The 70,344-nt window shown below is 53.2% G+C and overlaps 3 protein-coding genes across 5 annotated transcripts; 2 read left to right on the forward strand and 1 right to left on the reverse strand.

The window, feature by feature from the left end:
• Positions 1-23,451: 23,451 nt before the first annotated feature.
• On the forward strand, positions 23,452-25,976 carry LOC542252 (malate synthase 1). 2 transcript variants are annotated; one of them, XM_008670416.4, is made up of 5 exons: positions 23,452-23,970; positions 24,092-24,417; positions 24,575-24,905; positions 24,983-25,619; positions 25,709-25,976. In XM_008670416.4, the coding sequence occupies exons 1-5, from the start codon at positions 23,608-23,610 to the stop codon at positions 25,741-25,743; spliced, it is 1,692 nt and encodes a 563-aa protein (XP_008668638.1). In that variant the 5' UTR covers positions 23,452-23,607; the 3' UTR covers positions 25,744-25,976.
• A 254-nt stretch (positions 25,977-26,230) lies between these two features.
• LOC100280563 (acid phosphatase/vanadium-dependent haloperoxidase related) lies at positions 26,231-36,297 on the reverse strand. Its single transcript, NM_001153482.1, has 5 exons — positions 36,039-36,297; positions 28,128-28,284; positions 27,796-27,846; positions 27,236-27,328; positions 26,231-26,751 (listed from the first exon to the last, which is right to left on the reverse strand). The coding sequence occupies exons 1-5, from the start codon at positions 36,137-36,139 to the stop codon at positions 26,683-26,685; spliced, it is 471 nt and encodes a 156-aa protein (NP_001146954.1). The 5' UTR covers positions 36,140-36,297; the 3' UTR covers positions 26,231-26,682.
• A 28,424-nt stretch (positions 36,298-64,721) lies between these two features.
• On the forward strand, positions 64,722-67,388 carry LOC100277636 (Mitotic spindle checkpoint protein MAD2). Of its 2 annotated transcripts, none has more exons than XM_008669482.2 (8): positions 64,722-65,002; positions 65,095-65,110; positions 65,242-65,369; positions 65,487-65,592; positions 65,681-65,784; positions 65,924-66,045; positions 66,147-66,216; positions 66,299-67,388. In XM_008669482.2, the coding sequence occupies exons 1-8, from the start codon at positions 64,930-64,932 to the stop codon at positions 67,093-67,095; spliced, it is 1,416 nt and encodes a 471-aa protein (XP_008667704.1). In that variant the 5' UTR covers positions 64,722-64,929; the 3' UTR covers positions 67,096-67,388. The 2 variants fall into 2 exon arrangements, with proteins under 2 accessions (XP_008667704.1, NP_001348225.1); NM_001361296.1 differs by having other exon boundaries at positions 64,738-65,002; positions 65,472-65,592; positions 66,299-67,277.
• Positions 67,389-70,344: the final 2,956 nt, after the last annotated feature.

A 70,344-nucleotide genomic window follows, 5' to 3' on the forward strand; every position in this document is an offset into this window, starting at 1 on the left:
GAATTGTCCACTGTCAAATAGTACTTGTAGTTCAAAGTACCCCTTCTGCCCTAGAGTTTAATAATTTTGTCCAGAGAAAACTATTCACTTTCTGATCCCCAAATCTTGAGACAGAGAAACACACACCAGTAACAAGCCACTGTAATTTTTGCAGAATTTTTAGAATTTTATAAAAGCAACTTGTAGTTCAAACCTACTCCAAAACATTAAAGAGAATAAAAGAAAAGTAAAGAAGAAATAAACCTCACCTCAATAAGTCTAACTAGAGAACTTATCAATTCTCCCTAAGACTTAAAAGAGATTCAGTGGAACCCCAAAAATAAACCTACCACTTACCTTAGCTAAGTTTAACCCAATTTACCAAGTATACCACCCAAGGGTCTTACATAAGTAAAGTTAACCTTGTTTAACTCAAGAAAGATCATACACCTTTAAGTTGTAATTTCTAAAAGCACATACCATATCATGCATATATCTTACGCATTGCATTCATTAGATTGTAATCTTGCCGACGGAGAGTACGTGCTCATCCCCGAGCAAGGACCTGTCCAAGAGGAGGACCAGGAGCAGGCTTCAGAGGCTGCTATTGAGGATCTCCCCGCAGCCCCAGCAATTGAAGGCAAGCCCCGGTTTTTATGCATAACCTGTTAATTATGCTATTTTACTACACTTAATGCTTGTAGGATTGCAATGTGCACTTAAGTGTAGGAGTTGCTTGAAACCTCTAGTTGCATGAACTTAGGATTCCCTTTTGAGATGAATACTAGTATGCTAGGTCGAGTAGCTGCTTGCTAATCAGGATCTCGGTAGAAGTCGAGTGATTTTTCTAGCACTCGCGCGAGGTCAGGAATTGATTGTATTCATCTTGATAATGGGATATATGTTAGTCTATGGATTTGGATCCAGGGAGGATGCCTTATCCACGAGACGGGAAAAATGAATTAAGGATTAATGTGTGGATACCTGAGTCAAGCTTTTGAATGTACTAAGCACATGCCGGGAAAAATGGTAACCGGTAAACCTAGTACCTGAGTGAAGTCGGGCGCGGACTTTATCCCTCATGCGACCTGAGACTGGGTCTCCCATGCTAGCTATGGTGGGTACAAGTGCGGTCACTGCACGGCGGCAGTCGGGGTCAGTGGAGCATTGTATGCCAAGGCGGTGAGGCCTGGACGCGAACGGGGAATCGATGGGGACGGTTGTCATGTGTGGGGTCGGAGTACCCTGACATGCCGTGTGTTTAGGTTTACCTTGCAAGGTTAAAACTCGATTCGAATCGTCTGCTTCTCGCAGCTAATGAGACTGCTTGATTCCTTGTACTGCATCGAGTAAGAAGTGAAATGTGGTTACATGAGATAACTTGTTGATTGAACTAATTGATTGTTACCATGTATGCTTAGAAGGAGCAAATCTAGCTAAGTTAATGATGATAGAATTGGAAATCTAAAATTTGCTTTTAGAAACAGCTAGTGCTTTTGGCAAACCAAACCCCTCAGCCAAACAGCTGCATAGTCTAGAGGTAGAGGAGTAGACTCCTCACACCGGTTAAGTCTAGCTGAGTATTAGTATACTCAGCCTTGCTTGTGGCACCATTTTTGCAGGTACCATTCAGGAAATGGTTGATAGTGTGACTTGGCCTACCACCCTGCCACCGGGTTGGACGGTCGAGTGGGATGTTGCTCCGACAGGAGAGGGGCATGAGGAGTAGTGGGCTAGGCCTGGCCCATTTCCTCATTACCGACGACATCGATTATCCGCTGCATTCTATTTTGTGAACTCTTATTTGCTACTGAAAAACTCCGATTTATGTAATAACTCAGTACTTAATTTGAGGTTTCCTGTTTTATTGTATTTCTTCTGTGACTCACCTTCGAGTGAGATTGTGGAATTTGATCCTGGTTAAGTGGCTCTATCAGACTAGATCTGAAGGACTGACGGGTTATTCCGATTTAAGTGTGTTACGGCCCCTGAGGCGTGACTTAGGCACTTAAGCTGGAATAATTCGGGTGGTTCTACCACACCATCGACGAACGCAAAGGGCAAGCAGCGACCTGAAATGCATGTTGCAACCAGGCGCCCAGACGCTACTAACGGTTCGTGCATAGTAGGGAACCCAGGGTCGGGACCTAGCCCTATGGCGAGTACTAAACCAAGAAGGGTCCCGTAAACTCTCCCCCAGCTGGGAAGGACCCTTCGAGGTGACGGAAATGTGCCGACCTGGGGGTAGCCACCTTGCTACAGCTAGAGTACCTCTCCCTAACCCCTGGAGCATCTCTGTAAGTTCTATCCATAGGAGCAAGTCTGAGGGGTTGAGTTTTGCTCCCTTTTGTAACTAGGTTGTGCATACGTGTACGCCAGTCCGGCAAGGTCCGTCCTCATAAGCCCGGCCTGTTGGCCTGCACCCATGCATGTCGAGTTATAAAGAGAAGATTTACCCCCTCAGATGTGCTTCTATGACAGTTTTATCCTCCTGCCTCCATGGTTTTATCCTGCAGTTTCCGGATATTATTTTTTACCTAACCCACCCGTACAGTTCCCATCTGTCTTGGCATGATGACATCCAAATTGAGTAGTCAAGCCTGTAGTTTAGGACCCCTCTGCGAAAGCGGGAGGGTTCGGCAGCCTGGGGGCCGACTCTGGAGAACGGGAGCTCGTTCCATGGAGTGGTCCGGAGCTGCGTAGCCCCGGTTCCGTACCCTAGGCCTATACACTCCACCACTCTGTGATGGGTACCCTAGAATTTGGAGCTATACTCCTGTGGGTTCGGTAACCTAGGGTCCGGTTCTAGAGAATGGACGCTTGTCTCCTGGGGTGGTACGGAGCCGTGTAGCCGCTTAGCCTGGTCCCGTACCGTAAGCCTGCACACTCCACCACTCTGCGACGGGTGTCCTAGTACCTAGAACCGTGGTCCAGGGGGTCCGGACACACAACTTGGCTTCCTAGACTAAATCCTGCAGGTCCCATGCCTGTATCAAAGGTTGGCTAGTATCAGGCGATGGGCCCTATGGGTGTGCTACTAACGCTCCCTAGCCGAAGCTATGTTCAGGCCCAGGCCCCAGTCGAGGTAGCCTCCTGGGGGTCGTTGCCAACTCTTTTAGGTATGCTGGTATCCAGCCTCGACACGTCGAGCCTACATCCCAGGGGGGCCAGGTACCAAGGAGGAGTCGGCAGCACCACACACAACAGGGGCAAATAGTATGCAGATAAGTGCTAATACTGCTTGATAAGTAGTACTCAAAAGTACCTTACAAAAACAAAGTTATTACATCCGCCTTCAAGCGGAGCCCTAGCCTTATGCCTACAGGTATGACCTACTCGACATCAGTAGGGTCACGCTGGAAGTGTGCGGCCGCCATCTCCACGGCGTACGACGTCTTGTACGACCTCCTGGGTGGCGTCTCCAGCAGCCGGGCCAGCGGTCACCATTGGAGGCGGCACCGAAGCCATCAAAGCCGGCCGCAGCACGGCTCGCTTCCCACCCCAAAGAGTTGGGGGCGCGAGGGATGGAGCCACAGCTCAGCCCGCTGTCCACCTTCGCAAGGCTAGTGAACATCCTTCCCTCCGAATGCTGGAGGAAGAAGCGGGAAGAAGTGTCGCCCCCACGGACACCTTGCAGAGGTAGGAGATGATGGCCACCTGAAGGATGAAGTAGGGCATGAAGTGCTAAGGTTGGAGGCTGTCGGGGACCATAATTAGGGGTACCCTCAAGACTCCTAAATCTCAGCTGGTAACCCCCATCAGCACAAAGCTGCAAAGGCCTGATGGGTGCGATTAAGTCAAGGATCGGTCCATTTGAGGGACGCGATCACGCCTCGCCCGAGCCTAGCCTCGGGCAAGGGCAGCCGACCCCGGAGGATTTACGTCTCGCCCAAGGACCCCCTCCAGCGACGGACACACCTTCGGCTCGCCCGAGGCCCAGTCTTCGCCAAGAAGCAACCTTGGCCAAGTCGCCACGCCAACCGACCGAATCGCAGGGGCATTTAATGCAAAGGTGGACTGACACCTTTATCCTGATGCGCGCCCTCCAGTCGACAGAGCCGAACTGACCGTAGTCACTTCGCCGCTCCACTGACCGGCCTGACAAGAGGACAGCGTCGCCTGCGCCGCTCTGACTGCTGTGCCACTCGACAGAGTAAGGCTGACAGCAGCCAAGTCCGGCCTCAGGCACCATAGGAAACTCCGCTTCGCCTGACCCCAGGGCTCGGACTCGGGCTCAGCCCCGGAAGACGATGAACTCCGCTTTGCCCGACCCCAGGGCTCGGACTCGGGCTCAGCCCCGGAAGACGACGAACTCCGCATCGCCCGACCCCAGGGCTCGGACTCGGGCTCAGCCCCGGAAGACGACGAACTCCGCATCGCCCGACCCCAGGGCTCGGACTCGGGCTCCGCCCCAGAAGACGACGAACTCCGCATCGCCCGACCCCAGGGCTCGGACTCGGGCTCAGCCCCGGAAGACGACGAACTCCGCATCGCCTGACCCCAGGGCTCGGACTCGGGCTCAGCCCCGGAGGACGACGAACTCTGCTTCGCCCGACCCCAGGGCTCGGACTCAGCCCTGGCCTCAGGCGACGGTCTCCGCCTCGCCCGACCCAGGGGCTCGGACTCGACCTCGGCCTTGGAAGACAGACTCGACCTCGACCTCGGAGGAGCCTCCACCTCGCCCAACCCAGGGCTCGGACCGACCACGTCACAGGAGGCGCCATCATTAACCTACCCCAAGCTGACTCAGTCTACGGGGAACAAGACCGGCGTCCCATCTGGCTCACTCCGCTAAACAAGTAATGATGGCGCCACGCATGCCCTATGACGACGGCGGCTCTCAGCCCCCTTACGGAAGCAAGAGGACGTCAGCAAAGACCCGACAGCCCCGACAGCTGTCCTTCCGCCAGGCTCCAGCGCTCCTCCGACGGCCACGACACCACACGAACCGGGTGCCAAAACCTCTCCGGCTGCCACGATGGCATGTACTTAGGGCACTAGCTCTCCTCCGCTAGACACGTTAGCACACTGCTACACCCCCCATTGTACACCTGGATCCTTTCCTTACGCCTATAAAAGGAAGGTCCAGGGCCCTCTTACAGAGGGTTGGCCGCGCGGAGAAGGACGGGATGGCGCTCGCTCCCTCCCGTGTGGACGCTTGTAACCCCCTACTGCAAACGCACCCGACCTAGGCGCGGGACAAACACGAAGGTCGCAGGTTTCACCTCTCATGCCTGTCTCCCTCCGGCTTCTTCCCCCCTTCGCGCTCCGTCTCGCGCCGATCCATCTGGGCTGGGGCACGCGCGCGACAATTTACTCGTCGGTCCAGGGACCCCTCGGGTTCGAAACGCCGACAGTTGGCGCGCTAGGTAGGGGCCTGCTGCATGTTGACGAACAGCTTCCCGTCAAGCTCTAGATGGGCAGTCTCCAGCAACCTTTCCAGCCCAGGACGGTGCTCCATTTCGGGAGTCTTGTGTTCATGTCCCTCGATGGCAGCTACGACATGATACTTTTTCCCCCGCCGCGCGACAGCGACAATGGCGGCCGACAACCCGCCGCCGGCGGCGGAATCGACGACGTCTTCCCCACGTGGTGGAAGAACAACATTCGGGCTTGTCCCGTCCCCTCCCCCACCGACGGAGGAGGAGGCGGGGCAACCAAGGCCAAGCAGGAGGCGGCACCTCGTCGGCTGTCGAGCGAGTCGACGACGCCGGCGCCCCAATGGGGGGCACGTCGGGCATCGACCTCGCGTCTGAGACGAAGACAAGCGCCGTCTCCCCGCAACACGCCAACCCCAAGCAAACGGACGACGCCAGCACGCTCACGAAGGACTTGTTGGGCGTCACCTTCGTACCTGAGACGACGGTGCAGTCTGCTCCAGACGTGACTTCGTCACCGCCCATCGACCAAGAGGTACCGACCGATTCCCATCTCGTGCCTTTTGGATTCGGCCTCGACCCACCAAGCGACTTCGCTTTGGTGGACGCTCTCATAGAGGCGAGTCCAAACCCTCTGGGGTATCGTATGCGGTCACCCTGGGACCGGCTGACGGCCGTCTCGACCTACGGGCCCTCGGGGTCCGAGGAAGATGACGAGCCCGACTTCTGTTGGGATTTCTCCGGACTTGGTAACCCTAGTGCCATGCGGGACTTCGTGACCGCATGCGACTACTGCCTTTCTGACTGTTCCGACGGTAGCCGCAGCCTCGGCGACGAGGACTACGGCCCAAGTCGTGAATGTTTCCACGTCGATCTAGGGGGGTCCCGGCGAAGGCAACCATCTTGGTATGCCGGAGAACGGCGATCCCCCTAGGCCTATGCCTCGCGTTGACATCCTTCGGGAGCTAGCTGTGGTCCCCGTCCCGGCGGGGGGTCATGACCCACAGCTCGAGCAAATCCGCGAGATGCAGGCCAGGCTCAACGAGGGAGCCGGAACACTTGAGCCGATCCGCCGGGACATCAGGCAGGAATGGGCGGGCCAACCTCCGGCCGGAGAAGTGCGTCATCTCCCCCAGGGCTTCCAGCACCGCATCGCCGACGATGTCAGGGTAAGGCCGCCACCGACTTCCAGTGGAGTCGGCCAGAACCTGGCTGCAGCGGCAATACTTCTCCGCGCGATGCCGGAGCCATCTACCACCGAGGGGCGGTATATCTAGGGAGAGCTCAAGAATCTCCTGGAGGACGCTGCGGTCCGACGGGCCGAAAGCTCCGCCTCCCGAAGGCAGGGGTACCCCTCGGAACATCGCGTCTCGACTTCCCGATTCATGCGGGAAGCCTCGGTCCACACCGGGCGCACGCGCAACACAGCGCCTGCGGCCCCGGGTCGCCTCGGCAACGAGCACCATCACCGCAACCGTCGGGCCCACCTCGACGAGAGGGTGCGCCGAGGCTACCACCCCAGGCGTGGGGGACGCTACGACAGCGGGGAGGATCGGAGTCCCTCGCCCGAACCACCCGGTCCGCAGGCTTTCAGCCGTGCCATACGACGGGCGTCGTTCCCGATCCGGTTCCGAACCCCGACTACTATCACAAAGTACTCGGGGGAGACGAGACCGGAACTGTGGCTCGCGGACTATCGGCTGGCCTGCCACCTGGGTGGAACGGACGATGATAACCTCATCATCCGCAACCTCCCCCTGTTCCTCTCTAATACCGCTCGAGCCTGGCTGGAGCACCTGTCTCCGGGGCAGATCTCCAACTGGTACGACCTGGTCCAAGCCTTCGCCGGCAATTTCCAGGGCACGTACGTGCGCCCTGGAAACTCTTGGGATCTCTGAAGCTGCCGCCAGCAGCCGGGAGAGTCTCTCCGGGTCTACATCCGGCGATGCTCGAAGCAGCGCACCGAGCTGCCCAACATCACCGATTCGGGGTGTCATCGGCGCGTTCCTCGCCGGCACCACCTGCCGCGACCTGGTGAGCAAGCTGGGTCGCAAGACCCCCACCAGGGCGAGCGAGCTGATGGACATCGCCACCAAGTTCGCCTCTGGCCAGGAGGCGGTTGAGGCCATCTTCCGGAAGGACAAGCAGCCCCAGGGCTGCCCACCGGAAGATGTCCCCGAGGCGTCAACTCAGCGCGGCACCAAGAAGAAAGGCAAGAAGAAGTCGCAAGCGAAACGAGACGCCGCCGACGCGAACCTTGTCGCCGCCGCCGAGTACAAGAACCCTCGGAAACCTCCCGGAGGTGCCAACCTCTTCGACAAGATGCTCAAGAAGTCGTGCCCCTATCATCAGGGGCCCGTCAAGCACACCCTTGAGGAGTGCGCCATGCTTCGGCGCCACTTTCACAAGGCCGGGCCACCCGCGGAGGGTGGCAGGGCTCGCGACGACGATAAGAAGGAAGATCACAAGGCAGGAGAGTTCCCCGAGGTCCACGACTGCTACATGATCTACGGTGGGTGAGTGGCGAACGCCTCGGCTCGGCACCGCAAGCAAGAGCGTCGGGAGGTCTGCTCGGTAAAGGTGGCGGTGCCAGTCTACCTGGACTGGTCCGACAAACCCATCACCTTCGACCAGGGCGACCATCCCGACCGCGTGCCGAGCCCGGGGAAATACCCGCTCGTTGTCGACCCCGTCATCGGCAACGTCAGGCTCACCAAGGTCCTCGTGGACGGAGGCAGCGGCCTCAACATCATCTACGCCGAGACCCTCGGGCTCCTGCGTATCGATCTGTCCTCGGTCCGGACGGGCGCTGCGCCTTTTCACGGGATCATCCCTGGGAAGCGCGTCCAACCCCTCGGACAACTCGATCTACCCGTCTGCTTCGGGACACCCTCCAACTTCCGAAGGGAGACCCTCACGTTCGAAGTGGTCGGGTTTCGAGGAACCTACCACGCAGTGCTGGGGAGGCCATGCTACACCAAGTTCATAGTCGTCCCCAACTACACCTACCTCAAGCTCAAGATGTCGGGCCCCAACGGGGTCATCACCGTCGGCCCCACGTACCGACACGCGTACGAATGCGACGTGGAGTGCGTGGAGTACGCCGAGGCCCTCATCGCCGACCTAGAGAGCCTCTCTAAGGAGGCGCCAGACGTGAAGCGCCACGCCGACAACTTCGAGCCAGTGGAGACGGTTAAATCCGTCCCTCTCGACCCCAGCAACGACGCCTCCAAGCAGATCCGGATCGACTCCGAGCTCGATCCCAAATAGGAAGCAGTGCTCGTCGACTTTCTCCGCGCAAACGCCAACATTTTCGCGTGGAGTCCCTCGGACATGCCCGGCATACCGAGGGATGTCGCCGAGCACTCGTTGGATATCCGAGCTAGAGCCCGACCCGTGAAGCAGCCTCTGCGCCGATTCGACGAAGAAAAGCGCAGAGCCATAGGCGGGGAGATCCACAAGCTAATGGCGGCAGGGTTCATCAAAGAGGTATTCCATCCCGAATGGCTTGCCAACCCTGTGCTTGTGAGAAAGAAAGGAGGGAAATGGCGGATGTGTGTAGACTACACTGGTCTAAACAAAGCATGTCCGAAAGTTCCCTACCCTCTGCCTCGCATCGATCAAATCGTGGATTCCACTGCTGGGTGCGAAACCCTGTCTTTCCTCGATGCCTACTCGGGGTATCACCAGATCAGGATGAAAGAGTTCGACCAGCTCGCGACTTCTTTCATCACACCCTTCGGCATGTACTGCTATGTTACCATGCCGTTTGGTTTGAGGAATGCGGGTGCAACGTACCAACGGTGCATGAACCACGTGTTCGGCGAACACATTGGCCGAACGGTAGAGGCCTACGTCGATGACATCGTAGTCAAGACGAGGAAAGCCTCCGACCTCCTTTCCGACCTTGAAGAGACATTCCGATGTCTCAAGGCGAAAGGCGTGAAGCTCAATCCCGAGAAGTGTGTCTTCGGGGTTCCCCGAGGCATGCTCTTGGGGTTCATCGTCTCCGAGCGGGGCATCGAGGCCAACCCGGAGAAGATCGCGGACATCACCAGCATGGGGCCCATCAAGGACTTGAAAGGCGTACAGAGAGTCACGGGATGCCTTGCGGCTCTGAGCCGTTTCATCTCGCGCCTCGGCGAAAGAAGCCTGCCTCTGTATCGCCTCTTAAGGAAGGCCGAGTGCTTCACTTGGACCCCTGAGGCCGAGGAAGCCCTTGGGAACCTAAAGGCGCTCCTCACGAACACGCCCATCTTGGTGCCCCCCGCTGCCGGAGAAGCCCTCTTGGTCTACGTCGCCGCGACCACTCAGGTGGTTAGCGCCGCGATTGTGGTTGAGAGACGAGAAGAGGGGCATGCATTGCCCGTCCAGAGGCCAGTCTACTTCATCAGTGAGGTACTGTCCGAGACCAAGATCCGCTACCCACAAATTCAGAAGCTGCTGTACGCGGTGATCCTAACGCGGCGGAAGTTGCGACACTACTTCGAGTCTCATCTGGTAACTGTGGTGTCATCCTTCCCCCTGGGGGAGATCATCCAGTGCCGAGAGGCCTCGGGTAGAATTGCAAAGTGGGCGGTGGAAATCATGGGCGAGACGATCTCGTTTGCCCCTCGGAAGGCCATCAAGTCCCAGGTCTTGGCGGACTTTGTGGCTGAATGGGTCGACACCCAGCTCCCAACAACTCCGATCCAACCGGAACTCTGGACCATGTTTTTCGACGGGTCGCTGATGAAGACAGGAGCAGGCGCAGGCCTGCTCTTCATCTCGCCCCTCGGGAAGCACCTACGCTACATGCTACGCCTCCACTTCCCGGCGTCCAACAATGTGGCTGAGTACGAGGCTCTGGTCAACGGGTTGCGCATCGCCATCGAGCTAGGGGTCCGACGCCTCGACGCTCGCGGTGACTCGCAGCTCGTCATCGACCAAGTCATGAAGAACTCCCACTGCCGCGACCCGAAGATGGAAGCCTACTGCGATGAGGTTCGGCGCCTGGAAGACAAGTTCTACGGGCTCGAGCTCAACCACGTCGCCCGGCGCTACAACGAGACTGCGGATGAGCTGGCTAAAATAGCTTCGGGGCGAACAACGGTTCCCCCAGACGTCTTCTCCCGAGACCTGCATCAACCCTCCGTCAAGACCGACGACACGCCCGAGCCCGAGAAGGCCTCGGCTCGGCCCGAGGCACCCTCGGCTCGGCCCGAGGCACCCTCGGCTCGGCCCGAGGTACCCTTGGCCCCCGAGGGTGAGGCACTGTGCATCGAGGAGGAGCGGAGCGGGGTCACGCCTAATCGAAACTGGCAGACCCCATACCTGCAATATCTCCACCGAGGAGAGCTACCCCTCGACCGAGCCGAAGCTCGGCAGTTGGCGCGGCGCGCCAAGTCGTTCGTCTTGCTGGGAGACAGGAAGGAGCTCTACCACCGCAGCCCCTCGGGCATCCTCCAGCGATGCATTTCCATCACCGAAGGCCAGGAGCTCCTACAAGAGATACACTTGGGGGCTTGCGGCCATCATGCAGCGCCTCGAGTCCTTGTTGGAAACGCCTTCCGACAAGGTTTCTACTGGCCGACGGCGGTGGCCGACGCCACTAGAATTGTCCGCACCTGCGAAGGGTGTCAGTTCTACGCAAGGCAGACCCACCTGCCCGCTCAGGCTCTGCAGACCATACCCATCACCTGGTCGTTTGCTGTGTGGGGTCTGGACCTAGTCGGCCCCTTGCAGAAGGCACCCGGGGGCTACACGCACCTGATGGTCGCCATCGACAAATTCTCCAAGTGGATCGAGGTCCGACCCCTAAACAGCATCAGGTCCGAACAGGCGGTGGCGTTCTTCACCAACATCATTCATCGCTTTGGGGTCCCGAACTCCATCATCACCGACAACGACACCCAGTTCACCGGCAGAAAGTTCTTGGACTTCTGCGAGGATCACCACATCCGGGTGGACTGGGCCACCGTGGCTCACCCCATGACGAATGGGCAAGTAGAGCGTGCCAACGGCATGATCCTGCAAGGGCTCAAGCCGCAGATCTACAACGACCTCAACAAGTTCGGCAAGCGATGGATGAAGGAGCTCCCCTCTTTGGTCTGGAGTCTGAGGACAACGCCGAGCCGAGCCACGGGCTTCACACCGTTCTTTCTAGTCTATGGGGCCGAGGCCATCCTGCCCACAGACTTAGAATACGGTTCCCCAAGGACGAAGGCCTACGCCGACCGAAGCAATCGAGCTAATCGAGAAGACTCACTGGACCAGCTGGAAGAGGCTCGGGACATGGCCTTACTACACTCGGCGCGGTACCAGCAGTCCCTGCGACGCTACCACGCCCGAGGGGTTCGGTCCCGAGACCTCCAGGTGGGCGACCTGGTGCTTCGGCTGCGACAAGACGCCCGAGGGCGGCACAAGCTCACGCCTCCCTGGGAAGGGCCGTTCGTCGTCGCCAAGGTTCTAAAGCCCAGAACGTACAAGTTGGCCAACAGTCAAGGCGAGGTCTACAGCAACGCTTGGAACATCCGACAGCTACGTCGCTTCTACCCTTAAGATGCTTTCAAGTTATTCGTACACCTCATTAACACACAAAGTCTAGTCATCAAGGAAGGGTCAGCCTTGCCTCGGCAAAGCCCGACCCTCCCTCGGGGGCTAAAAGGGGGGAACCCCCTCTGCGTAGAAATTTTCCTCGAAAAAAAGCCTTCCATCAAAAGGGCTTTTGCGTTCCCCGTCTATATCAGTAGCAGGACCCCAAGAAGCGAACGAGGGCGCATGTAAGTGGCAAGGCTGACTGAGCCGAGGGACTCCTACACCTCTGGGATATGGATACCTCACTCGTCACCTACCACGAAAAATAACTCCTACTTGGGCAAGCCACCCTGCTACTGACGAACGGGGCCGGATACGCAAAATGGAAGGAAAAGGAACACGACTTTATACTACGATAAAGTGTTCGGGCCTCAGCGGCCGCAAAAGACACATGTGCATTCAAGGAAAACTGCTCCGGCAGAGTTAGGCGTCGCCCGGAGAAGGAGCCGCGCCCTCGGCTTCGTCCCCGCCTTCGGCAAAGTCCACCCTGGCCTCGGACGACGGCGAAGGCGGGAGGATCTCTGCCTCGAAGGTGGTTGCCAGCACCGCGCTCGGGCCCGCGGCGGCCGCGTCGAGCCTCTGGACTTCAGCCAGGGCGGCTTCATCTTCGTCAGGGAGGCAATACCCCTCGCTGACCCGCTCCAAATCCACGACGTAGTGGGAAGCAAGCACGGCGAAGGCCCGCCTGACGCCGTGATGTAGCGCCTCGCGGAGTCTGCCACGCACATGGTCACCCAAGGCCTGCAGGCGACTTTGAGGGGAGCTTCCCGAGGGGACGTCGCCGAAGCCAAAGACCCGGCAGAAGTCCGAGATGGCCTCAGACATGGCCGCGTGGTCGGCCTCCCTCTGCTCGGCCGCCTGAGCAAGCGCCCTGGTGGACTCATCAAGGGCAGACTCGAGCTCTGCGAACAGCCAAAGCGCAAGGCCTCAAACACAAGACGAGGAAACGGGCCCCGACACCCTCCTTTTAAAGGCGACTCTCCCCACTTGCGTCCTCAGCCATCGCGGGCTGAGTCTTCTCCGACACGCTCCAAGGTCCTCCCCCTACGACATGGGGGCTGGGTCCCACGCGTCATGCAAGCTGGCCCAGGGCGGAAGAAGCCAAACCGCCATGCGCGGTGCATGCAACTGCCCAGCGGTTACAAGCATTCCTCCGTTTTCGCCCAGACCAGCGGGTGAAAGGGCGGACAGCCATGCAGTCGGCATGAAACCGCGCCAAGTGGGCGCACCCCTTCGACTCCAACGCGCCCAGCATGGAGGCCCAGGCCCACACGTCATGCAACCGGCGCGCCAGTTGCTACGTGCGAGCAACTGCACCGCCCCTCGCGCCACTACCGCGCCTCCTCGACTGCGGAACCAGTACCGCGACTCGAGGCAACCCTGCGTATGACCCAACAGTGCCAGCCAGGCGCATCGGTCACGGGCCAGTCAGCCGCGGGAGAAGGCGCGACGGTCGATGCGGCCAAAAATGGGCCGGCAGTAATGGCGGTGGCAGGCGGGCAGAAGCAGCGGTCACGTCGTCAGCCAAGCTCACGTCCCCTCGTGGGACAGCGAGAGAACCCTCTCCCACGGCGTGAAGACGACGCGCCCGTGTTCCGTTCCTCGAACGGCCCGCACACGCGCAACGGCTGCCCCGCGAACCACTCGCCCCGTCGTATTAACTCCGCGGCGGGACAGGCGGCACCCTTGGCAGGAGAAGCGGGCGACGCTTCGCCTTCGCCATAATGACCGTGTCAAAAAAGGTGCGCCACGTCATCTCGATTTCGTATTCTTTCCCTTTTCCTCTTTCTCTCTCTTACAACAGGGACCGGGAAAGAGGGATACCCCGAAAGGGATCCTTCTCCGCGAAGGAAACGGGCTCCGCGCCCACTACTGATCAGAGGTTCGAAGGCTGGCCCCTCGGAGGGGTTCAACAGCCGCCTTAGAGCGCTCGGGCTTCGCGCCCACTACTGGTCAGAGGTTCGAGGGCCGGCCCCTCGGAAGGGTTCAACGGCCGCCTCAGGCCACTCGGGCTCCGCGCCCACTACTGATCAGGGGTTCGTAGGCTGGCCCACGAAGGGTTCACAGCCGCCTCAGACACAGAGCGAGGGATGACCCTAGGTACGTTCGATACATAACCAAGGCTCGGGCTACTCTCCCGAGGTACCCTAGGACATTTCCGAGACCAGCGGGAATGATCTTGTAACGGAATCCCATCAGAGGGAGGCATCGAGCCCTCGGACCCCGTCAAAAAGGGACCGGGTCCGGCAGATCACCCGCAGGTACTTTTGGAGCGTGCCTCCGGGCCTCTAGCCGACCCCTAACAAATGGGGCACGGATTACCCATCAGCAGCTCACTGGAGACACCATGTTCGGCGCCCTCCAAGGGCAACATGGCGCTTCCCCCCCCCCCCCCCTCGTCCTTGCGGAAAGGCGACGCAGGGGCGTATGTAAAAAAGTCGAGTCTATTCTTGACCGTCCTCTCGCCCTGTGCGGAGGCTCGGGGGCTGCTCTCGCAAACCCGGCCCCGGCCAAACCATTGACAGCGTCAACATACCAGCCCGAGAACTTGGGACTCGACCGTGCACCCGGGCTACGGCCAGCACGCATGAGGGAACAACCAGACCGGCCGAAGCATTGCGAAATGCATTAAGACCTCGAAGGAGTCAAACCACTCCTCCGAGGCCTCGGGGGCTACACCCGGCGGGTGCGCTCGCGCGCACCCACCGGAACAAAACGCAACCGAGAAAGGCTGGTCCCCTTGCAAAAAAGTGCGACAAAAGCCTCCAAGCGAGTATTAACACTCCCTTCGAGGCTCGGGGGCTACTGTCGGGGACCATAATTAGGGGTACCGTCAAGACTCCTAAATCTCAGCTGGTAACCCCCATTAGCACAAAGCTGCAAAGGCCTGATGGGTGCGATTAAGTCAAGGATCGGTCCATTCGAGGGACGCGATCACGCCTCGCCCGAGCCCAGCCTCGGGCAAGGGCAGCCGACCCCGGAGGATTTACGTCTCGCCCAAGGACCCCCTCCAGCGACGGACACACCTTCGGCTCGCCCGAGGCCCAGTCTTCGCCAAGAAGCAACCTTGGCCAAGTCGCCACGCCAACCGACCGAATCGCAGGGGCATTTAATGCAAAGGTGGCCTGACACCTTTATACTGACGCGCGCCCTCCAGTCGACAGAGCCGAAGTGACCGTAGTCACTTAGCCGCTCCACTGACCGGCCTGACAAGAGGACAGCGCCGCCTGCGCCGCTCTGACTGTTGTGCCACTCGACAGAGTAAGGCTGACAGCAGCCAAGTCCGACCTCAGGCGCCATAGGAAACTCTGCTTCGCCCGACCCCAGGGCTCGGACTCGGGCTCAGCCCCAGAAGACGACGAACTCCGCTTCGCCCGACCCCAGGGCTCGGACTCGGGCTCAGCCCCGGAAGACGACGAACTCCGCATCGCCCGACCCCAGGGCTCGGACTCGGGCTCCGCCCCGGAAGATGACGAACTCCGCATCGCCCGACCCCAGGGCTCGGAGTCGGGCCCAGCCCCAGAAGACGACGAACTCCGCATCGCCCGACCCCAGGGCTCGGAGTCGGGCTCAGCCCCGGAGGACGACGAACTCCGCTTCGCCCGACCCCAGGGCTCGGACTCAGCCCTGGCCTCAGCCGACGGTCTCCGCCTCGCCCGACCCAGGGGCTCGGACTCGACCTCGGCCTTGGAAGACAGACTCGACCTCGACCTCGGAGGAGCCTCCACCTCGCCCAACCCAGGGCTCGGACCGACCACGTCACAGGAGGCGCCATCATTAACCTACCCCAAGCTGACTCAGTCTACGGGGAACAAGACCGGCGTCCCATCTGGCTCGCTCCGCTAAACAAGTAATGATGGCGCCCCGCATGCCCTATGACGACGGTGGCTCTCAGCCCCCTTACGGAAGCAAGAGGACGTCAGCAAAGACCCGACAGCCCCGACAGTTGTCCTTTCGCCAGGCTCCAGCGCTCCTCTGACGGCCATGACACCACACGAACCGGGTGTCAAAACCTCTCCGGCTGCCACGATGGCATGTACTTAGGGCACTAGCTCTCCTCTGCTAGACACGTTAGCACACTGCTACACCCCCCATTGTACACCTGGATCCTTTCCTTACGCCTATAAAAGGAAGGTCCAGGGCCCTCTTATAGAGGGTTGGCCGCGCGGAGAAGGACGGGACGACGCTCGCGTAGGGCCGCTCGCTCCCTCCCGTGTGGACGCTTGTAACCCCCTACTGCAAGCGCACCCGACCTAGGCGCGGGACAAACACGAAGGTCGTGGGTTTCACCTCTCACGCCTGTCTCCCTCCGGCTTCTTCCCCCCTTCGCGCTCCGTCTCGCGCCGACCCATCTGGGCTGGGGCACGCGGCGACAATTTACTCGTCGGTCCAGGGACCCCCCGGGTTCGAAACGCCGACAGAGGCCGAGCTCCTTCAGCAGCAGCACGAAGAAAGACGAGATCGGTAGCGCCAACCTACTAGGGAGGTTGGAGATGAAGAACACAAACTCTCCGGCGACGAGATCCACGTGAGGGGAGGCACCGACACGGATCTTTCCGGCGAATGCTGGCACACCCCATCCGAGCAGGTTGCGCACCAAGTTGAGTGCCACCTCGGGCTAGAAGCGCTCGGGAGGGTCTAGCAAAGCCATGGGGGCTACGACGGCAGAAGAGCGCAGAGAACTCGAGGGCGAAAGGGCGCTGCGAGTGATGAGAATGGCTACCATGCTCGGGAGAGTCCCTTTTTAAAGAAAGATTCCCCCATTGACGTCCCGAGACGCCGCAGAAGATCTCACCCGACGCGTGCCAGGGTGACCCAGCCTCTAGCGCGGGGGCCCGGGCCCATGAGTCATGCTCTTTGGGTGTCGGCCTCCGTGTGCGGGGAAGGCGTACCACCACGTGAAAAGCACACCACCGCCTGTGGTAGTGCGCCACTTCATCTCCACCGAAAGCAGCGGACTAGCCTCTAGCACGGGGGCCCGGGGCCACGAGTCATACTCCTTGGGCGTCGGCCTCCTTGTGCGGAGAAGGCGAACCACCGCGTGAGGAGCACTCCACCGCCTGCGGTAGTGCGCCTCTTCACCTCCGCCAAAAGCAGCGGACCAGCCTCTGGCACGGGGGCCTGGGCCCACGAGTCATACTCCTTGGGCATCGGCCTCCGTGTGCGGAGAAGGCAAACCGCCGCGTGAGGAGCACGCCACCGCCTGCAGTAGTGCGCCTCTTCACCTCCGCCGAAACCAACAGCCCAGTCTCTGACGTGGGGGCCCAAGCCCACGAGTCATCCTCCTTGGGCGCCGGTTCATGGGTGCAGAGAAGTCGAACTGCTGCTCGCGCCAGTACCATGCCTCCTCGGGGCCGCCACAGAAGACAGAGAAGGTGAATTTTCAAAAACAATGCAGCGGTATCGAGGCACCCCATGTGTGGCATAGCAAAGCCATCAAATGCGGAGACCACGGGTCAGTCAGCCGCGGGGACAGGCGTGGCAGTCGGTGTGACCGAAGATGGACTGGCAGTAATTACATCAGCAAGCGCAAAGAGGCAGCGTGCCAATCGCCAATCGAGCTTTGGCCCCACCTGCAGGCTCATTTCCTCCCCTGAGGCGGGCCCGGGGGCCACTGTCGGTACCCAGAATCAGGGGTACCCCTTACTACAGTATGAAGGCACGGTGTCCATGCGGCTATCTTTAGTCGCGCGGCAAACAGCGCCCAACCCCACCACGTGGGCGGCTCTGGGGCCGCCACGTGGCCAGAGGAGACAATCTACTCTAAGGTGACGACGGTGGGTCTGGACCCCTATGGGAAGTGTCGGACCCCTAGATACACAAACCAGACCCCGGGGACAGGTCCCGGACCCCTCAGGAGGGGTCCGGGCTACTCACAGTAGGGTCCCGGGACTCCAAGGAAAAAAAATACCCAGGCCTTAATCAAGGCCAGGCGGGGGTACGGTGCTGACACGTGTCCGGACCATACCGCGAGCGCTCCCCGCTCAGGCAGAGACCCGATGCTGCCACGTGGCCTACTACCCGTGACGTAAGCCAGCGGGCAGAGCCAGACGTAAGGCCTCTGGGCCGCGCATTTATTGCGGGGGAGGCGCGCCGCCTGTCAATCTAGCAGATGATGTGCTGTCTCGGCATTAAATACGCCCCTATCTACTCCACTGACAAGCGATGTGCTGCATCAGCACTTAATGTGCCCTGTCCACTCTGATAACGGGCGGCGGCCAGGCCATCCTGTAGGCGGCGTGCCCGTCCGCTCGGGTGGCAGGCAGTACGCCCACGCTGCAGCATACACTGTGCTCATCATCACTCGTACGTCGCCAGGGAAGCTTCCGCTGCACGCCAATACTACGCAAGCCGCGGATATCAGGATGCAAGGAGATTGCCCTGGCGACTAGCATTAGTTGCTCCAAGTATTACATCCGTTATGTTCCTAGGCCCGCATGTCGGGGCTCAGCACCCTTGTACGTGCCCCCCTTCAACTATAAAAGGGGAGGCACGCAACGTTACAACTCAAGTTCACTGAAGCTCACTTAGACTCAGACACACTTAGACCCAGCTCAGGCTCACAAGTTCATACAAGCTCTCAAGCTCAATACATCACACAGTGGAGTAGGGTATTTACGCTCCGGCGGCCCGAACCACTCTAAACCCTTGTGTGTTCTTGTGTTCGTTCATCACTTAGCAGACAGGCAAAACGCTTAGGCCCCTCCTCATCTTAGGATTTAGGGTGGGTGTATTCCGCCATCCGGTCGGAGATTTCCTCTCCGACAGGGTAGAACAGGCCGAGGAGGAGAGTGCGACGAGATGGGGGAGGGGAGGACTCCAAATTAGGTCACGCGATTCCGCACGCACCGACGATGCTGATCCACCTGTAGAACACGTGGGAGGATCTGCGAAGCTAGATCCATGAACCTGGGCCACCTGCATAGCATCGGATGCAAAAACAACCCAAGGGGACCACAAGGATCTCCACCCCCGTAGCCCATCCCTGCCATGGTTCCGTCACAGCAGCTACATCCTCCACCCCACACCAAAACCAAGTCCACCGCAAAGACGACCCTACGACATAAAACGACAGGAAGGAAGCAAACGTGGCCTATGAAACCAATAACGAACGGGGAAAACGGGGGTGGGAGGGGGATACCTGCAAGCGTGAGGAAGAAGATCCCCCATCCTATATTCTTACACATGAACATGATAGTCATGCGACCCTTGATATGCGCTACCCAGTTATCGCTGAATTGCACGGTGTCAACACTTGTTGGTTGATATGTTTTTAGATGTATGCTGAGTGCTTATATTGATCATATTTATGTATAAAAATAATTGAAAGTACCTCTATTTTAAATTTTATCCGGGCTCCCTTCTGAGGATTTCCTCACGATCCAACCCGAGACCACTATCCCTTGCTTGTAGGAGGGTGACGATTCACCCACTGCCATCCTCCGTGGAAGCTAGCACGAAAGGCAGAAGGGGTAAAACAGACCGAGGAGGAGAGTGCGACGAGATGGGGGAGGGAAGGACTCCAAATTAGGTCACGCGATTCCGCACGCACCGACGATGCTGATCCACCTGTAGAACACGTGGGAGGATCTGCGAAGCCGGATCCATGAACCTGGGCCACCTGCATAGCACCAGATGCAAAAACAACCAAAGGGAACCCCAAAGATCCCCACCCCTGCCATGGTTCCGTCACAGCAACTACATCCTCCACCCCACACCAAAACCAAGTCCACCGCAAAGACGGCCCTACGACAAAAAAAAACAGCGGGAAGGAAGCGAACCTAGTCTGGGAAACCAATACCGAACGGGGAAAAAAGGAGGTGGGAAGGGGATACCAGCAAGCGTGAATATCCCTCATCCTCTATTCTTACACTTGAACACGATAGTCCTGCAACCTTTGATATGCGCTATCGCTGAATTGCACGGTGCCAACCTTTGTTGGTTGATATGTTTTTAGATATATATTAAATGCTTATATGGATAATATTTATGTATAAAAATGATTGGAAAGGCCTCTATTTTGATTAAATTTTGTTCGGGGCTTCTAAAATCTCCACTGGTCCCGGCCGTCCCGCTCCCGTCGGCCACGCCGCATAGGCAGCGAGTGAGCAACCCGGAGCGGTGGACTTGCACCACGACGCCACGGCTCTCCAGCGGTGCCATACGTACGGGGCATGCGGGTGAGCGGATCGGATAAGAACAGGAGCAGAAGCGGCCAAGTGCAGCTGGTACAAGTTGAGCCAACACTCCTGCTCGCGGTGCGCCGGAGTGACAAGCTACGCCTACACACCTATGCTTATCCCGCATACCCTGATGCATGCATGAGAGGCCGCCGGGGCCTTATCGTAACCACCACCACGTCGGTTGCCATGCTTCACCTCCTTTTTCATTGTTTTTTCCCTTTGGAATGGACGCCTAGTCATTCTTCACTGGACGCTTCATTCATTCATGTCATCAGCAATTCGGCCGTACCTACGATCTCTGTCACGCATGATGTCAGGCAGGACTGTTCGGTGTGGGGATTCCTCTCTGGGGACTGTGTCACTACCACGAACCGCCGGGCGCCGCGCCGTACGCGGGGCCAGCGCCGGGGCCGGAATGGGAGTGAACGCCGCCACTGTCACCACGCGAAAGTAGAACACACACTGCGTTTCGGGCGGGCGGGCGGGCAGGCTCTCAGCCTCTCACTATAGATGGCCAACCGGGCCGCACGGCACGGCACTGGCACTAGCACACCCAGGCACGGCACGTCAGGGCACGGCACGGCTAGGCACGGTAGAAGATCCGTGCCGTGCCTGTTAGTGCCAGCGTACTGGGCCCTCGGCCCAGGCACGGCACTACCAGTGCTTAACCGTGTCGTGCCGTGCCAACAGGCACGCCAGCACGCCAGTGCTAGTGCCAGCACGGGCACTACGTGTAGAAATACACACAGCAGCATTCAAACAGCATAAGTGAATAACAGATTTCATAGTTAATAACAGATTGAAACAGCATTCAAACAGCAATCTTAACAAGAAAATGAAGCATAAGTGGAGATGTAGGATAATAAACACCAGACAATGCAACTGTAGAATCATAAAATAGCTCAAGAAATTTAAGTACTTTGTCTCCAATAACCCAATGTTCATCAGTTAAAATAAATTGATCACCTTCAGCCCTAGGATAGTTTGCATGAATGAAAGTAGTGAAAGGTATCCTATGAGGAAACAAATGCTTAAGCATCAGATATGTAGAGTTCTATCTAACCTCCATGTCTAACTGGAATTTTCTAGGCCTAATATTAGTAGCAATGCAATAACTTTTATATGCAGCAATTCTCTGATTAGATGAGTTTAAAAATGATATTGCAGTTCTAAATGTTTCAATCAAGTTCTTAAGAGAATCTAGGGCCTCTTTAACTATCAAATTGATTATATGACATGCACAACGCTGATGCAAGAACATTTTAGAATCTGCCCCATTATCAATACCAAGATATGGTGACATTATAGGTCTAAGCAACCTCATGGCAGCAGCATTAGATGATGCATTGTCTAGGGTAAAAGCAAACACCTTATTAGTCAAGCCATAATCAGCAAGCACACCAGCAACACGATCAGCAATGTTTTGTCCATTGTGTGACACATCAATAAGCACTAAAGCAAGCACCCTTTTCTCTAGTTGCCAATCAGGGTTTATGTAATGGGCAACAACACTAAGGTAGTCCTCTTTGGCATTACCAGACCAAATGTCAGAGGTCAAACACACACAATTAACATTAGAAGAAGAAAGAGTCTCAACAAGCTTAGCCTTTTTATCAGTGAAGTATTTAACCATGTCTCTGGTGGTGGTTTGCCTAGAGACAGGCACAAATTTAGGATTATGAGCAGTTCTAATGTAGTGTTCAAATGCAGCATTTTCACCCAAACTAATAGGAATTTCTAGCCTAGCAAGCAATCGAACCAATTCATTACGTGCAACCATAGGACAGTACTCCCAGTTACGCATACTACCATCAGGATTAAAAGATATCTGAGACTGAGACATGCGGGTTTTCTCGCGCCTCCTGGGACATCTGTCTCTATGTCGGGTCAGGTGGCCAGTGCCACCACTAGAGAGAGCAGAATATTGCTTAGAGCAATGTATACACTTAGCTGCAAACCTAACCTTCTTACCGTTCACGAATTTGAAAAGTTTCTCGAAATCTAACCACACTGCAGAAGTAGAAGGACGACATCGCTTGGCACTGTGTTCGTCCCCTTCACCTTCGTTATCCTGACCACCGACTTGTTCCTCAACGGAGAGGGAGACAGCCAGACAGGAGCTAGGAGAGAGGAGAGGCCGAGTTCCTCAACGGAGTAAGCCAGATCACACCGGAGTAAGCCAGATCACACCGGAGGCCGGAGGGGGAGAGGGAGACCGGATCTGTGTGCCAGTGCCGTGCCGGTCTGCCGGACAGTACCGGAGGGGGAGAAGAAGATAGGAGAGGGACACCAGAGCTAGGAGAGAGGAGAGGGAGACCGGGGCTAGGAGAGAGGAGAGTACCAGTGCCAGTGCCAGTGCCGCCGTACCGGACCCCGGAGTAAGCCGGAGCACCGGGATCTCCGCAGAAGCGCAGATCACACCGGAGGCCGGAGGGGGAGAAGAAGATAGGAGAGGGAGACCGGAGCTAGAAGAGAGGAGAGTACCAGTGCCAGTGCCAGTGCCGCCGTACCGGACCCCGGAGTCCCCAGTCCCGGTTCCTCAACGGAGTAAGCCGGAGCACCGGGATCTCCGCAGAAGCGCAGATCACACCGGAGGCCGGAGGGGGAGAAGAAGACAGGAGAGAGTAGAGAGGAGAGGGAGAACGGAGCACCGGGATCTCCGCACAAGCGCAGATCGCGCCGGTTCTAAAATGCGCGTGTAAACTGTAAACCCTAATAAGCCGGAGCACCAGGATCTCCGCAGATCACACCGGAGGAGGAGAAGAAGACAGCAGATCCGAGCGGGGGTTATGGATCTGAGTTACCCGGTTCACAAATGCGCAGATCCGAGCGGGGGAGAGCCGGAGAGGATCTCCGACGGCGACGAGCGACGATCGATCCGAGCGGAGGCGCCGAGGCGGAGAGCCGAAGACCGCAGACCGGAGGCGGAGATGGAGACCGGAGCGCTTAGCGGAGGCGGAGGGAACGAGGGAGAGGAGAGCTCGCCGGTCGCCGCCGAATCGCCCGCGGCTGAGAGAGAGCGAGTGAGTCAGTGAGCGAGAGCGCGTTAGGGTTTGAGCGAGAGCGAGAGTGAGTGAGGAGTGACGCCCGCGGCCGCGGCTGGGGTGGGTTAGGCGTTAGGGTTTACACGTGACTCGCTCGGGTGGGCCGTGCCGACGCCGTGCCGGCCCAGTTAGCCGTGCCGTGCCTGGGCCGACCCTACGGGCCCAAGTGGTGGCCCAGGCACGGCACTATGTACGGGCCGTGCCCGGCACTGGCACTAAAAGGACCGTGCCGTGCCGTGCCGGTGCCGTGCTTTTTAGTGCCGTGCCCGGGCCGGCCCGTCGTGTTAGTGCCATTTGGCCAACTATACCTCTCACCATATATATCGGCTCCATGGAGACCGACGAAAAACACGCGCACTTCGAGTTGTACAGGAGCTGCACTGCACGCTCCTCAAATTCCCACGCCGCATCGCCACCCAGTGCCCTGCTCACCGCCGAACGGTTTCAATGGCCGCAAGCACAGCGGCGCCATGCTACGACGCGCCCGAGGGCGTGGACGTCCGCGGGCGGTACGACCGGGAGTTCGCGGGCATCCTCACCCGCGACGCGCTGGACTTCGTGGCCGGCCTGCAGCGCGAGTTCCGCGCCGCCGTCCGCTACGCCATGGAGCAGCGGCGGGAGGCCCAGCGCCGGTACGACGCCGGCGAGCTGCCGCGGTTCGACCCGGCCACGACGCTCGTGCGCGAGGGGGACTGGACGTGCGCGCCCGTGCCGCCGGCCGTCGCGGACCGCACCGTGGAGATCACGGGCCCCGCCGAGCCGCGGAAGATGGTCATCAACGCGCTCAACTCCGGCGCCAAGGTCTTCATGGTAAGTAAGCGCGCGCGCAAACGTGGCTGCCGTATTCTCTCTCTCTCTCTCTCTCTCTCTCTCTCTCTCTCTCTTTTTCCCGTTCTGAGCTGAGACCGCGAGAGAGAGAAAAACGTGGCAGGCTGACTTCGAGGACGCGCTGTCGCCGACGTGGGAGAACCTGATGCACGGGCAGGTGAACCTGCGGGACGCCGTGGCTGGCACCATCAGCTTCCGCGACGCGGCGCGCGGGCGGACGTACGAGCTCAACGACCGAACCGCCAAGCTCTTCGTCCGGCCCCGCGGCTGGCACCTCCCCGAGGCGCACATCCTCATCGACGGCGAGCCGGCCATTGGCTGCCTCGTCGACTTCGGCCTCTACTTCTTCCACAACCACGCTGCCTTCCGCGCAGGCCAGGGCGCCGGCTTCGGGCCGTTCTTTTACCTGCCCAAGATGGAGCACTCCAGGTACGTCCGTGCCGTGGCGTGCGTGTGCCTCCGGTGGTGCGTGTACGTGCACGGTGCACCGCACACATGTGCTCAGCGCAGCACTAACGTGACTCACTGAACTCTCAGTCGCTCAATCCTACTATAACGTAACGTACACGTGCGTCGTCTGCTGCAGGGAAGCGAGGATATGGAACGGGGTGTTCCAGAGAGCGGAGAAAGCTGCTGGGATCGAGCTCGGGAGCATCCGGGCAACGGTGCTGGTGGAGACGTTGCCAGCGGTGTTCCAAATGAACGAGATCCTGCACGAGCTGCGCGAGCACTCGGCGGGGCTCAACTGCGGCCGCTGGGACTACATCTTCAGCTACGTCAAGACGTTCCGCGCCCACCCGGACCGCCTCCTCCCCGACCGCGCCCTCGTCGGCATGGCCCAGCACTTCATGCGCTCCTACTCCCACCTCCTCATCCACACCTGCCACCGTCGCGGAGTCCACGCCATGGGCGGCATGGTAAATAAGCTGACCATATATCTCCGCCGCGGCGTCCACGTGACGGTAACTAACCGTTGCAACGAACTCAATCGCAGGCGGCTCAGATCCCGATCAAGGACGATGCGGCGGCGAACGAGGCGGCACTGGAGCTGGTGCGCAAGGACAAGCTGAGGGAGGTGCGCGCGGGCCACGACGGCACGTGGGCGGCGCACCCGGGGCTCATCCCGGCGATACGGGAGGTCTTCGAGGGCCACCTCGGCGGGAGGCCGAACCAGATCGGCGACGCCGCAGGGCACGAGGGTGCCAGCGTCAACGAGGAGGACCTCATCCAGCCGCCGCGGGGCGCGCGCACTGTGGACGGTCTGCGGCTCAACGTCCGCGTGGGCGTGCAGTACCTCGCGGCGTGGCTGGCCGGCTCCGGCTCCGTCCCGCTGTACAACCTGATGGAGGACGCGGCTACGGCGGAGATCAGCCGCGTCCAGAACTGGCAGTGGCTGCGCCACGGAGCGGCGCTGGACGCCGGCGGTGTGGAGGTGCGCGCGACGCCAGAGCTACTCGCACGCGTCGTCGAGGAGGAGATGGCGAGGGTCGAGGCAGAGGTCGGCCCCGACAGGTTCCGAAAGGGGCGGTACGCGGAGGCGGGCAGGATCTTCAGCCGGCAGTGCACCGCGCCGGAGCTGGACGACTTCCTCACGCTGGACGCGTACAACCTCATCGTGGCGCACCATCCAGGTGCGTCACCGTGCAAGCTCTGAATACATGCATGCCTTTTGTGGCAGTGGAGTCAGCTTTCAAAAATAACACATCGCTGTCCAATGCAGCCATCGAAATAAGGACGGATGACCAACAAACATGATAGACATGAACAGCCTTGTAAAGCGCACTGCATATTCTCTGCTCTGGGACTTTTAGTCGTGCTTATGATAGTACAGGGTGGTCTATGTAATAAACTGAGCTTCTGTTGAACTCTCGGGAAGGACAACTGCACAACCCTGTATGAGTGTACCGAGACTATCTTTTCACCCTCAGAACTACCGCTCTACAACGTGTATCTTTCTAATTTTATAAATCAAACTTATTTAACTTTAATCGCGCTTATAGAGAACAATATACTACTGCATCAAATTATATAATATTGGGAAGTGGATACCAAACTTGTTTAACGTGTTCTGTCGATATGTTTGTTTAAAAATTCTTGTCAAATGATTCCCAGTCAAAACAGAGTAAATGAACTCCAATACACATCAGCTTGTCAATTCAAACAAGGTTTGTTTGGTATCTGGAGCTATCATGGATCACTGTAAAACTAAACAACAATGGCATCATCCCGCAACTCAAGGGGTCAATGAACCGCTTACCCCCTCCATATCAATGTTTGTCCTTTTCTAAATACATGACTCTAACTATATATCTAGATATAATGTATATTCAAATACATTGCTTTTAAATACGTAGCAAAAACAACATGTCTGGAAGAGCCAAAATGACTCGCAGTTTTCAATTAAAGGAGTATAAAGCAAATGCGACGGCATGGTATCGACCATACTGATCCGCAAAATGATCTTACCGCTGCTGATTGTATAACAAAGCTTCCATTACACCGTGGTTGGAATTAAAAGTGACCCTTTCAGATTTACAGCAACCAACTCGAGCTACAACCTGAAACCTACAGTCCAGATCTAAATTCGGTTAGAACTTTGTACTATCGAACACTTGGACAGCCAGAACCATGGGGAGATCATGTTTTTATGCTTTGTAGCCATCACCAGTGAGATATAGGGTGAACAACACTTGACTAAGACCTCCCGAGAGCCAAAAGCATAACGACAGCCATGAGGATTCCAAGGATGCAACCGGCCACGACCTGACATGTCCAAAGGAAGAATATGTTATAGTGTTACACCTAGAATGTTGCATGTACTATCTGATTGTGTCTGCTGTCAAACTGTTGTGTCAGATTTGGAAGAGAAGTTCAATCATCAGAGGTGATAACATGGTACATAGGATAAAGGAAATAGGCACATCTTGTTATCTGCACATGCGAACATGTTCTTAAGTTTGTTTGCAATTTAAGCAATTTTCAGGATAGTAAGGTTTTTACACGCTGAAACTGATTGTAGATCACAGGCTAGGAATGCTGTAGCCTATAGTTACCATAGTGCATCTAGCATCTCATATATTCATTATTTGAGTGTCACTAAATAAGTTCATTATACGATGCCCTGAAAAAGAACGGGCCTATATCCCAATCACTCTATCTTCATTGAGTATTGACTGTTTTTCCTAACCGGAAAGGCCACAGAATAGTTAAAACATCAAGAGAGATAATATGAAGCATTTAACTCAACCTGAGGAACAGTATGTCCAAGGATTTCACGCAGTGGCTTTGTCTCTGATAATGGGTGTTCCTCTGGCAGCTCATAGACAATTTGATTCAGCACCTGAAAGGATCCGCATAAACAGCACAATCATCAATCTTGCCTTGTTACAGGAATTTGAAAATGTCATTTAAAATGAAATTATATCTTCAAACATTTAACCAAATAAACTGGTGACAGCGCTTGTAAACAGGACAGAAATATCATTTCATAAGAAAAAGTTACTTGATGCTAATCACATTTGGACGTCAATGAAGAATTTGAAAAGTACTTTCATTCGATTCTGTACACATAAAAGTTTAAGTGATTTGACAACAGAACAAACATCCCAGATAAGAATACCCTTCAATGACTTATTTATCAAGTTCCTCATGGAAAGGGCAGACATCACCCAGGAAAATATACATATTTTTATGCCAATAGCAGAAAACTTATCAATGTAAATAAACCCAAATAGCAATTTTGCAGAAAATGTTGTGTTCTCTTTAAACACAAGACCATATATGAGTATTAGGGTGACAGTGGCAAACCTCTGCCTGCTTTCCGGCATGTAACCGAACTCCAAAAGCATCATGCATAACCTGCAAACAGAAGTACCAACTAAGTCAAATCAAAGGCTGCATTCATAAGAACAAGTAACATCTAGCAAGACATCCACATCCTTGAGTCACTGCAAGAAACAGACCAACTCTGAGTATTATTATCAAATGCAGTTGAAGCAGTAGTTCAACATGAAGATGTGCAAAGTACCTAAATGCAGAAGAGCTGAATCAAGCTAACAAATTAGCACAAAATAGCCCAGTATTTTATACAACTAGATAAACAATTAAAAATGAATTAATAACTTCAATAATGTTCGCACCACACATGCAAAGACTAGTGCAGTTGCAAATGTTGCACTACGAAAGCCTTCTTGGATTCCCACTGCCACTGAAAGTGCTGTCACTGTAGCTGAGTGGGATGATGGCATCCCGCCAGAAGCTATAAGTTGTCTGGCATCCCACCGACCTTCTTTGTACCTACACCAAAGCAATAAGAGTCAGGGAAACATTTGAAACAAATATATAAGCATAAATAGACGACCATCACCAGAGTATATACTAAGGTGATATGGACCAAAATCTATCATATCTCAATTTTGTCTGATTTAGGCCTCATTACCATTCCTATGCTAAGATGGACCCCTTACACCATACGCAAGGATTTAAATATGTCATTTAAAATACATATAACTTATTGATGTTTGTGAGTTTCTTCACTCCTTTTTTCTCCAAATGGATTATGGTCATGTAATTAGAGCAGAGCAAATATATTCTTAACAAACTAGATGAGATTATGAGAACAGTGAGCAGTGGCGGCCCTGAGATCTTAGAGGCCCGGGGCAAAATTTAAATAGAGGCCCATACAATTATGTTTTAATATATAAAAATATTAATATAAGTATTTAAGAAACATTTAAAAACATTTATATCAATATAAACACTCAATAAAATTTGGGTGTTCTTCAATATTACCATTTTTTAGTAGGAGATGAATTAAATTTAGGCTCATGATCATTCACACCATGTTATCTCGCGTTGTTGTCTGAGGCGTCTCGCCTCTCGCACCCTTGATAGACATACTGGACATACAATCACAAGCTCTTACCTCTCAGTACGAGTAGAACCAATTAATTAAAAATGAATCAGATCTATTTCACACCGTTTTATATATATATATATATATATATATATATATATATATATATATATATATATATATATATATATATATATATATATATATATATATATATATATATATATATATATATATACGTCGAATGGGTGGGGCCCTCGGAGATGCGGGGCCCGGTGCGGCCGCCCCGTTCGCCCGCCCTCAGGGCCGGCGCTGACAGTGAGACCAAATTTGGTATATGAGACCAAATTCCAGTTACATAGTGCTCCCAAATCTTTTGCCCTGTTAGAGTGGAAGTGGACGCACTAACCAATTCAACCCAAAATCTTAAGCTGTTAGGAAGAGGCGGGTAATTTACTTATATTATATTTCAACACTTACCTCACGTCGAGACTCTTTTGGGTCTCTAACGTGGAATAGGAGCGAACAACAATTATTTTATTTAATTGCGCTAACCAAGATTCAAACTCATGACCTCTAGCTTTGGTACCATGTTAGAGTTGACGCACTAATTAATTCAACCCAAAAGCTTAAGCTTATAGGAGAAGGTAGCTAACCCAGTTATACATTTCAACATGCCCTGATGTCAATTAGGTGTTTGGATGATTGCATCATTAAATGGTCACCAAGCAACCAATTTTGTCAACAATACCAGAATTGTAAAAAAAAACATATCATTGTGGTTCTGGGCAGCTAAAGAACAGTGAAACAATTAAATCCAATGGCAATGGCAAGGCCTATTTTCATGCGCCAAAACCAAATAGCAAAGTTACCATCTATGCTGACCTAATCTTCCAATGTTATCAAGGAAGAAGAAGATTTATTTAGATTAGTTACCATATATACCTAAAGCTGTTGGTTGTAACTAACATAAACAGTATGTGACCAAACACAAGCAAATTGACATAACCAAGCTGGTGCAACGCTGAACATGCTGGGATGTTTGTTTTAGTATTCCAAATAGAACCAGAATACAGGTCTTAGGTAAGCATAGCCCTAAGGAGAGAAAACAAGTCTTGTTCCAATGCACTTCATACCTTATTCGGACAACACAAAAAATGTTCTCAGATTACCAGGTGTTGAGCACCAAATTGAGCGCGGACGGTCCGGCCCTGAGGCCGGACGGTCCGCGGTCCGGACGGTCCGCGCCTGTGGGCCGGACGGTCCGCGCGTGCGCAGAACAGATTAGGGTTCCGAGTTTTGTGCTACGGTTGTTAGCTAAAATCATGGGATAAGCTCGGAAATTAGTTTGTAAAGGGTCCAGCCCCCCTCCTCTATAAATAGAGAGGTATACGGCCGATTTGTAATCATCAACAATCGAATCAATACAACTTTTATTCGCATTTTATCCTAGGAGTAGTTCTAGTCTAGTTTAGGTTTAGCCTCCCAATCCCCAAATTCTCCGCCTCTCCTTGACTCTACGTCGATTAGAGGAGTCTAGGTCGGCCTGCCCGAGCCTAGACACCATCTAGGATCTCTACTCCCCGACGGGGTCCCTCCCGAGAGCGAGATCCAGGCGCCGTCGGCGATCTTCCGCCGTCCCTGCGTACGTGCGGACCGTCCGGCCGTCAGGCAGAAGTCCCAGCCGCGCACCAGGCCGCGGACCGTCCGGCCACAGGCCGCGGACAGTCCGCCCTTGCGCAAAGAGCACCACCGCGCCTCGCACCAGGCCGCGGACCGTCCGGCCCTTGCGCGCGGACCGTCCGCCCCTGTGCAGAGGGCACCGCCGCGGTTCTTGTTGAGTGTTTGGCGCTCCGAAAAAGCGTCAACATACTTTTTGGCGACTCCGCTGGGGAAAACACATATAGACCTATCAAATCGGCCCTCAATGGCCGGTTCAAAAGATAGCTCTGAGGTTTCCACCAGCAATATCATCACACCGACATGGGAAGCCTTGCCGGCTGAAGAACAGCTCCTGTTCGAGGAGCGCCAGGAGCAGCTGATCCAAGAAGCAAAGGCGAAGTTCCTGGCTGACTTCAAAGTGGACAGGAACAACAAAGTCGTTCGGCAACGGGCGACAGATCTGGCTTCGCTCCGACCTACTACGATTACCCCAAATGTAAGTAGCACCAACGAACTCCAATCTCTTAAAGCTTACATAGACGAACAACGAGAACAGATGCAAAATATCATAGGGGTTATGCAAAACGATTGTAGGAAACTGGTACGTGCATTTGATAAATCTAGTATAGCAAATTTTCCTTCACACGAGGTTGAATTAGGAGATAATACGCGTAATACATCGGTTAAAGGTTGTCACGACCAGTCACAACCCCCTTATGGGATGCCGATGGACACATACCCTGAGCAAACGCAAATCGGCAGTAAACCAGCCGATCTACACATGTCCGGACCGTCCGCTCGCGAGCGCGGACCGTCCGGGTCAGCCACAGCCGGGCCCATTTTTAATGAGTTACCTAGACACGCACCCGAGCCACCACATAGGGCACCGAATTTAAACTATCCAGTCGGACGGTCCGCATACAACGACGGACGGTCCGCATATAATCACGGACGGTCCGGGTACGTATCCGGACAGTCCGCGCATGAGTCTTTTGAGGGGGATTATTACCTGAATCCTCGCCCGTCCCAACAACACTTCCCATCACATTATGCAATACACCAGCCCATTAATTCAGGATCCAGAGCCCAGGAAAGCTTTCCGGCCCCACCTAGAAGGCCGGAAAGAAACGATCAAACATATGAGCCATATAGGGCAAATGGAAATGCACCACGTAGCTCAAACCGATGGGGGGAACGACAACATACTAACATGCAACCAACCCCACCTATGTTTGACCGGAGAGTCGGTGGTCTTGCACCGGCTGCCATTGGTATAGTGAGGGAAGAAATAGCCGGGGCGTTCCGAGATAAGCTCGGAGTAAGCATGATCCCTGGGGGGCAATCATATCGGAAGCCTTATGACAGCCGATTTGATCACCACCCATACCCACAGGGAACCAGGATACCCGAGTTTGCAAAGTTTTCGGGTGACCAAGGAAAGAGCACGCGTGAGCACATAGGCCAGTTCCTAGCACAATTAGGAGAATTGGCCGACACCGAAGCATTCCGTGTGCGTTTATTTTCATTATCCTTAACAGGGACTGCATTCACATGGTATGCCGCGCTCCCTCCTAATTCCATTTTGTCATGGGGAGACTTAGAGCAAAAATTTCATGAACATTTCTTCTCTGGTGATTATGAGCTAGATTTAGTAGACTTAGTGACCCTACGACAAGAAAAGGATGAATCGGTTAGTGATTATATCCGGAGATTCCAGGATACGAGAAACCGATGCTTTCAAATTCATTTAACAGATAAACAACTGGCGGGAATAGCCTTTGATGGATTGCGCTATTATTTAAAAGAGAGATTAGAAGGCATCCAGTTCTTTACTCTGGCACAATTACATCAGAGAGCTTCGGCTTGTGAAAGCCGAAGCAAAGAACTAGTCAGAACGGTTCATCATAATGTCCCTATAGTAGAACACAATCAAAGTAGTTCGGACGATGAACCAAAGAAAGTTTACACTGCCGAAATAGTTTGGCCCGAGCAGGCCAAATCTTCGGCTTGCTACTCCTTGCAGTCAGTTCAAAAGGAACGACAGGAGGAGGTTAAGTTTACATTTAATGTCGGCAAATGTGATAAGATATTCGATGAATTACTAAAAAATGGTAACATTAAAATTGATTATATCGTTCCACCTGCCGACGAACTAAAGCGTCGCGCATACTGCAAGTGGCACAACTCATTTTCCCATGCCACTAATGATTGTAATGTGTTCCGACGACAAATTCAATCGGCCATTAATGAGGGACGATTGAAATTTCAGGAGGACACGGAGCCCTTCCCAATGAATGTGATCGACTTTAATGGCAAAAAGGTCCTAATTCGGCCCAACACAGCCGATAAGGGCAAAGACAAAGAAGTCATCATCGGCAACGCACGGGAGGTCGATGGAAACAACAAAATTTCTTGCAGGAAAGTGATGGCCGAGAAGACTCCTGATGGAGGGGAGACACTGAAGATAACCATCACAAACTCCAGCGCTGGGGGGCAAGCGCAGATAAAGGGACATGAGCGAGAACCCATACTACGCATCGCGGACGGTCCGGTGCCCAGGCGCGGACGGTCCGTAACATTACCGGACGGTCCGGAGCATTCCAGCGGACGGTCCGGCAACGCCGAAGAGCCACGACGACCACGTACCTTCAAACCACGACGACCAGAAATAGGTACGTGGAAAACTAACACGTTCAAAGCAACTGGTCGGTTGGTAAAATCTAGCCCGACCTTTGATCAATTATTGTCTAAATATGTGAAAAGGAAGGCTGGCCCAAGCGACCGGCCACCAAAGGGACCTCGCTTACCCACCCAGGTGCGACGGCAGGTTAGGCCGATTGGACCACCACACCAATCGGAAAGGATGGAAGGTCATAATGTTCAATTAAGACCTAACATACCTGCATGGACACCTCCACCACCATATCCAACTATGCCATATCCATATACATACATACCTCCACCATATGCCCCAAATCAGATGTGGGGCATGCCACCATACCCATTTGGGATGCCACAGTACCCCGCTTGGGGGGCACCCCAAACATCTGTATTCAATAGGTTGACACCTCCAGTACAAGATCGATTGAGAACCCCTCAATCTGGTCCACGAGCACAGGCCCAACAAGATTGCCGAACAACTCGGCCCCAAAGGCTGACTAATCCGGCAGGGGGGCATACAACTACAACCTCCAACAGTACGAAAAAGGGAGATGTCATTAAAATAGGAACGACAGATGTCGTCGTACAACAAAATAACAAAGGGCCGATGATTTTTGGTGAATCGGCCAACACAAACAAAAAAGAAAGTACGACTGTCAATAAAATAGCTGATCCAAAATACTCCATGCCTCGATGGTGCCCATCGGGACTGACACGATCGCAAAAGCGAAAATTACAGCGCCTCAGAGCAAAGGAGAATCAGGAAAAAGAGGCAGAAAGAATATTCAATGACACGCATCCGCAATATCCGCCACCGCAAAAGAGATGGAGACCAAAGGCCGTTGAGAAAAGTCAAACGGCCACAAAGATAGAAAATAAAACGACAACTGTGCATCTCTTTGCAGGTATGGTAGACTGTCCGGCTATAAAAGCCGGATCATCTGCACAGGACGCGGACCATCCGACCCCTGAGGCCGAACCATCCGCACTACACCAAGACACCTCCGACGACGTACCGACACCCATGGAGGAAGACGACCTGCAAGGAGAAGACCTGGTCGACTACGGAGCTACGCCAGAACACTTAGAGAATTAGGAAGGCAAGGTGACGAATTGGTCAGGACCAGTATGACGCTCGGCGATGTTGGGACTGACAGTTCGATCAAATCTAAAGGGATCACGTCCGTTGAGTCAATCATCGAGACCAAGGCCACTGCGTACCATCCTAGTAAGTGGCAAGATGCCTAAGAAAACCGATGTGATAACATCGAGTTAGTTGCTTTTGGTTCGCTCAGCTCCACCAAAAGGCAGGGGGGCATATGTTGAGCACCAAATTGAGCGCGGACGGTCCGGCCCTGAGGCCGGACGGTCCGCGGTCCGGACGGTCCGCGCCTGTGGGCCGGACGGTCCGCACGTGCGCAGAACAGATTAGGGTTCCGAGTTTTGTGCTACGGTTGTTAGCTAAAATCATGGGATAAGCTCGGAAATTAGTTTGTAAAGGGTCCAGCCCCCCTCCTCTATAAATAGAGAGGTATACGGCCGATTTGTAATCATCAACAATCGAATCAATACAACTTTTATTCGCATTTTATCCTAGGAGTAGTTCTAGTCTAGTTTAGGTTTAGCCTCCCAATCCCCAAATTCTCCGCCTCTCCTCGACTCTACGTCGATTAGAGGAGTCTAGGTCGGCCTGCCCGAGCCTAGACACCATCTAGGATCTCTACTCCCCGACGGGGTCCCTCCCGGGAGCGAGATCCAGGCGCCGTCGGCGATCTTCCGCCGTCCCTGCGTACGTGCGGACCGTCCGGCCCCAGGGCGCGGACCGTCCGGCCGTCAGGCAGAAGTCCCAGCCGCGCACCAGGCCGCGGACCGTCCGGCCCCAGGCCGCGGACAGTCCGCCCTTGCGCAAAGAGCACCACCGCGCCTCGCACCAGGCCGCGGACCGTCCGGCCCTTGCGCGCGGACCGTCCGCCCCTGTGCAGAGGGCACCGCCGCGGTTCTTGTTGAGTGTTTGGCGCTCCGAAAAAGCGTCAACACCAGGAAAGCCAGACAGCTAATAATCTAGTGAGATAATCTGCCAATACTATCAACGAAGAACCAGAGTAACTTTGGTTGCTTGCCATACTTACAGCCATTGTGCCCTTATAACCAACATAAACAGTATGCAACCAAACACAAATAATCCAATCTGCTCCCATTGAACACACTGGGATACTTGGTTTAGCATTCACAATAGGGCAGCAAAGCCCTGAACGGTGAGCAGATGCAGAATTCTGGGTTCCAAAGTGCTCCGTTACCTGATTTGCACAACACTAACATGCTCTAGGTGCTAACAGCAAAAACCAAATAAATAATAATGTGCTCCCAAGTCCAAGTGGTGTCTCCACTACTTGGGTACAAAACATACCAAAAGAACGGATCGCAAAAATTTCTATGGGGACACTAAAATTGCCGTCCAACTCCTACACCACATGCATTTGGTGTTTCTGCTACCTCTCATATACAAAATATCCTACGGATGCTTCGTGACTGCGTATTTTGCAAGAGCACAGAGCAGTGAAGCGGGGGAAAAGGAGCTGAAGCTATCATAGGATCTGCGGTCTGGCGTGCAAACCGAGCAAACGAACAACAAAAAAACAAGCTATAAAATCACTAGATACAGGGAACCATTGGCCGACAACTACAAAAGTTTCATAAAATTCCTTGGGCTAAGTATTGCTCGCACGGGACGGGAGCACCGAAAGCATAAGCAACAGCGACGCGCCGACAGGAGGATCCAAATCACCGCGCAGAAATGCAGCGGCGGGGCGGAGGCATGAGCGGGGGACGGGGCGGAGGGTGTACATACAACTAGCGGGTTCGGTTGGCTCACCAGGTGGTGAAGAACTTGGAGGACTGCGCGAGAGCGAACGCGAGGAGCGCCGCGACAAGCGGGTAGTTCACCAAGCCCGCGGAAGCGAGGGACGCCCCCATCTCGAAGCTCCTCTTCTCCTCCCGCCGGCCGGAGGAGTACCGTACCCTCCCTGCTGCCACGGAAGATACGAATCGGCCGCGAGGAAGCAACCGCGACCCCGAGGGAGGGGAGAGGGTGAGAGAGAGTCAGAGAGAGGACGAGGAGGCTTCTGGGTTTAACGATTGTTTGACGGGCGGCTCGCCGTTTATTCTTTCCTCGGCGCTTTTCGATTCGTATCTGTTGTGTGTATATAGTCCTAGGTTCTTCCTTCCTTACAGCTCGCAATTCGCAAGGCTGGTCCGACTGCCCGGTGCCTGGCTCTATGGTCTCCTGGATATGCTCCAGCCGCTGGATTTGGCTCGACGAATATGCTGTGCCCACTGAATTCCACGGGTACGAACTCACCAGCTCACGAACGATATTATTTCATCCTATCCGTGAAGCCAGACGCCGGACAGATTATGGGCAGACAGGCACATGGTTAGCGCAGCGGCCGCCTGCTGCGTCTGGTCCAATCCATCCAGAGTTCCAGACAGACGCAGGCCCACAGCCGTGCTAAGATCGGAAACGCACGAGTGTTCGCCTCTTCGGCATGCAATGCAATCAATTCGGACCAGATCTAACGAACAGGAACGCATGCAAGCAAGACCCACCAGCCGCTGTCGCTTTGGACCGGACCGGATGAGCACTGCGATCCATCATCCATGGCATGCCATGTGGCACCTGACCCCTGAAATTTGCCAAGCGTCGATGGTGGCCACGTACCGCGAGCAGTGATGGTTGGCCGATGGATCTGGAAGTGGAACCCTTGATCAATCGCTTCGTTGCCTTTGCTGTACAGTGATGGCTGTGCACCATTGCTTCCTGGAGACAGACACCTACCGTCGTTTTCCCCCCCCTTTTCTTCGCGCGGTTTCCTACTGAACCTTACCACACGGCAGAAGTTCCACGTAGCCCGCTTGGTTGGCAGTTGGCAACATCAGGATTGCTTGAATAATAAATACGGCGCTGCCCAGCACGGATTCAGACGATCGATCAGGATGGTGCTTCGTTTCAGGAGGTTACAAGCCTGCCTGTATGACGCGAGGAGATGATGATAGGGTAGGGTAGACAAACGATAGCAGAATGCTTGTGTACAACTACCAAATGAGGACTAGCTGGGAAGAAGGCTGTTAGCAGCACAGCAAAGGGAGAGGGGTAAGGGGAAGCTAGCATCAACATGGGGACGAAGAAATGGAACGAACGCAGACGAACGCAGACTAAAACTGGCGTAAGTGCTTTATTCTTCGATATACCCTCTGTTACAGACTTAAGGCATGTTTGGTTTGCTGCTTAACTTGCCATACTTTGTCTAACTTTTCTGTCTTCAATTCGGACGACTAATCTTAGGTAAAATGTGACACAATTAGTCACGAACCAAACAGCCCTTAAGTCTATTTAACTCAATGCCTGATTGCCTGGACACCACAACCCAACATTTACACGGCTCATTCCAGCCCGCTAACGTGAACACTTCGACGCCGCCTACGCTTCACGCTTGGCTCGTTTTCTCGTTTCTCTGTTGCCTTGCCTCCAGCATCAGCATCCACTTCAGTTTGCTACTGCTATCTTCTTGATCTTTTTTTGCTTGATCTCCAGCCTCCTCCGCTCGATCTCCATCATCGTGCTCACAAAGGCGCGAACCTATGGTAGCTCTCTATCACTGGTTGTGGCTTGCAAGCATTCTACTCGCCCTGAACTTTGTGGAACTCTCTATTGCCGTGGAGATGAGTACTGCACTGCTAGTCCTCCTTTTCCCACGAGTTTGACTAGTTCGGCTTTGGCAGCTTCCATGACCACTGGGAAGTCAACCTCCACATAGTGCCCCTGCCAGCCAAAATTTCAGCCTGTGTACTTGAACTGGTGGGAATGAAAAGTCATATGAGAGGGGAGAAGAGAGGGGAGACCAGAAGTGGTTCTTCGAGTTGCAGATGGAAAGGCTTGATATGCCATGCATAATTCTAGCAACGGCCCTTGGCGTGAATTTCGCAAACGAGTTGGTTTGAAAAGGAACACGGCAGCCAGTGAGGCCTTGTTCGATTACATTTTGACTACAGATTTATTCCTTTTTGATCTAGACTCAACTGAACAGACCCTAAAAAGGTGTTGTCATGGCGAATTGTGGGGAAGGCAAAAAATCATGATGGAAAATGCAGCGATCGCCCGTACCTTTACATCAGCTTGCAAGAATGGGCTGTAGGAAGCAAAATGAAATCACGAGTCAGATAAAGTTTTGGTTCAGAGCAATTCGATGAACAAGTGAATCATCGTTGACTGTTTGAAATGGGAAGATGATGCGTACATATCTGCTCCTGTGTGGCTGTTGAGCACAGCGGTCATGTCTGAGCTGGCGTAGTTATTGTTAGAATTTATAGGCTTGGCCCAGTTAAAAAATTCTAATAAATCCCAGGAAAATCTCAAAAGCCCATACAAGTGGATGACTAGGGAATTGGTGGAACCAATAGCATCATATTGCTAGTTCTAGTGGAGTAGAGCTAGCTTAAATATGGAAGTCACACTCACTCACCAAGTCATGAATGAGAGGAGAGAGTGTGGAGAGCCACACGAGCGCGCGCTCGCTCGCCTGGGCGGGGCGGGGCGGGGCGGGGCGAAGGGCGCGGGCGCACGACATGCGCGTGAATGGTCCGCCGAAATCTGGCCCCTCGCCTTACAGGGGCGCAGCTACCTTTTGCCGTTTGATTTTTTGGTTTCTTGGCTGTTACATTTATCCTAACCGATCGCTATAAAATCTCAACTGATCGCGAGATTTTTGTGGGCGGATAGGATCGGGGGTCGCGGACTCGGCCCTATAAAAGGAGCCCGGTAGCCAGCCTCCAAATCATCCCAGTTCGCTTTCGCCTCTCTTCACAGTTGAGCCGCCTTCCAGTTCTCTTCATCCCGACCGCAGAGGTGCATCTGCGATCAGGAGAGCAGGTCTCCGGAACCCTTCGCCTTCTAGATCCTGCACCAGGAGAGGCCGAATAAGGTTTTTGGGAAGCGTCTTCACGCGACTGCTCGTGATCTTTTGACCTCGACGACCCTACTGATTTCGCTACTTCGACGTCGTCGACCCTGCTGATTCTGGCGCGCGCCATCTATCAGTATGTCTAATCAATTCGCATCATCTGATTTGACTTTTTACTTCAGTGTTTGTGATTTTGTCATGATTTATATTCAGAATTTAATTTGGAATTTGTCTAATTATTCAACAATCCAAAAACCTTATTGTAGACAATTTCCTAGTTTTTCTATGGCTGCTTTTGCCGACACGCTGAAGCCAGAAAAGTTCAATGATATGCACTTTAAGAGATGGCAAGTCAAGGCCACGCTCTGGCTTACTGCTATGAATGTCTTCCATGTTAGTAAAGGCAGACCTGAGGGTCCACTGACTCCTGAACAGGAGAAAGAGTACGACCATGCCAATACTATCTTTACGGGAGCCGTTCTTAGCGCACTTGTTGACCATCTGGTTGATGCGAATATTCAGTACACAGACGGGAAAGAGTTATGGGACGCACTTACTACCAAGTATGGTGCATCGGATGCTGGCAGTGACCTGTATATCATGGAGAGCTTTCATGATTATAAGATGGTTGATAATCGCTCTATTGTAGAGCAAGCTCATGAAATACAGTGTATAGCCAAGGAGCTCGACCACCTTAAGATAGTCCTTCCTGACCGTTTTGTGGCTCGGTGCATTATTGCAAAGTTGCCTTCTACATGGAGGAACTTCGCCACATCTCTGAAACATAAGAGACAGGAGATATCAGTTGAAAATCTGATAGCGTCTCTGAATGTTGAGGAGAAAGCTCGGGCTAAGGACACGGGACCTAAAGGAGGCGAGGGCCACTCCAGCGCCAACATGGTTCAGAGGAACCACAACAAGGGCAAAGGAAAGCCAAAATCTAACAAGCCCAACAAAACTACCAACTTCAAGAAGAAGAAGAACAAGGCTGAATTGACATGTTTCGCATGTGGCGAAACGAGTCATTTTGCCAAGGATTGTCCTGATCGAGCGGATCGCCGTGGCAAAAAGGGCAATGTCAACACAGTGATCGCTAGCAATGAGGAAGACAAAGGGTATGGTAATCTACCTTTCATCTTCTTAGTATTTCAATCACCTAGTTGGTGGCTTGATACTGGTGCTAATGTTCATGTGTGTTCTGACATTAACTTGTTCTCTTCTTATCAGGGTGCCCGGGATTCTTCCGTCCTAATGGGGAATGGGTCACATGCTTCTGTTCATGGCACTGGCACGGTGGATCTGAAGTTTACTTCGGGAAAGATCGTGCAGCTGAAGAACGTGCGTCATGTCCCTTCTATACACAAGAATCTTGTTAGCGGAACCCTTCTGTGTAGAGATGGGTTCAAGGTAGTTTTGGAGTCCAATAAATTAGTTGTGTCTAAGTCTGGACAATTTATTGGTAAAGGATATGACTGCGGAGGCTTGTTCCGCTTTTCTCTGTTAGATTTCAATAATAAGTTTGTGAACCATATTTGCGCTAATGTTGATGATCTTACGAGTATTTGGCATTCTTGTTTGTGTCATATTAATTTTGGCTCTATGTCTTGGCTTGCAACCATGAGTTTAATTCCGAATATCACCATAGTCAAAGGTTCTAAGTGCCATAGTTGTGTGCAGTCGAAGCAACCTCGAAAGCCTCATAAGGCTGCTGAGGAGAGACACTTGGCACCTCTAGAACTCATACATTCTGATCTTTGTGAGATAAATGGTGTGTTGACAAAGGGTGGTAAGAGATACTTCATGACATTGATTGATGATGCGTCTAGATTTTGCTATGTATACTTGCTAAAAACTAAAGATGAGGCTTTAGACTACTTTAAAATCTATAAGGCTGAAGTTGAAAACCAACTAGAGAGAAAGATCAAACGTCTTAGATCAGATCGTGGTGGCGAGTTCTTTCCCAAAGTCTTTGACGATTTCTGTGCAGAACATGGCATTATTCATGAGAGGACTCCTCCCTATTCACCCGAGTCAAACGGGATTGCTGAAAGGAAAAATCGTACGTTGACTGACCTGGTGAATGCCATGTTAGACACTTGTGGTTTATCTAAGGCATGGTGGGGGGAGGCAGTCCTGACTTCATGTCATGTTCTGAATAGAATTCCTATGGGCAAAGAAGAGAAAACCCCTTATGAGAAGTGGGTTGGGAGAAAACCATCACTTTCATACTTGCGCACTTGGGGTGCATGGCGAAAGTCAATGTACCAATTAATAAAAAGCGCAAGCTTGGTCCAAGGACAGTGGATTGTGTCTTTCTTGGATATGCTTCGTGTAGCATAGCATATAGATTTTTAGTAGTTAAATCTGAAGTTCCTGATGTATATGTTGATACTATTATGGAATCACGTGATGCTACTTTCTTTGAACATATATTTCCAATGAAATGCATTCATAGCAATTCTAGATACTCTTCTGAGATAACTCCTGAACATAGTACACCTATTGAGAGTTTTGAACAGCCACATGAAATTGTCCTAGAGGAGGATGACAATGATGCTCCTAAAAGGAGCAAGAGACAAAGGGTTGAAAAATCCTTTGGTGATGATTTCATTGTGTACCTTGTGGACGATACTCCTACTACCATTGCAGAAGCATTTGCATCTCCAGATGCAGATGATTGGAAAGAAGCAGTTCATAATGAGATGGACTCCATTCTTTCAAATGGTACGTGGGAAGTCACTGATCGACCCTATGGATGCAAACCTGTGGGTTGTAAGTGGGTGTTTAAAAAGAAGCTCAAGCCTGATGGTACAATTGAAAAGTACAAGGCTAGGCTTGTGGCTAAAGGCTATACTCAGAAAGAAGGAGAAGACTTCTTTGATACTTACTCACCTGTTGCTAGAATGACCACTATTCGAGTACTACTTTCTTTGGCTGCCACGTATTGTCGGCGTTTCGAGACCGGGGGGTCCCTCAGGCCGACGAGTGAGTGCCGCGTGCCCCAGCCCAGATGGGTCGAGCGCGTGGGCGAGCGCGAAGGGGGGAAAGGAGTGAGGCAGCCGGAGACCGGCGTGAGAGAGGTGGGAATCCCGCGGCCTTCGTGTTCGTCCCGCGCCCAGGTCGGGTGCGCTTGCAGTAGGGGGTTACAAGCGTCCACGCGGGTGAGGGAAGCGAGCGGCCCCAAGAGAGCACCTGTCCCGTCCTCGTCCCGGCGGCCAACCCTCTCTAAGAGGGCCCTGGTCCTTCCTTTTATAGACGCAAGGAGAGGATCCAGGTGTACAATGGGGGTGTAGCAGAGTGCTACGTGTCTAGCGAGGGAGAGCTAGTGCCCTGAGTACATGACAATGTGGCAGCCGGAGAGATCTTGGAACCCAGCTAGTGTGATGTCGTGGCCGTCGGAGGAGCGGCGGAGCCTGGCGGAGGGACAGCTGTCGGAGTGGTTGTGTCCTTGCTGACGTCCTCCTGCTTCCGTAAGAGAGCTGAGAGTCGCCGTCGTCACAGGGCATGCGGGGCGCCATCATTGCCTATCTGGTGGAGACAGCCAGATGGGACACCGGTCTTGTTCTCTGCGGCCCGAGACAATCAGACAGCTCGGGGTAGGGTGATGATGGCGCTTCCTGTTGACATGGCTGGCCTGCGCCCTAGGTTGGGCGACGTGGAGGCTCCTCCGAAGCCGAAGTCGAGTCTGTCTTCCATGGTCGAGGCCGAGTCCGAGCCCCTGGGTCGGGCGAGGCGGAGGTCGTCGGCAGAGGCCAGGGCGGTGTCTGAGCCCTGGGGTCGGGCGAAGCGGAGTTCGCCGTCTTCCGGGGCTGTGCCCGAGTCCGAGCCCTGGGTCGGGCGGAGCGGAGTTCGCCGTCTTCCGGGTCTTAGCCCGAGTCCGAGCCCTTGGTCGGGCGGAGCGGAGTTCGCCGTCTTCCGGGTCTTAGCCCGAGTCCGAGCCCTGGGTCGGGCGGAGCGGAGTTCGCCGTCTTCCGGGGCTGAGCCCGAGTCCGAGCCCTGGGTCGGGCGGAGCGGAGTTCGTCGTCTTCCAGGTCTTAGCCCGAGTCCGAGCCCTGGGTCGGGCGGAGCTTCCTATGGCGCCTTTGGCAGGGCCTGGCTTCCTGTCAGTATCACTCTGTCAAGTGGCACTGCAGTCGGAGTGGCGCAGGCGGCGCTGTCCTTCTGTCAGACCGGTCAGTGGAGCGGCGAAGTGACGGCGGTCACTTCGGCTCTGCCGGAGGGCGCGCGTCAGGATAAAGGTGTCAGGCCACCTTTGCGTTAAATGCTCCTGCGACTTGGTCGGTCGGTGCGGCGATTTAGTCAGGGTTGCTTCTTAGCGAAGGCAGGGCCTCGGGCGAGCCGAAGATGTGTCCGCCGTTGGAGGGGGCCTCGGGCGAGACGAAAATCCTCCGGGGTCGGCTGCCCTTGTCCGAGGCTAGGCTCGGGCGAGGCGTGATCGAGTCGCTCGAATGGACTGATCCCTGACTTAATCGCACCCATCAGGCCTTTGCAGCTTTATGCTGATGGGGGTTACCAGCTGAGAATTAGGAGTCTTGAGGGTACCCCTAATTATGGTCCCCGACAGTAGCCCCCGAGCCTCGAAGGGAGTGTTAGCACTCGCTTGGAGGCTTTCGTCGCACTTTTTTGCAAGGGGACCAGCCTTTCTCGGTTGCATTTTGTTCCGTGGGTGCGCGCGAGCGCACCCGCCGGGTGTAGCCCCCGAGGCCTCGGAGGAGTGGTTTCACTCCTTCGAGGTCTTAATGCCTTGCGTAATGCTTCGGCTAGTCTGGTTGTTCCCTCATGCGAGCTGGCCGTAGCCCGGGTGTACGGTCGGGGCCCAAGTTCTCGGGCTGGTATGTTGACGCTGTCAACGGTTTGGCCGGAGCCGGGTTTGCGAGAGCAGCCCCCGAGCCTCTGCACAGGGCAAGAGGGCGATCAGGGACAGACTCGGCTTTTTTACATACGCCCCTGCGTCGCCTTTCCGCAAGGAGGAGGGGGGAGCGCCATGTTACCCTCGATGGGCGCCGAACATGGTGTCTCCGGTGAGCTGCAAGCGGGTAATCCGAGTGGACGTCCGTGCCCCGTTCGTTAGGGGTCGGCTAGGGGCCCAGAGGCACGCCCAAAAGTACCTGCGGGTGATCTGACGGACCCGGTCCCCTGGCGACGGGGTCCGAGGGCTCGATGCCTCCCTCCGATGGGATTCCGTAACAAGATCGCTCCCGCTGGTCTCGGAAATGTCCTAGGGTACCTCGGGAGCGCAGCCCGAGCCTTGGTTATGTATCGAACGTACCCCTGGTCATCCCTCGCTCGGCGTCTGAGGCGGCTGTGAACCCTTCGGGGGCCAGCCTTCGAACCCCTGATCAGTAATGGGCGCAGAGCCCGAGTAGCCTGAGGCGGCCGTGGAACCCTTCGGGGGGCCGGCCTTCGAACCTCTGACCAGTAGTGGGTGTAGGGCCCACGCGATCTGAGGCGGCTGTTGAACCCTTCGGGGGGCCAGCCTTCGAACCTCTGATCAGTAAGGAGGCTCAGAGCCTGGTTCCTTCACGGGGAAGGATCCCTTACGGGATATCCCCCTTTCCCGGTCCCTGTCGCAAAAGATAGAGAAAGAGGAAAAAGGGAAAAGGATACGAAACCGAACGACGCGGCGTACCTTTTTTGGCGCGGTTATTTCGGCGAAGGCGAAGCGTCGCCCGCTGCTCCTGCCAGAAGCGCCGCCTGTCCAGCCGCGGAGTTAATGCGACGGGGCGAGTAGTTGGCGGGACCGGCGTCGGAGTTGATCAGTCGAGGCCTCAGGTCGGGCTGGCGCCCTTGGGAGATGGTCGGCCGAGGCCCCAGGGGTAACCGGCCGAGCTGCCTGCTCGGGCCGGATTCCCGGAGAAGTCCCTGGCAGCAATTGCTCGGGCGTGGTGATGACGTCGTCCTTCGGAGCGGAGATCCTCGGACCGCGTCGCCGTCCGAGGCTAGGTCGGGCCTCGCCGAAGGTGTCGTCGATGCCGAGGGTGTTGCTGCCCCCTTCCAGCGTCAAGACCCGAGCCTGCAGGGTCAGAGTGTCTTGTAGCGTGTGCCTTCTGCAGCCGCCGAGGCCAGAATACACGCCCTCGCTGTGTTGTAAAGCTGCGTCTCCTTTCCTCTTGTTTCGAGTATCTGGACTTTTTTGTCGGTAACAGGGATGTTTGTGTGAGTGGGAGTTGCTTCTCGCGGAAGGTGACGAGTGAGGTATCCGTATCCCGGAGGCGTGGGAGTCCCTCGGCTCGGTCGGCCTTGCCGCTTACGCGTACTTTCACCCGTCCATGAGGCCCTGCCACCGACTCAGTCGAGAAGGCTCGAAGGATTGCTTCGGCAGAAGAACTTCCGAACATGAAGACTTGTTCGGTCCGCGGAATCACTTTATCCGAACGCGAGTTACTTATCGCAGAAGGTGATGAGTGAGGTATCCGTATCCCGGAGGCGTAGGAGTCCCTCGGCTCGGTCCGCCTTGACTGCTTACGTGTACTCCGTCGTTTTCAGGATCCACTTTTCGAAGTAGTCAAAAAGCACGAAAGATATTCTGGCAGAAGAGACCTTTTTTCGAGGAAAATTTCGACGCAGAGGGGGTTCCCCCCCTTTTAGCCCCCGAGGGAGGGTCGGGCTTTGCCGAGGCTAGGCCGACCCTTCCTTGATGACTAAACTTAGCGTGGGTGCGAGGTATATGAACGACTTGAAAACATCTTAAGGGTAGAAGCGACGTAGCTGTTGGATGTTCCAAGCGTTGCCGTAGACCTCGCCTTGACTGTTGGCTAGCTTGTACGTTCCGGGCTTCAGCACTTTGGCGATGACGAATGGCCCCTCCCAGGGGGGCGTGAGCTTGTGCCTCCCCTGGGCGTCTTGCCGCAGCCGAAGCACCAGGTCGCCCACCTGGAGGTCTCGGGGTCGGACCCCTCGGGCGTGGTAGCGCCGCAGGGACTGCTGATACCGCGCCGAGTGTAGTAAGGCCTTGTCCCGAGCCTCTTCCAGCTGGTCCAGCGAGTCTTCTCGGCTAGCTTGGTTGCTTTGATCGTCGTAGGCCCTCGTCCTCGGGGAGCCGTATTCCAGGTCAGTGGGCAAGACGGCCTCGGCCCCGTAGACCAGGAAGAACGGCGTGAAACCCGTGGCCCGGCTCGGCGTCGTCCTCAGGCTCCAGACCACCGAGGGGAGTTCCTTCATCCATCGCTTGCCGAACTTGTTGAGGTCGTTGTAAATCCGAGGCTTGAGCCCTTGTAGAATCATGTCGTTGGCACGCTCTACTTGCCCATTCGACATGGGATGAGCTACGGCGGCCCAGTCCACCCGGATGTGGTGATCCTCGCAGAAGTCCAAGAATTTTCTGCCGGTGAACTGGGTGCCGTTGTCGGTGATGATGGAGTTCGGGACCCCGAAGCGATGGATGATGTTGGTGAAGAACGTCACCGCCTGCTCGGACCTGATGCTGTTCAGAGGTCGGACCTCGACACACTTGGAGAATTTGTCGATGGTGACCAGCAGGTGCGTGTAGCCCCCGGGCGCCTTCTGCAAAGGGCCGACGAGGTCCAGACCCCACACAGCGAAGGGCCAGGTGATGGTGAGAGCACCTAGAGGGGGGGGTGAATAGGTGATCCTGTAAAACTTCAAAACTTAAGCCACAAAAACTTGTTAAGTGTTAGCACAAGTATGGCCAAGTGGCTAGAGAGGAGTCAAAACACAGTAACCACAAGAAATCAATCACAGAGATGACACGGTGGTTATCCCGTGGTTCGGCCAAGTACAAAAACTTGCCTACTCCACGTTGTGGCGTCCCAATGGACGAGAGTTGCACTCAACTCCTCTCAAGTGATCCAATGATCAACTTGAATACCACGGTGTTCTTGCTTTTCTTTTCTCAATCCCGTTTGCGAGGAATCTCCACAACTTGGAGCCTCTCGCCCTTACAAAAGATGTTCACAGAGAATCACGGAGCAAGGGAGGGATTAGCAACTCACACACAACACAAAGATCACAGCGAATACACACACAAGACCCAGACTTGAGCTCAAGAGACTAGCACACTAGAACGGAGCTCAAATCACTAGAATATCGAACAAGTGTGCAAGATTGATGTGTGAGTGATCAGGAGTGCTCAAGAGTTGCTTGGGTGTCTTCCTCCATGCGCCTAGGGGTCCCTTTTATAGCCCCAAGGCAGCTAGGAGCCGTTGAGAACAAATCTGGAAGGCCATCTTTGCCTTCTGTCGTCGGGCGCACCGGACAGTCCGGTGCACACCGGACAGTGTCCGGTGCCCGATTCCTTTCCTTATTTGGCGAAGCCGACCGTTGCAGATGCGGGAGCCGTTGGCGCACCGGACATGTCCGGTGCACACCGGACAGTCCGGTGCCCCCTTCCGACCGTTGGCTTGGCCACGTGTCGCGCGCAGAATCCGCGGCCGACCGTTGGCCCTAGCTGACCGTTGGCTCACCGGACAGTCCGGTGCACACCGGACAGTCCGGTGAATTTTAGCCGTACGACGTCAGCAAATTCCCGAGAGCGGCCTCTTCGGCCGAGGCAGCCTGGCGCACCGGACACTGTCCGGTGCACCACCGGACACTGTCCGGTGCACCACCGGACAGTCCGGTGCCCCAGACCGAAACAGCCTCTTGGCTGTACCCAGCCAAGTCTTCTCTTCTCTTCTTCTTTCTGTTTCTAACACTTAGACAAATATATTAGTACACAAAACCAATGTACTAAGACCTAGAAACATACCTTTGCTCTAGATTTGCACTTTGTTCATCCATGTGCATTGATTCACATTTAAGCACTTGTGTTGACACTCAATCACCAAAATACTTAGAAATGGCCCAAGGGCACATTTCCCTTTCAATCTCCCCCTTTTTGGTGATTTATGCCAACACAATATAAAGCAACTAGAACAAGTGCAAAATCACTTCAAATAAAACTCAAATTGATTTTGATTCAATTTAGGCATATATGGATCATTCTTTGCCACCACTTGGTTTGTTTTTGCAAATCAAACTCAAATCTCTATCTCTATGTCAAACACACATGTTGAGGCATAAAGAGAGTCATTCCAAAAGAGATTGATCAAAGATTTCAAAAACTCCCCCTATTTCCCATAATCAACACTTCTCCCCACAAGAAGCCAACTTTTGACAAGAGAGACAATAAAAGCATTTGACAAAACAAAAACTCTACTCTATTATTTTCAAAATCTCTCAAGTGGTAGCTGATCCATTTATCGCTTTGGCCTTTATTTTCTCCCCCTTTGGCATCAAGCACCAAAACGGGATCAATCTTGGCCTTTTAACCCCATTGCCTCACCAAAGTCTTCAATTAAGAGCAAATGGCAATAAGATTTCATGAGATGAACTTGGAATTAGTTACCCTCTCATCGGAGTGCAGTGGAAGTCTTTCATGGTCCAAGTCCACCTTTTCCCTTTCAATCCTCCTTTGAGACTAAATCATCAAACTCAAGCACATGGTTAGTCTCAAAGGGTCAAGTTGTAGCACAGCTCCCCCTAAACATGTGCATCACTTTGCAACAGACTTATGAGGTCCAGGGAGTGTTTGTACAACTTGAGCACCATAATAAGCAACAAAATATAAAAAGGAACATGATCAAAAGCATAAGTACATGTATGCTACAATTCAATCCAGGTTCCGCGAATCTAAGACATTTAGCTCACTACGCAACCTGCAAAAGGTCTTCTCATTTAGAGGCTTAGTGAAGATATCGGCTAGCTGGTTCTCGGTGCTAACATGAAACACTTCGATATCTCCCTTTTGCTGGTGGTCTCTCAAAAAGTGATGCCAGATGTCTATGTGCTTTGTGCGGCTGTGCTCAACAGGATTCTCCGCCATGCGGATAGCACTCTCATTGTCACATAGGAGTGGGACTTTGCTCAGATTGTAGTCAAAGTCCCGGAGGGTTTGCCTCATCCAAAGTAGTTGCGCGCAACACTGACCTGCGGCAACGTACTCGGCCTCAGCGGTGGATAGGGCAACGGAGGTTTGTTTCTTAGAGTTCCATGACACCAGGGACCTTCCTAAGAATTGGCACGTCCCCGATGTACTCTTCCTATCGACCTTACATCCAGCATAGTCGGAGTCTGAGTATCCAACTAAGTCAAAGGTAGACCCCTTAGGATACCAGAGCCCGAAGCAAGGCGTAGCAACCAAATATCTAAGAATTCGCTTCACCGCCACTAAGTGACACTCCTTAGGATCGGATTGAAATCTAGCACACATGCATACGCTAAGCATAATATCCGGTCTACTAGCACATAAGTAAAGCAAAGAACCTATCATTGACCGGTATGCTTTTTGATCAACGGACTTACCTCCTTTGTTGAGGTCGGTGTGTCCGTCGGTCCCCATCGGAGTCTTGGCGGGCTTGGCGTCCTTCATCCCAAACCGCTTTAGCAGATCTTGCGTGTACTTCGTTTGGGAGATGAAGGTGCCGTCCTTGAGTTGCTTCACTTGGAACCCAAGGAAGTAGTTCAACTCGCCCATCATCGACATCTCGAATTTCTGCGTCATCACCCTGCTAAACTCTTCACAAGACTTTTGGTTAGTAGAACCAAATATTATGTCATCGACATAAATTTGGCACACAAACAAATCACCATCACATGTCTTAGTGAAAAGAGTTGGATCGGCTTTCCCAACCTTAAAAGCATTAGCAATTAAAAAGTCTCTAAGGCATTCATACCATGCTCTTGGGGCTTGCTTAAGTCCATAGAGCGCCTTAGAGAGCTTACACACGTGGTCGGGGTACCGTTCATCCTCGAAGCCAGGGGGTTGCTCCACGTACACCTCCTCCTTGATTGGCCCGTTGAGGAAAGCGCTCTTCACATCCATTTGGTACAACCTGAAAGAATGGTGAGCGGCATATGCTAGCAAGATTCGAATTGACTCTAGCCTAGCCACAGGAGCAAAAGTCTCCTCGAAATCCAAACCTGCGACTTGGGCATAACCTTTTGCCACAAGTCGAGCCTTGTTTCTCGTCACCACCCCGTGCTCATCCTGTTTGTTGCGGAACACCCACTTGGTTCCCACAACATTTTGCTTGGGACGAGGCACCAGCGTCCAAACTTCATTTCTCTTGAAGTTGTTGAGCTCCTCCTGCATGGCCAGCACCCAGTCCGGATCTAGCAAGGCCTCCTCTACCCTGAAAGGCTCAATAGAAGAGACAAAGGAGTAATGCTCACAAAAATTAACTAATCGAGAACGAGTAGTTATTCCTTGCTAATGTCACCCAGAATTTGGTCGACGGGATGATCCCTTTGAATCATCGCTCGAACTTGGGTTGGAGGTGCCGGTTGCGCTTCTTCCTCCATTGCTTGATCATCTTGTGCTCCCCCTTGATCAAGCGCCTCCACTTGAGGTACCTGTTCGTCATCATTGGTTGGGGGATGCACCATAGTTGAGGACGAAGGTTGATCTCGTTCATCTTGTTCCTATGGCCGTACTTCTCCAATCGCCATGGTTCGTATAGCGGCCGTCGGAACATCTTCTTCATCTACATCATCACAGTCAACAACTTGCTCTCTTGGAGAGCCATTAGTCTCATCAAATACAACGTCGCTAGAGACTTCAACCAAACCCGATGATTTGTTGAAGACTCTATACGCCTTTGTATTTGAGTCATAACCTAACAAAAACCCTTCTACAGCTTTGGGAGCAAACTTAGAATTTCTACCTTTCTTCACTAGAATGTAGCACTTGCTCCCAAAAACACGAAAGTAAGATACATTGGGTTTGTTACCGGTTAGTAGCTCATACGAAGTCTTCTTGAGGAGGCGATGAAGATAGACTCTGTTGATGGCGTGGCAAGCCGTGTTCACGGCTTCCGACCAGAAACACTCAGGGGTCTTGAATTCTCCAAGCATTGTCCTCGCCATATCGATTAGCGTCCTGTTCTTCCTCTCTACCACACCATTTTGCTGTGGTGTGTAGGGAGCGGAGAACTCGTGCTTGATCCCTTCCTCCTCAAGAAATTCCTCCACTTGAAGGTTCTTGAATTCGGACCCGTTGTCGCTCCTTATCTTCTTCACCTTGAGCTCAAACTCATTTTGAGCTCTCCTGAGGAAGCGCTTGAGGGTCCCTTGGGTTTCAGACTTATCCTGCAAAAAGAACACCCAAGTGAAGCGGGAAAAGTCATCAACAATAACTAAACCATACTTACTCCCTCCTATGCTCAGATAGGCGACGGGTCCGAAGAGGTCCATATGCAGCAGCTCCAGGGGTCTTGAAGTGGTCATCACATTCTTGCTGTGATGCGCTCCTCCTACTTGTTTACCTGCTTGACAAGCTGCACAAGGTCTATCTTTTTCGAAATGCACGTTAGTCAAACCTATCACGTGTTCTCCCTTTAGAAGTTTGTGAAGGTTCTTCATCCCCACATGTGCTAAGCGGCGATGCCACAACCAGCCCATGCAAGTCTTAGCCATTAAGCATGCATCTAGACCGGCCTCTTCTTTTGCAAAATCAACTAAGTAAAGCTTGCCGTCTAGTACACCCTTAAAAGCTAGTGAACCATCACATCTTCTAAAGACAGACACATCTACATTCGTAAATAGACAGTTATATCCCATATGACATAATTGACTAACAGATAGCAAATTATATCCAAGACTCTCTACTAAAAATACATTAGAGATAGAATGCTCATTAGAAATTGCAATTTTACCTAACCCTTTTACCTTGCCTTGATTCCCATCACCGAATATAATTGAATCTTGGGAATCCTTATTCTTGACGTAGGAAGTGAACATCTTCTTCTCCCCCGTCATATGGTTTGTGCATCCGCTATCAATAATCCAGCTTGAACCCCCGGATGCATAAACCTGCAAGGCAAATTTAGGCTTGGGACTTAGGTACCCAACTCATGTTGGGTCCTACAAGGTTAGCACAAATATTCTTAGGGACCCAAATGCAAGTTTTATCTCCCTTGCATCTTGCCCCTAACTTCCTAGCAACAATTTTCTTATCCTTTCTACAAATAGCAAAGGAAGCATTTAGAGCACAATAAATTTCGGAAGGTTCATTCACTACTTTCCTAGGAGCATTATGATCTACATTTCTCCTAGGCATTTGGTGAACAACATTTCTTCTAAACACATTTCTACCATGCATAGCATGAGAACTAGAAGCAGTCATAGCATAAGAGTCATAAGCATGTGAATCAAAAACATCATTACTCCTAAAAGCATTTCTAGAGTATCTCCTATCATAATACATGAAAGCATGATTCTTCTTAACACTATTAGCCATAGGAGCCTTCCCTTTCTCCTTGGTGGAGATAGGAGTCTTATGGCTTGTTAAGTTCTTGGCTTCCCTCTTGAAGCCAAGCCCATCCTTAATTGAGGGGTGTCTACCAATAGTGTAGGCATCCCTTGCAAATTTTAGTTTTTCAAATTCACTCTTGCTAGTCTTAAGTTGAGCATTAAGACTAGCCACTTCATCATTTAGTTTTGAAATTGAAACTAAGTGTTCACTACAAGCATTAACATCAAAATCCTTACACCTAGTGCAAATTGTAATATTTTCAACACAAGAGTTACTTGCTACTTCTAGTTTAGTAGTTACAACATTAATTTCACCTTTTAAAGAAGAAATGGTTTCATTACAAGTAGAAAGTTCACAAGAAAGTATTCCATTTCTTTTAACTTCTAGAGCAAGTGAATTTTGTGCACTAACAAACTTATCATGTTCTTCATATAAAAGGTCTTCTTGTTTCTCTAAGATTCTATCCTTTTCATTTAAGGCATCAATCAACTCATTAATCTTAGCTATTTTAGTTCTATCCAATCCCTTGAATAAACTAGAGTAATCAATTTCATCCTCACTAGATTCATCATCACTAGAAGAATCATAAGTATTAGCATTACGAGTGATTACCTTCTTTTCCCTTGCCATGATGCAAGTGTGATGCTCGTTTGGGAAGAGAGCCGATTTGTTGAAGGCAGTGGCGGCGAGTCCTTCGTCGTCGGAGTCGGACGAAGAGCAATCCGAATCCCACTCCTTTCCAAGGTGTGCTTCGCCTTTGGCCTTCTTGTAAACCTTCTTGTTCTCTCTCTTCCCATTTTTCCCTTGCTCCTGGTCACTATCATTTTCGGGACAGTTAGCAATAAAATGACCAAGCTTACCGCATTTGAAGCATGATCGCTTTCCCTTGGTCTTGGCCTTGCTTGGCTGTCCCTTTCGACCTTTTAGCGTCGTCTTGAATCTCTTGATGATGAGAGCCATCTCTTCATCATTGAGCCCGGCCGCCTCAACTTGCGCCACCTTGCTAGATAGCGACTCCTTGCTCCTCGTTGCCTTTAGAGCAATGGGTTGAGGCTCGTGGAGTGGACCGTTCAACGCGTCGTCGACGTATCTTGCCTCCTTGATCATCATCCGCCCGCTCACGAATTTTCCAAGTACTTCCTCGGGCGTCATCATCGTGTACCTGGGATTCTCACGAATATTGTTCACGAGATGAGGATCAAGAACGGTAAAGGACCTGAGCATTAGGCGGACGACGTCGTGATCCGTCCAACGCGTGCTTCCGTAGCTCCTTATTTTGTTGATAAGGGTCTTGAGCCGGTTGTAAGTTTGAGTTGGCTCCTCTCCCCTTATCATGGCGAATCGTCCAAGTTCGCCCTCCACCAACTCCATCTTGGTGAGCATGGTGATGTCGTTCCCCTCGTGAGAGATCTTGAGGGTGTCCCATATCTGCTTGGCATTGTCCAAGCCGCTCACCTTATTGTACTCTTCCCTGCACAAAGATGCTAAGAGAACAGTAGTAGCTTGTGCATTTCTATGAATTTGTTCATTTATAAGCATAGGGCTATCCGAGCTATCAAATTTCATTCCATTCTCCACAATCTCCCATATGCTTGGATGGAGAGAGAATAAGTGACTACGCATTTTGTGACTCCAAAATCCGTAGTCCTCCCCATCGAAGTGTGGAGGTTTGCCAAGAGGAATGGAAAGCAAATGCGAATTCGAACTATGTTGAATACGAGAATAATCAAATGAAAAGTTCGAATTGACCGTCTTTTTGTAGTCGTTGTCATCATCCTTTTGGGAAGAGGTAGACTCATCACTATCGTCGTAGTAGATGATCTCCTTGATGCGCCTTGTCTTCTTCTTCTTCCCTTCCTTCCGTCTATGCCCCGAGCCGGAGTCGTTGGATTTGTCATCTTTTGGGTCGTTGACGAAGAACTCCTTTTCCTTGTCGTTGATCACTATTCCCTTCCCCTTAGGATCCATCTCTTCGGGCGGTAAGTCCCTTTGTGAAGAGAACGGCTCTGATACCAATTGAGAGCACCTAGAGGGGGGGGGTGAATAGGTGATCCTGTAAAACTTCAAAACTTAAGCCACAAAAACTTGTTAAGTGTTAGCACAAGTATGGCCAAGTGGCTAGAGAGGAGTCAAAACACAGTAACCACAAGAAATCAATCACAGAGATGACACGGTGGTTATCCCGTGGTTCGGCCAAGTACAAAAACTTGCCTACTCCACGTTGTGGCGTCCCAATGGACGAGAGTTGCACTCAACTCCTCTCAAGTGATCCAATGATCAACTTGAATACCACGGTGTTCTTGCTTTTCTTTTCTCAATCCCGTTTGCGAGGAATCTCCACAACTTGGAGCCTCTCGCCCTTACAAAAGATGTTCACAGAGAATCACGGAGCAAGGGAGGGATTAGCAACTCACACACAACACAAAGATCACAGCGAATACACACACAAGACCCAGACTTGAGCTCAAGAGACTAGCACACTAGAACGGAGCTCAAATCACTAGAATATCGAACAAGTGTGCAAGATTGATGTGTGAGTGATCAGGAGTGCTCAAGAGTTGCTTGGGTGTCTTCCTCCATGCGCCTAGGGGTCCCTTTTATAGCCCCAAGGCAGCTAGGAGCCGTTGAGAACAAATCTGGAAGGCCATCTTTGCCTTCTGTCGTCGGGCGCACCGGACAGTCCGGTGCACACCGGACAGTGTCCGGTGCCCGATTCCTTTCCTTATTTGGCGAAGCCGACCGTTGCAGATGCGGGAGCCGTTGGCGCACCGGACATGTCCGGTGCACACCGGACAGTCCGGTGCCCCCTTCCGACCGTTGGCTTGGCCACGTGTCGCGCGCAGAATCCGCGGCCGACCGTTGGCCCTAGCTGACCGTTGGCTCACCGGACAGTCCGGTGCACACCGGACAGTCCGGTGAATTTTAGCTGTACGACGTCAGCAAATTCCCGAGAGCGGCCTCTTCGGCCGAGGCAGCCTGGCGCACCGGACACTGTCCGGTGCACCACCGGACACTGTCCGGTGCACCACCGGACAGTCCGGTGCCCCAGACCGAAACAGCCTCTTGGCTGTACCCAGCCAAGTCTTCTCTTCTCTTCTTCTTTCTGTTTCTAACACTTAGACAAATATATTAGTACACAAAACCAATGTACTAAGACCTAGAAACATACCTTTGCTCTAGATTTGCACTTTGTTCATCCATGTGCATTGATTCACATTTAAGCACTTGTGTTGACACTCAATCACCAAAATACTTAGAAATGGCCCAAGGGCACATTTCCCTTTCAGATGGGTATTGTCTGCAGAGCCTGAGCGGGCAGGTGGGTCTGCTTCGCATAGAATTGACACCCCTCGCAGGTGCGGACAATTCTAGTGGCGTCAGCCACCGCCGTTGGCCAGTAGAAGCCTTGCCGGAAAGCATTCCCGACGAGAGCTCGAGGCGCTGCGTGATGGCCGCAAGCCCCCGAGTGTATCTCTTGCAGGAGTTCCTGACCTTCGGCGATGGAGATGCATCGCTGGAGGATGAGGATGACACCACAGTTACCGGGTGAGACTCGAAGTAGTGTCGCAACTTCCGCCTCGTCAGGATCACTGCATACAGCAGCTTCTGAACTTGTGGGTAGCGGATCTTGGTTTCGGACAGTACCTCGCTGACGAAGTAAACTGGCCTCTGAACGGGCAATGCATGCCCCTCTTCTTGCCTCTCGACCACAATCGCGACGCTAACCACCTGAGTGGTCGCGGCGACGTAGACCAAGAGGGCTTCTCCATCAGCTGGGGGCACCAAGATAGGCGCCTTGGTGAGGAGCGCCTTCAGGTCCCCGAGAGCTTCCTCGGCCTCAGGGGTCCAAGTGAAGCACTCGGCCTTCCTTAAGAGGCGGTATAGAGGCAGGCCTCTTTCGCCGAGGCGTGAGATGAAGCGGCTCAGGGTCGCGAGACATCCCATGACCCTCTGTACACCTTTTAAGTCCTTGATGGGCCCCATGCTGGTGATGGCTGCGATCTTCTCCGGGTTGGCTTCGATGCCCCGCTCGGAGACGATGAACCCCAAGAGCATGCCCCGGGGCACCCCGAAGACACACTTCTCGGGGTTGAGCTTGACGCCTTTTGCCTTGAGACACCAGAATGTCATTTCAAGGTCGGAGAGGAGGTCGGAAGCTTTCCTTGTCTTGACTACGATGTCATCGACGTAGGCCTCGACCGTGCGACCGATGTGTTCGCCGAACACATGGTTCATGCACCGCTGGTACGTCGTACCCGCATTCCTCAAACCGAACGGCATGGTGACATAGCAGTACATGCCGAAGGGCGTGATGAAAGAAGTCGCGAGCTGGTCGAACTCTTTCATCCTGATTTGATGATACCCTGAGTAGGCATCGAGGAAAGACAGGGTTCGGCGACATCCCTCGGTATGCCGGGCATGTCCGAGGGACTCCACGCGAAGACGTCGGCGTTCGCGCGGAGAAAGTCGACGAGCACTGCTTCCTATTTGGGCTCGAGCCCGGAACCGATCCGGATCTGCTTGGAGGCGTCGCCACTGGGGTCGAGGGGGGCAGCCTTAGCCGTCTCCACTGGCTCGAAGTTGCCGGCATGACGCTTCACGTCTGGCACCTCTTTGGAGAGGCTCTCCAGGTCGGCGATGAGGGCCTCGGACTCGGCGAGGGCCTCGGCGTACTCCACGCACTCCACGTCGCATTCGAACGCGTGTTTGTACGTGGGGCCGACGGTGATGACCCCGTTGGGGCCCGGCATCTTGAGCTTCAGGTAGGTGTAGTTGGGGACGGCCATGAACTTCGCGTAGCATGGCCTCCCCAGCACCGCGTGGTAGGTTCCTCGGAACCCGACCACCTCGAACGTCAGAGTCTCCCTTCGGAAGTTGGAGGGTGTTCCGAAACAGACAGGGAGGTCGAGTCGTCCGAGGGGCTGGACGTGCTTCCCGGGAATGATCCCGTGGAAGGGCGCAGCGCCTGCTCGGACGGAGGACAGATCGACGCGCAGGAGCCCGAGGGTCTCGGCGTAGATGATGTTGAGGCTGCTGCCCCCGTCCATAAGGACCTTGGTGAGCCTGACGTCACCGATGACAGGGTCGACGACGAGCGGGTATTTCCCCGGGCTCGGCATGTGGTCGGGGTGATCAGCTTGGTCGAAGGTGATGGGCTTGTCGGACCAGTCTAGGTAGACTGGTGCCGCCACCTTCACCGAGCAGACCTCCCGGCGCTCTTGCTTGCGATGCCGAGCCGAGGCATTCGCCGCGTGCCCGCCGTAGATCATGAAGCAGTAGCGGACCTCGGGGAACTCTCCTACTTGGTGATCTTCCTTCTTGTCGTCGTCGCGGGCCCTGCCACCCTCTGCGGGTGGCCCGGCCCTGTGGAAGTGGCGCCGAAGCATGACGCACTCCTCAAGGGTGTGCTTGACGGGCCCCTGATGATAGGGGCACGGCTCCTTGAGCATCTTGTCAAAGAGGTTGGCACCTCCGGGGGGCTTCCGAGGGTTCTTGTACTCGGCGGCGGCGACAAGGTCCGCGTCGGCGGCGTCGCGTTTCGCTTGCGACTTCTTCTTGCCTTTCTTCTTGGCGCCACACGGAGTAGACGCCTCGGGAGCATCTTCCGACGGGCGGCCCTGGGGCTGCTTGTCCTTTCGGAAGATAGCCTCGACCGCCTCCTGGCTAGAGGCGAACTTGGTGGCGATGTCCATCAGCTCGCTCGCCCTGGTGGGGGTCTTGCGACCCAACTTGCTCACCAGGTCGCGGCAGGTGGTGCCGGCAAGGAACGCGCCGATGACATCTGAGTCGGTGATGTTGGGCAGTTCGGTGCGCTACTTCGAGAATCGCCGGATGTAGTCCCGAAGAGACTCTCCCAGCTGCTGTCGGCAGCTTCGGAGGTCCCAGGAATTCCCAGGGCGCACATACGTGCCCTGGAAATTTCCGGCGAAGGCTTGGACCAAGTCATCCCAGTTGGAGATCTGCCCCGGAGGCAGGTGCTCCAACCAGGCGCGAGCGGTGTCGGAGAGGAACAGGGGGAGGTTGCGGATGATGAGGTTGTCGTCGTCTGTTCCACCCAGTTGGTAGGCCAGGCGGTAGTCCGCGAGCCACAATTCCGGCCTTGTTTCCCCCGAGTACTTTGTGATAGTAGTCGGGGGTCGGAACCGGGTCGGGAACGGTGCCCGCCGGATGGCCCGGCTGAAGGCCTGCGGACCGGGTGGTTCGGGCGAGGGACTCCGATCCTCCCCGCTGTCGTAGCGTCCCCCACGCCTGGGGTGATAGCCTCGGCGCACCCTCTCGTCGAGGTGGGCTCGATGGTCGCGGTGATGGCGCTCGTTGCCGAGGTGGCCCGGGGCCGCAGGCGCGGTGTTGCGCGTGCGCCCGGTGTAGATCGAGGCTTCCCGCATGAATCGGGAAGTCGCGGCATGAGGTTCCGAGGGGTATCCTTGCCTTCGGGAGGCAGTGCTCTCGGCCCGTCGGACCGCGGCGCCTTCCAGGAGATTTTTGAGCTCTCCCTGGATTCGCCGACCCTCGGTGGTGGATGGCTCCGGCATCGCGCGGAGGAGCATCGCTGCTGCGGCCAGGTTCTGACCGACCCCACTGGATGCAGGTGGTGGCCTGACCCTGACGACATCGGCGACGCGGTGCTGGAGACCCTGGGGCAGGTGACGTATTTCTCCGGCCGGGGGTTGGCCCGCCCATGCCTGCCCGACGTCCCGGCGGATCGGCTCAAGCGCTCCTGCTCCCTCGTCGATCCTGGCCTACGCCCCGCGGACTTGCTCGAGCTGTGGGTCGTAACCCCCCGCCGGAACGGGGACCACAGCTAGCTCCCGCGGGATGTCAGCGCGAGGCACCGGCCCAGGGGGAGCACCGTCCTCCGGCATGCCGAGATGATTGCCTTCGGAGGGACCCCCTAGATCGACGTGGAAACATTTGCGGCTTGGGCCGCAGTCCTCGTCGTCGAGGCTGCGACTACCGTCGGAACAGTAGGAGAGGCAGTAGTCACATGCGGTCATGAAGTTCCGCATGGCACTGGGGTTGCCAAATCCAGAGAAATCCCAACAGATGTTGGGGTCGTCATCTTCCTCGGACCCAGAGGGCCCGTAGGTCGAGACGTCCGTCAGCCGGTCCCAAGGCGACCGCAAGCGAAACCCCAGAGGGTTTGCACTCGCCTCTACAAGGGCGCCCGCCAAAGCAAGATTGCTAGGCGGGTTGAGGCTGAGTACAAATGACGTAGGATGGGAATCGGTTGGTACCTTTTGGTCGTCGAGCGGCGATGAAGTCACGTCGAGGACTGACCGCATCGTCGCCTCAGGTACGAGGGCGACGTCCTGCAAGCTTTTCGCAAGCGCGCTGGCGTCGTCCACTTGCTCGGGATTGGCGTGTCGCGGGGAGACGGCGCTCGCCTTCGTCTCAAACGCGAGGTCGACGCCCAACGCGCCCCCCCGTTGGGGTGCTAGGGACGTCGACTCGCTCGACAGCCGACGAGGCGCGGCCTCCTGCTTGGCCTTGGTTGCCCTGCCTCCTCCTCCGTTGGCGGGGGAGAGGACGGGGCGAGCTCGAATGTTGTTCTTCCGCCACGCGGGGAAGACGTCGTCGATTCCGCCGCCGGCGGGCGGGCTGTCGGCCGCCATCGTCGTTGTCGCGCGGCGGTGGAAGGAGTATCATGTCGTAGCTGCCGTCGAGGGACATGAACTCAAGACTCCCGAAACGGAGCACCGTCCCGGGTTGGAGAGGTTGTTGGAGACTGCCCATCTGGAGCTTGACGGGAAGCTGTTCGTCAACACGCAGCAGGCCCCTACCTGGCGCGCCAACTGTCGGCGTTTCGAGACCGGGGGGTCCCTCAGGCCGACGAGTGAGTGCCACGTGCCCTAGCCCAGATGGGTCGAGCGCGTGGGCGAGCGCGAAGGGGGGAAAGGAGCGAGGCGGCCGGAGACCGGCGTGAGAGAGGTGGGAATCCCGCAGCCTTCGTGTTCGTCCCGCGCCCAGGTCGGGTGCACTTGCAGTAGGGGGTTACAAGCGTCCACGCGGGTGAGGGAAGCGAGCGGCCCCAAGAGAGCGCATGTCCCGTCCTCGTCCCGCGCGGCCAACCCTCTCTAAGAGGGCCCTGGTCCTTCCTTTTATAGACGCAAGGAGAGGATCCAGGTGTACAATGGGGGTGTAGCAGAGTGTTACGTGTCTAGCGAGGGAGAGCTAGTGCCCTGAGTACATGCCAATGTGGCAGCCGGAGAGATCTTGGAACCCAGCTAGTGTGATGTCGTGGCCGTCGGAGGAGCGGCGGAGCCTGGCGGAGGGACAGCTGTCGGAGTGGTTGTGTCCTTGCTGACGTCCTCCTGCTTCCGTAAGAGAGCTGAGAGCCGCCGTCGTCACAGGGCATGCGGGGCGCCATCATTGCCTATCTGGTGGAGACAGCCAGATGGGACACCGGTCTTGTTCTCTGCGGCCCGAGACAGCTCGGGGTAGGGTGATGATGGCGCTTCCTGTTGACGTGGCTGGCCTGCGCCCTAGGTTGGGCGACGTGGAGGCTCCTCCGAAGCCGAAGTCGAGTCTGTCTTCCATGGCCGAGGCCGAGTCCGAGCCCCTGGGTCGGGCGAGGCGGAGGTCGTCGGCAGAGGCCAGGGCGGTGTCCGAGCCCTGGGGTCGGGCGAAGCGGAGTTCGCCGTCTTCCGGGGCTGTGCCCGAGTCCGAGCCCTGGGTTGGGCGGAGCGGTGTTCGCCGTCTTCCGGGTCTTAGCCCGAGTCCGAGCCCTGGGTCGGGCGGAGCGGAGTTCGCCGTCTTCCGGGTCTTAGCCCGAGTCCGAGCCCTTGGTCGGGCGGAGTGGAGTTCGCCGTCTTCCGGGTCTTAGCCCGAGTCCGAGCCCTGGGTCGGGCGGAGCGGAGTTCGCCGTCTTCCGGGGCTGAGCCCGAGTCCGAGCCCTGGGTCGGGCGGAGCGGAGTTCGTCGTCTTCCGGGTCTTAGCCCGAGTCCGAGCCCTGGGTCGGGCGGAGCTTCCTATGGCGCCTTTGGCAGGGCCTGGCTTCCTGTCAGTATCACTCTGTCAAGTGGCACTGCAGTCGGAGTGGCGCAGGCGGCGCTGTCCTTCTGTCAGACCGGTCAGTGGAGCGGCGAAGTGACGGCGGTCACTTCGGCTCTGCCGGAGGGCGCGCGTCGGGATAAAGGTGTCAGGCCACCTTTGCGTTAAATGCTCCTGCGACTTGGTCGGTCGGTGCGGCGATTTAGTCAGGGTTGCTTCTTAGCGAAGGCAGGGCCTCGGGCGAGCCGAAGATGTGTCCACCGTTGGAGGGGGGCCTCGGGCGAGACGGAAATCCTCCGGGGTCGGCTGCCCTTGTCCGAGGCTAGGCTCGGGTGAGGCGTGATCGAGTCGCTCGAATGGACTGATCCCTGACTTAATCGCACCCATCAGGCCTTTGCAGCTTTATGCTGATGGGGGTTACCAGCTGAGAATTAGGAGTCTTGAGGGTACCCCTAATTATGGTCCCCGACACGTATGGTCTCCTTGTTCATCAGAAGGATGTAAAGACAGCTTTTCTTAATGGAGAGCTGGTCGAGGAAATCTATATGGAACAGCCTGATGGATTTGTAGTAAAGGGTCAAGAAAGTAAGGTGAGGAAGTTATTGAAATCTCTGTATGGTCTGAAGCAAGCACCAAAGCAGTGGCATGAAAGTTTGACACGACTCTAACGTCTGCAGGCTTTGCCATTAATGAGGCAGACAGGTGTGTATATTATCGCTGTGGTGGGGGCGAAAGAGTTATATTGTGCCTATATGTTGATGATATATTGATATTTGGCACAAACATTGATGTGATCAATGAAGTCAAGTCTTTTCTATCAAAGAGTTTTGATATGAAAGATCTAGGAGAAGCTGATGTGATTCTAAACATCAAGCTGATTAAGGCAGATGGTGGGATTACTCTCTCGCAATCTCACTATGTTGAAAATGTTTTGAAGCGATTTGGCTTCTCTGAGTGCAAACCTTCTCCAACACCTTATGATCCCAGTGTGACACTGCGAAAGAACAAGAGAATTGATTTAGACCAATTGAGATACTCTCAGATTGTCGGTTCACTCATGTATCTTGCTGGTGCAACAAGGCCCGATATCTCGTTTGTTGTGAGCAAATTGAGCAGGTTCATGTCAAACCCCGGGACTGATCATTGGCATGCACTTGAGCGGGTTATGCGCTACCTGCAAGGTATAATGAGTTATGGAATTCACTATTCTGGTCAGCATGCAGTACTTGAAGGATATAGTGATTCGAACTGGATATCTGATGCAGACGAGCTCTATGCCACCAGTGGTTATGCCTTTACTATTGGTGGAGGTGCGGTATCATGGAGGTCATGCAAGCAGACCATTTTGACGAGGTCAACCATGGAAGCCGAGCTAGATGCACTTGACACAGCAACCGTTGAGGCAGAATGGTTGCGTGAACTCTTGATGGACTTGCCGGTGGTTGAGAAACCAATATCAGCTATCCTTATGAACTGTGACAATCAGACAATGATTACTAAAGTGACGAGTTCTAAGGATAATGGAAAGTCATCAAGACATGTCAAAAGACGATTGAAGTCTGTCAGAAAGTTGAGAAACTCCGGAGTTATAAGTGTGACTTATATTTCAACAGATAAAAATCTGGCAGATCCTTTTACCAAGGGACTACCACGTAATGTGATAGAAATTGCATCGAGAGAGATGGATATGAGACCCGAATAAAGTTGCCATGGTGGAAACCCAATCTATGTGATCGGAGATCACGTTAATTAGGTCCTGGGAAGAACAAGCCATTGGTGAACTGAGGAGAGTAACCTTTGACCCTCTCTAAGTAAAGATGCAATACTCTCAAATGCTGTAAGGCAGGTTGGCCTTGTGCCTTAATGTGTTCTGTTGGCTTGTATTAGCGAAGATGTTGTCCTGCAGAACATTCTTTGAAAGAACACACCTATATGAGTTAGACTGTCTAACGTCGCAGTCTATGAGATTTGGGTGATCTCTAGTAAACTCATGAAGAGACCTTGGAGTACGACGTATATGCTCCACCCGAGAAGGGGACTACTGGTAGCCAAGTACTGGTCATGACTTCAAGTGAAACCCATTCACGCAAAACTTGCAATTCAAGGCATAGTCCATTGTCCAAGTTGTGGGTTGGTGTAGTTTGGAGTTCTAGGCGGAAGTTCAACTTAACAGTCTCTGCTGAAAAACTAGTATATTAAACAGTAGTGAACAATGGCGAAAACTGCAGATGGGCATTTGAGATCTGGTGGGGAATTGTTAGGATTTATGGGCTTGGCCCAGTTAAGAAATTCTAATAAATCACAGGAAAATCTCAAAAGCCCATACAAGTGGATGGCTAGGGAATTGGTGAAACCAATAGCACCATATTGCTAATTCTAGTGGAGTAGAGCTAGCTTAAATATGGAAGCCACACTCACTCACCAAGTCATGGATGAGAGGAGAGAATGTGGAGAGCCACACGCGCGCGCGCTCGCTTGCCTCGCCTGGCCGGGGCGGGGCGGGGCGAAGGGTGCGGGCGCACGACATGCGCGTGAATGGTCCGCCGAAATCCGGCCCCTCACCTTGCGGGGGCGCTGCTACCTTTTGCCGTTTGATTTTTTGGTTTCTTGGCTGTTACGTTTATCCTAACCGATCGCTATAAAATCTCAACTGATCGCGAGATTTTTGTGGGCGGATAAGATCGGGGGTCGTGGACTCGGCCCTATAAAAGGAGCCCGGCAGCCAGCCTCCAAATCATCCCAGTTCGCTTTCGCCTCTCTTCACAGCTGAGCCGCCTTCCAGTTCTCTTTATCCCGACCACAGAGGTGCATCTGCGATCAGGAGGGCAGGTCTCCTGAACCCTTCGCCTTCTAGATCCTGCACCAGGAGAGGCCGAATAAGGTTTTTGGGAAGCGTTTTCACGCGACTGCTCGTGATCTTCTGACCTCGTCGACCCCGCTGATTTCGCTACTTCGACGTCGTCGACCCTGCTGATTCCGGCGTGCGCCATCTATCAGTATGTATAATCAGTTCGCATCATCTGATTTGACTTTTTATTTCAGTGCTTGTGATTTTGTCATGATTTATATTCGAAATTTAATCTAGAATTTGTCTAATTATTCAACAGTTATTACTAAAGTATTGTACGATCTCATTTACATGTGGAGTGAGTCAATGACATGTAAATCTAATAGTATATATTTAGAGTTACAATTTTTTTAATTATATAAATCTAATTATTCCTTAAAAAATTAGAGAATCAGAATCTCAGTAGCGCAACAGCAAAAAGACCCAAAAGCAGATAGTCCGATGCGTGGCCCCACACGGCCACACAACCGTTGGGCGCGCCGGTCCTTAAAATGCCCCCGCACCTGTCCACCGCCGTGAGCACACATCCGTCCAGCCGTCCACCCACTCACCAGGACCGGTCAACGCTACGATACCTGTGCACTGCGCAGCCCCCGCCGCTGCACTAGCCGTTGCTTCTCCCTTCCGTTCGCGTTCCCATTCCCAAGGAGTTGTCCTCGCCGGCGGATCCGGGGCGCCGTCGCAAGACGAGGAAGGCGGAGGAGAGGATACCAGAATGGCGTCGCGAACGGCGTCCAAGGATATCATCGCTCTGCGAGGCTCCGCCGCCATCGTCAGCGAGTTCTTCGGTACGCACGCGCCGCCCTCTCCCTCCCCCTCTACTGATTAGTTGCTTGCACCCATCGGGAGTTTGACGAAATGCTTCCGTTCGTATCGGCAGGCTACGCGGCGAACAGGTACGCTACATCCTACAGTGTCCTGCAGGCTGCAGGCGGCGGCAGCGGTGCCAATCCGGCGAGGAAGGTTCGGGATTTTGTATTGACTTGACTGATTGATCCGGTTCCGTTTGGTTTTTGGTGGACTGCAGCATCCTCTACAACCGCGCCGTGTACCCGGGGGAGAGCTTCGCCAAGGTGAAGAAGTACGGGCTCACCATGCCGCTCACGCAGGACGAGTGGGTTAACTTCATCACTAGCGCCACCTCCAAGAACTCAGGTGCTTATCTCCCACCCAGGCACCCACCATAGATCGATGTATCTCTCCTTCCTGAGGTCTTTCGGTCATTGGATTTTGTGTATCTGAAACTGAATGGTGCAGAGTGGCTGGGGGCAGGAAAGCTGCAGGGGATCGTGATGGTCATAATGAGCAAGGCCACCAGCGAGGTGATCGAGCGCTGGAACTTCAACATCGACACCTACCCCGAGGTCGTCGAGAAGGGGTGCGCCACCCTAACCAATCCATGGTAGCCGGTGCTCATTGTGTCAGTCAGTAATGGCTTGATTGCGTCTTCGTCTGATGTTCGTCAGGTCTATCAAGGAGAAGAGCGACAAAAAGATCATGAGGGAGATTCGGGCCATCAAGCGCCAGATCGACTCTTGCATCACCGACCTCCCCTGCCTCGACGAGCCATGTAAGGACAGCAACCGGCATCCAATCGCCTAGTTGATTTCCTCCTGCATTTCGCCTTCCTTTTGGAACTGGGGCTGCAGGACTGAAGCTGCAACCGTGTGGCTGACTTGTCTCCTGTACTCCCGCGTCGGGCTGATCAGGCGTGTTTGATATGCTGGCCTACACGGACACGGACGTTGACGCTCCGGACACCTGGATCGAAAGCGACACCAAGCTCATCCACAACACGCAGATGGTTAAGCTGCACTCGTTCGACACGAAGGTGTGTCCAGGCAGCGTACCCATTTACCTGTTCGGTATCAGTATTACCGATCTGGTTCTCGATTCGATTGCTAATTCACAGTTCCTGTGCTGGAGTGGCAGGTCCACAAGGTCGACACGGTGGTGTCGTACAAGAAGAATGAGGACGACACCTCTTCGTCGTCAAGCTCAGGTACTGACGATGAATCAATCTACGTTAAAAAGAAAGCCACTACTTCTAACTATTCTCATATGCTTTTTAATTGCCATTGCAGTAATAAGAGAAGCAAGAATAGAGCTTCTTGAAGCTGAACTTGGAAGATTTGTGATGCTTGCTAATGAGTCAGCTGAAGAGATGTATACAAGATTGAAAAAAATCATCAAGAAAATTAGAAGCTATGGAAGTAAGAAATGGACAGATCATGAAGTGGTGAAAATAATGCTAAGGGCTTATTTTCTAAGAAACTCGGTATTATGTTTTATGATAAGAGATAGTCCTAATTATGAGAAGATGACGCCAGAAGTAGTACTTGGTAGATTTATCCGTCATGAAATGATGGAAAATGAAGGGCTTCTTGAAGCTGAACTTGGAAGATTTGTGATGCTTGCTGATGAGTCAGCTGAAGAGATGTACACAAGATTGAAAAAAATCATCAACAAACTTAGAAGCTATGGAAGTAAGAGATGGACAGATCATGAAGTGGTGAAAATAATGCTAAGGGCTTATTTTCTAAGAAACTCGGTATTATGTTTTTTGATAAGACAAAGTCCTAACTATGAGAAGATGACGCCGGAAGTAGTACTTAGCAAATTTATCGATCATGAAACGTTGTTAGAAGAAGCCAAATATGTTGATATCATGTCCAAAAGTGTCACTGCATCAAAGAATCAAGACATTGCACTCAAGGCAAACAAGAAGCAAAAGGGGAAATGTGTTTTTGAAGAATCAACAAGTGAAGATAATGAAGATAGTTCAAGTCTTGATGAAGAAAAAATAGCACTCATCAAAAGCTTCAAAAAGATAATGAAGAGCCGCAACTACAAGAGCAACAAAAAGAATGACAAAGAATAAAAGAAGGAAGAAAAAAGAGCTATGTCAAGAATAGACATAGTGGTGGAGCTCACATTAGAAAGTAATGACACTTGAATGGTGAGAGTTTCGACTCCTCCAAAATTGAAGAACATTGGCCTTGTGGCAAAATTTGGTACAAAGAAAGTAAAATTTGGTAGGACATATCAAGTTCCTCTCATAAATATACATCTAGTACTGATTATGATGCCTCTAGTAGTAGTAGTTCTAGTGATGATGATCAGTTAACATGTGTCTTACCTTAATAAAAAATACTATTTCTAAATTTGAAAAGATATGATGGAATTAAATAATATATATGAGCTTGTGGAGACGCAAGAAGATTTGCTTATTCAAGAAAAGAAAAAGAATCTAAAACTTGAAAAGCTCTTAGCTCAAAAAAGAAAAGCGCAATATAAATAAAGAGCTCCTTAGTTCTTATCATTAATTAAAAGTCGTCTAGAGCGGAGTGAATAGGGCGAAACTGAAATTTACAAAGTTAATCACAACTACAAGCCGGGTTAGCGTTAGAAATAAGAACGAGTCCGAGAGAGAGGGTAAAAAACAAATCACAAGCAAATGAAGAGTGAGACACAAGGATTTGTTTTATCGAGGTTCGGTTCTTGCAAACCTACTCCCCGTTGAGGTGGTCACAAAGACCGGGTCTCTTTCAACCATTTCCCTCTCTCAAACGGTCACTTAGACCGAGTGAGCTTCTCTTCTCAATCACACGGGACACTAAGTCCCCGCAAGGACCACCACACAATTGGTATCGAGCTCAAATGAACACAAGTCACTCTCTCACTAGTCACTATTGATTGGAATTGAACTAGAGACTTGTGAGAGGATTTGATCTCTTTGATTGTGTCTAGAATTGAATGTTATAGCTCTTGTAAGGTGTAGAAGTTGAAAAATTTGGATGCAATTGAATGTGGGGTGGTTGGGGTATTTATAGCCCCAACCACCAAAATATGGTCGTTGGAAGTCTGTTGTCGCATGGCGCACCGGACAGTCCGGTGCGTCAGCCACGTCAGCCAGCCGTTGGGGTTCGACCGTTGGAGCTCTGACTTGTGGGGCCTCTGGGCTGTCCGGTGGTGCACCGAACAAGTCCTGTAGACTGTCTGGTGCGCCAGCTGCGCGTGCTCTGTCCTCTGCGCGCGCAGGCGTGCATTAAATGCGTTGCAGTCGACCGTTGCGCGCGAAGTAGTCGTTGCTCCGCTGGCACACCGGACACCGGACACTGTCCGGTGCATTCACCGGACGGTCTGGTGAATTATAGCGGAGCGGCCTCTATTTTCCCGAAGGTAGCGAGTTCATCTTCGAGTTCCCTGGTGCACTGGACACTGTCCGGTGGTGCACCGGACAGTCCGGTGCGCCAGACCAGGGTGCCTTTGGGATTTCTTTAGCTCTCTTTATTTGAACCCATCTTTGGTCTTTTTATTGGCTTGTTGTGAACCTTTGGCATCTGTAGAACTTATAGACTAGAGCAAACTAGTTAGTCCAATTATTTGTGTTGGGCAATTCAACCACCAAAATCAATTAGGAAAAGCTGTAAGCCTATTTCCCTTTCAATCTCCCCCTTTTTGGTGATTGATGCCAACACAAATCAAAGCAAATATAGAAGTGCAGAATTGAACTAGTTTGCATAATGAAAGTGCAAAGGTTGCTTGGAATGAAACCAATAAATATTACTTACTAGATGCGCATGGATGTCTTTTCTTTTTATTAACATTTTGGACCACGCTTGCACCACACGTTTTATTTTGCAAAATGTTTTGGAAATTCTTTTTAAAGTTCTTTTGCAAATAGTCAAAGGTAAATGAATAAGGTTTTTGAGAAGCATTTTCAAGTTTTGAAATTTTCTCCCCATGTTTCAAATGCTTTTCCTTGACTAAACGAAACTCCCCCTTAATGAAATCCTCCTCTTAGTGTTCAAGAGGGTTTTAGATATTAATTTTGAAGAGGGTATACGAATTTGAAATTGTATCAAAATAAGATACTAATTGAAAAAACTTCACCAATTAATAGACTCCATACCAAATAAAAGACTATATTTTTGAAATTGGTGGTGGTGTGGTCCTTTTACTTTGGGCTAATACTCTCTCCCCCTTTGGCATGAATCGCCAAAAACGGATATTTGAGTGAAATATAAGCCCTTTTAAACTACTCTCTCCCCCTTTGGATGGAAGTAAAGGATTGAAGATTATACCAAAGTTGGAGAGTTGGTGCGGAGCGACGGCGAAGGATGAATGATTCGATGGAGCGGAGTGGAAGCCTTGTCTTCGCCGAAGACTCCTTTTCCCTTTCAATCTATAACTTATCATGAAATGGACTTGAAAGAACACATTAGTCATAGCATATGAAAGAGATGATCAAAGGTATAATAATGAGCTATGTGTGCAAAACATCAATAAAAGTTTCTAGAATCAAGAATATTTAGCTCATGCCTAAGTTTGGTAAAAGTTTGTTCATCCAATGGTTTGGTAAAGATATCGGCTAATTGTTCTTTGGTGCTAACATATGCAATCTCGATATCCCCCTTTTGTTGGTGATCCCTTAGAAAATGATACCGAATGGCTATGTGTTTAGTGCGGCTATGCTCAACGGGATTATCCGCCATGCGGATTGCACTCTCATTATCACATAGAAGAGGAACTTTGGTTAATTTGTAACCATAGTTGAGAGCACCTAGAGGGGGGGGGGGGTGAATAGGTGATCCTGTAACACTTCAAAAACTTAAGCCACAAAACTTGATTAATTGTTAGCACAGTAATTTGCCAAGTGGCTAGAGAAGGATCTCAACACAACACAATAACCAAGAGATATCAATCACAGAGATGGCACGGTGGTTATCCCGTGGTTCGGCCAAGACCAACGCTTGCCTACTCCACGTTGTGGCGTCCCAACGGACGAGGGTTGCAATCAACCCCTCTCAAGCGGTCCAAAGACCAACTTGAATACCACGGTGTTGCTTTGCTTTTCTTAATCCCACTTGCGAGGAATCTCCATAGCTTGGAGCCTCTCGCCCTTACAAAAGATGTTCACGAAGAATCACAGAGCAAGGGAGGGATTAGCAACTCACACACGACACAAAGATCACAGCAAATACGCACACGCAAAACCCAGACTTGAGCTCAAGAGACTAGCACACTAGAACGGAGCTCAAATCACTAGAATGTCGAACAAGTGCGCAAGAATGAAGTGTGAGTGATCAATGATGCTCAAAGGATGCTTGGTGTCCTCCTCCATGCA

This window comes from Zea mays, chromosome 2 (assembly GCF_902167145.1).
Source record: "Zea mays cultivar B73 chromosome 2, Zm-B73-REFERENCE-NAM-5.0, whole genome shotgun sequence".
Taxonomy (NCBI): Eukaryota; Viridiplantae; Streptophyta; class Magnoliopsida; order Poales; family Poaceae; genus Zea; species Zea mays.

Coding starts and splice junctions, on each gene's coding strand:
- LOC542252 (XM_008670416.4), top strand. CDS start 23,608: ATGGCCGCAAGCACAGCGGCGCCATGCTACGACGCGCCCGAGGGCGTG. Junction 23,971..24,091: donor CCGGCGCCAAGGTCTTCATG/GTAAGTAAGCGC, acceptor AAAACGTGGCAG/GCTGACTTCGAGGACGCGCT. Junction 25,620..25,708: donor CATCGTGGCGCACCATCCAG/GTGCGTCACCGT, acceptor TGTCCAATGCAG/CCATCGAAATAAGGACGGAT.
- LOC100277636 (NM_001361296.1), top strand. CDS start 64,930: ATGGCGTCGCGAACGGCGTCCAAGGATATCATCGCTCTGCGAGGCTCC. Junction 65,370..65,471: donor CGCCACCTCCAAGAACTCAG/GTGCTTATCTCC, acceptor TGAATGGTGCAG/AGTGGCTGGGGGCAGGAAAG. Junction 65,785..65,923: donor CCCCTGCCTCGACGAGCCAT/GTAAGGACAGCA, acceptor CGGGCTGATCAG/GCGTGTTTGATATGCTGGCC.
- LOC100280563 (NM_001153482.1), bottom strand. CDS start 36,139: ATGGGGGCGTCCCTCGCTTCCGCGGGCTTGGTGAACTACCCGCTTGTC. Junction 27,847..28,127: donor CACTAGTCTTTGCATGTGTG/GTGCGAACATTA, acceptor TTCTGTTTGCAG/GTTATGCATGATGCTTTTGG. Junction 27,329..27,795: donor ATGCCGGAAAGCAGGCAGAG/GTTTGCCACTGT, acceptor GGATCCTTTCAG/GTGCTGAATCAAATTGTCTA.